Source organism: Mya arenaria, chromosome 6 (genome assembly GCF_026914265.1).
Source record: "Mya arenaria isolate MELC-2E11 chromosome 6, ASM2691426v1".
Classification (NCBI taxonomy): Eukaryota; Metazoa; Mollusca; class Bivalvia; order Myida; family Myidae; genus Mya; species Mya arenaria.
Genome location: NC_069127.1, coordinates 51039153 through 51111241, shown reverse-complemented (window position 1 = coordinate 51111241; position 72089 = coordinate 51039153). Strand labels below are relative to the sequence as shown.

The window sequence follows — 72089 nt, the reverse complement described above, 5'->3', positions numbered from 1 at the left end:
GAATATTAATATGTAAAAGTTATGAGCATACAACAACATTTAACAACATAATGAAGTCAATCACTAGCACAGAGAAAGCACATCAACATATGTCAGAGCGCTATTTACAATCCTTTAAAGTGTAAACATATCATTTAAAATCACAATTAGTTTATCCGAGTAAAATGTATGGTTCTCATAACGTCATTCAATATCCAAGTCCGATAAAGGGCTGGATGACGTCCTATGACGGCAGGTTGGACATACGCCATCGCTGCTTTGGAAGACTTCTAGATGGTGTTGGTCGATATAAGTGCACGAAACACCTGAAGATATAAGGCCGTTTTTGTAAAATATTTTGTAAAATATGATACAGGTCCATTACGCACTGACACCAAAAACAATTTAATCGAAATCAATCACAAAGCCTTTTAACAGCAATCAGGATTTCAGAAGGGTATCATAATCCTACCAGATCAATACTACAAACAGTTTGATAAAATAGAAAAAAAAACACGTGTCACAAAAACACACCTTTCGTGAATGATGGAATATGGCAGTGGACGTACTTTCTCGTCTTTTCACCTATAATTCTGCATACACTCCACAGTTTAGTTGAAGGTCACCTAAGAATTGTCGAACATGAAAACCGGGGACACAAGAGACCTCAAGCAAGTCGAGATACAAATAGAGATTAAAAAGTCGTCTGTGGCAGGTAAACATATCCAGCTGAAAGATCTCATGATATTCATATAGAGATCACAAAGTCATCTATGTCAGTTTAATATATACAACTGAAAATAAAGCAATAAAATCGTTGATCATATTTTGATATGCCTGGCTAAACAGTCAAAATAAGTCGTATATTGTCATGGCATGCTTATATGCTTACACGTCAAGCTGAAATCATACATACCATGATCACACTTACACTTAAATCTTAATATGCGTTTTGGTAAAAATCGTGTTATTTGCTATTTATTGTTTTACTTAAGTGAATATATCTAAAATAAAAAGGTTCCAGTATTGCTAAATAAAAATTAAGCTAGCATTAACTATGCCGGGTTGAAAATATTTGCAATGACGTCATTATTTTATGCTTACCACGCGAGTTTCGAATCAAATTTCTTTTGCATTTTAGCATCAACGAGACTGAAAATACTGAAAGATTAACTTATTGTTGTCCTCATATTTTTCTGAAAAAGGACAATGTTACAACAAGTCGTTGTTGATATATTTTTTTTTTCTAATATTTATTTTAACACATTCTTCATAAACGGACACATCGGATCCTTTTATAGAAATCAATTTACAAAATATGTGAAAACTTATAAGACACATTATTAAACGAATGTCCACCAATGTGTCCGAATTTTCAAAACGTGTCAACGCTATATTGATGCAATAATAACAATTTAATCCACTCAAGACTTTGAACCTTATACCAACATTTGTCCTCATAAACCACAATACATGCAGCCGATTAACCTTTTTTATTAGAATTGCGTCATTAACTGTACTTTCAAGGTTCTTATTTTTGCCCAAGCCTTCAAAAAGATCCATAACTGTCTATGGAATTGTATCTTCAAACATTCACGATTTCGTGCAACGTTTTAACAAAATAGAATTCGGCGCTATTCAGTCCGAGATGAACCAATAAATAACACTATAATTTGCCCTTTTTCCTATCCTAAACCTCAAAAACGTCTGGTCATGTCAACATGATAGTACCTTCTCTTTCAAAATATACTTCTGGATAAACCTTAAATATAAAATAAATTAAGTATTTTGTTTCCAACATACTTAACAGACACTCTTAATAGTTTCACAATGTGTGTTTTTGTTTTGTTTTCACTATTAAAACCATATTTGCGCACATTGTCTACAGTTTCCAGAACAAAAGTCAGATTAGATTTTGCAATTTGTTACTGTTTCTCAGGCTTTGATAAAACGGGAAATATATATCCGTTTTCGATAGTATCTATAACTTCAAAATTAGAAGCAATATGTTTTAGAAAGGACACATGCGATTTTAAATTTATCTTAACACTTTGGCTTGAAATTGAAGTATAATTCAATGTCATTTTGTATCAAACAGTACCAAGAATTAGGAAAATACTTATCATTGGTTAGATTATTTTCCTCCGATGACGTTCTCTCGTTTGACTTTCAATGCAGCGTTAGGGAACCCATTGACAAACTCGCATTCTCACCGGAAATGCCCCATGAGCCCTCAATCAAATTAGGTGTTATTGATGTTGGATCTGCCTGGGTAGGGATAGTTAGGACGAAAACCCTGAGATTCATCCAGAGTCATGGCCATGCAAAACGGGTCAACTGCGGAACATTGGCTCTCTGAAAAAACCCTGATCTGAAACCTCCTGAGTAACCGCTTTAGTTTTGTCCAAAGATACCATCAAAAGAAATACATGTATATAGTATTGATGAAACGAAGTTCAATAAATACAGCTCGGAAATCGGATGTCCAAGATGTAAACGTATTTAGAACTGTTTGAGTTGGCGCATCTCAAACGTCCTGGAAGTTAAGGAAATAAATTCAAATTTCAAAGAAATGTTTTGGTACTGTGATGAAAACAAGACAATTTTTATGCAATTTACTGAATGGGCAAACTATAGGGTTTAACTCGTTAAAAAGTGTTTGTGCCGTATGATATGTGCTCGTTTCGTTTAAACCTTTGACGGTAACTATATAAGCAGCAACCAAACTGTTCGTGATATATCGTTACCGTTGTGTTGTGTTTCAAAAGATACATATCACTGTTTCGCCAGCAAATAAGTTTGAATAATTGCAAATAAGTTCAAATATTGAGATTTTGATATTAAACTATCGTCGTTCTTTTCCTTTATCATAGGACTAAAAACATACATGAAATTAGGTTTTAAATAGATTAAAACATATGCTAAATAATAGGGATGGCAACGAGTACCCGAGAACTCGATCGAACGTCCGAGAACTCGAGTACCAAATCACTACTCGAGAACTCAGAAAAAATCTATAAAATCACAAAATACACGATTTACAGACGTAGCAGCAGATCTAGTTAGATGCCAAGATGACACTTACGGTTCCCTCTAACCCCCGCTGTGTACACAATTGACACTAATATATTAGTTGAGTTGCAAACTGTCAACAAAGGGCCCTTATTTCAAAATAGCACTGATGTCAATTAGCGAAGCTTTGATAGCGGAACTTTCACCTACAAAATTCTATTGTTTACCAATTAGAGACCTTTCACCAAACCATGGACGCTAACGAGCGAACGAGTAGCGACCTTTACAAGCATTGATTTCTTATTTATGGGCGTATTTTAACTATTTTTGCATTGTTTATCTCAATTGATTGATTGGTATCTTAAATCAAGATTTTTGAATATTAATGAGGTAAACAACAATAATACAGTACGAAGTATTTCGTTCATTATTTTTATGTATTTTATTAATTTCCGTTCATTATAATTCTGCATTCTTATATAAAATCATTAAAGTGAAATGAAAAATGACAAAATTAAAAGCATGAAATAGCATTTGTTTTCCTTTTATTTAATTTTCTGTTAGAGTACATAATGAAAGTCTAATTTAAAGATAAATGACCAATAATACGACCAACGCGCGATATACGCCATGAACTATACATGTATACACGATCTTGTCTTTCCCAAAAACGAATTCATTTTTTCCGAGTAATCGAGTACCCGAGTACTCGATCGAAAGATTGTCCGAGTACTCGAGTATCAATTTTACTAACCGTTGCCATCCCTACTAAATAATAATCAATATAAGATAATTTCATGATTTTAAGCTTCTAAATTAATAGTTTCATATACCAGCATAATTAAGAAAGACCATGACACACCACTGAGGGTCCATTAGCCTCGGTCCATTCACCTTCGGGGGCTGACTGACCGGTCTTTATAATGTCATATGGCCCGTAGTGGTGTGTTATATGTCTTATATTATACCGAACACATTTTATTACAATTCAATATTTTTCAAGCGATTTAAATGTGTTTTATTGAACAAAGCTAATAATGTTTATTTGCGGCAAGTTTTCGCCGTAGTGAAAATAGCAAGCCGCACTTACCAAGTGTATGACGTCACTGGTCCATATTACATTTTTGGCGAGGTCCGGACCGGCCAAAAGTAGAACATGGACCTCTGACGTCATTAAACTAGATTTTCATCAAAATACAGTGATATACGGACCGATCGAGTTTATATATACAAAGAAATCAATATACTAGAACATTGTAAAAACACATTTTTTACAAAACAAATAGTACGATCGATTTCCGACTTAGCCATCCACCCGTGAATTACTCATGCACAGCCTTCGGTGTCGTACGTATCAATCGACTTTTAATAAAACGACTTTGACCCTTCACAACAGTCTCCTTATACTGCTAAATGCATCTGATAATGTTTTCGTCGGTTGGAACAGGCTTTCTTTCACCCGGATCATTATGCCATGTGTTTCAAAATGAAGTAGATTGAAAATAACCCGTATACATTAAGGGTTCAAACCCATTAGTACGTGAGGACATGAGGGTTATGAAGGGCGTTGGATCTAATAGAACCGAATTGCGCGCATCTGTTATGTAAGCATGCCCGTTAGTGTCTCTTAAAGAAATGCATATCTGATGGGTCAAATGAACCTCGTAAGGTTGTCCTTGGCTTACAAAGGTGTTTCAATTTCAAATCAGTCTGTAGTGGGGTCATTTGGGAAATGGCAAAAGGTTTCATTTCATTTAGACAAAATCAAGAGGGAATGTGATTGACGCATATGCCCGTTTGGTTGTTTAACGCAATGCCGGATAGGTTATCATTTTACGTAATTTTGCCTCAACCAACGATAAGGAAGATAACAGCAAAACAAAGAAGATATATATTGACTGTATAATAGTAAAGATTTTGTATTTATTTACATGGATGCAATAAGAAAGAACAGTAATAAGATATCAAATTTTATTCAAGTTAAAAGACTTGCATTACAAAATGTATTAGAACTGTATTAAGTTTCCAGGGCATCCTTTCAGATCAATTTCTTTCAAACTGTGATTTCAATAGTTTTTTTAAGTAGGTCACAAATTTGTGATATGAGGAAACCGCGTTTATAAAGTAGTTTGAGAGAATGCAAGACTTATGGGTTTTGTTTAAACAAATAAGAGGTTCTATAATTGAGTTGATATTTTTATAAGTTAATACATGCCATTGATCAGAAAAAATGTATATGTATGTTATTTATAGTTTTTTCAGATTGTTTTGCTCTTTTTTTGTCTTTTATATATTTTTCATTTTTTTTTTCATTTTTCTATACTTTTATACTTCAGCGTAACAATGTTTATTGACAGGCTGTCTAACAATCAGCGTAACAATGCTCATTAACACTCTGTCTAACAATCAGCGTAACAATGCTTATTATCACTCGGTCAAACAATCAGCGTAACAATGCTTATTATCACTCTGTCTAACAATCAGCGTAACAATGCGTATTAACACTCGGTCAAACAATCAGCGTAACAATGCTTATTATCACTCTGTCAAACAATCAGTGTAACAGTGCTTATTATCACTCTGTCTAACAATCAGCGTAACAATGCGTATTAACACTCGGTCAAACAATTAGCGTAACAATGCTTATTACCACTCTGTCGAACAATCAGCGTAACAATGCTTATTATCACTCTGTCTAACAATCAGCGTAACAATGCTTATTAACACTCTATCGAAAAATCAGCGTAACAATGCTTATTATCACTCTGTCTAACAATCAGCGTAACAATGCTTATTAACACTCTGTCGAACAATCAGCGTAACAATGCCTTTTAACAATTTGTCAAACAATCAGCGTAACAATGCTTATTAACACTCTGTCAAACAATCAGCGTAACAATGCGTATTATCACTCTGTCTAACAATCAGCGTAACAATGCGTATTAACACTCGGTCAAACAATCAGCGTAACAATGCTTATTATCACTCTGTCAAACAATCAGTGTAACAGTGCTTATTATCACTCTGTCTAACAATCAGCGTAACAATGCGTATTAACACTCGGTCAAACAATTAGCGTAACAATGCTTATTACCACTCTGTCGAACAATCAGCGTAACAATGCTTATTATCACTCTGTCTAACAATCAGCGTAACAATGCTTATTAACACTCTATCGAAAAATCAGCGTAACAATGCTTATTATCACTCTGTCTAACAATCAGCGTAACAATGCTTATTAACACTCTGTCGAACAATCAGCGTAACAATGCTTATAAACACGCTGTCAAACAATCCGCGTAACAATGCTTATTAACACTCTGTCAAACAATCCGCGTAACAATGCTTATTAACACTCTGTCAAACAATCCGCTTAACAATGCTTATTAACACTCTGTCGAACAATCAGCGTAACAATGCTTATTAACACTCTGTCAAACAATCCGCGTAACAATGCTTATTAACACTCTGTCAAACAATCCGCGTAACAATGCTTATTAACACTCTGTCGAACAATCAGCGTAACAATGCCTATTAACACTCTGTAGAACAATCAGCGTAACAATGCTTATTAACACTCTGTAGAACAATCAGCGTAACAATGCTTATTAACACTCTGTCAAACGATCAGCGTAACAATGCCTATTAACACTCTGTCAAACAATCAGCGTAACAGTGCCTATTAACACTCTGTCAAACAATCAGCGTAACAGTGCCTATTAACACTCTGTCAAACAATCAGCGTAACAATGCGTATTAACACTCTGTCAAACAATCAGCGTAACAATGCTTATTAACACTCTGTCAAACAATCAGCGTAACAATGCTTATTAACACTCTGTCAAACAATCAGCGTAACAATGCGTATTAACACTCTGTCAAACAATCAGCGTAACAATGCTTATTAACACTCTGTCGAACAATCAGCGTAACAATGCTTATTAACACTCTGTCAAACAATCAGCGTAACAATGCTTATTAACACTCTGTCAAACAATCAGTGTAACAATGCTTATTAACACTCTGTCAAACAATCAGCGTAACAATGCGTATTATCACTCTGTCAAACAATCAGCGTAACAATGCGTATTATCACTCTGTCGAACAATCAGCGTAACAATGCTTATTAACACTCTGTCAAACGATCAGCGTAACAATGCCTATTACCACTCTGTCAAACAATCAGTGTAACAGTGCCTATTACCACTCTGTCAAACAATCAGTGTAACAATGCGTATTAACACTCGGTCAAACAATTAGCGTAACAATGCTTATTACCACTCTGTCAAACAATCAGCGTAACAACGCTTATTAACACTCTGTCAAACGATCAGCGTAACAATGCCTATTACCACTCTGTCAAACAATCAGTGTAACAGTGCCTATTACCACTCTGTCAAACAATCAGTGTACCAATGCTTATTAACACTCTGTCAAACGATCAGCGTAACAATGCCTATTAACACTCTGTCAAACAATCAGCGTAACAGTGCTTATTAACACTCTCTCAAACGATCAGCGTAACAATGTCTATTAACACTCTGTCAAACAATCAGCGTAACAATGCGTATTAACACTCTGTCAAACAATCAGCGTAACAATGCTTATTAACACTCTGTCGAACAATCAGCGTAACAATGCCTTTTAACAATTTGTCAAACAATCAGCGTAACAATGCTTATTAACACTCTGTCAAACAATCAGCGTAACAATGCGTATTAATACTCTGTCAAACAATCAGCGTAACAATGCTTATTAACACTCTGTCAAACAATCAGCGTAACAATGCTTATTAACACTCTGTCAATCAATCAGCGTAACAATGCTTATTAACACTCTGTCAAACAATCAGCGTAACAATGCGTATTAACACTCTGTCAAACAATCAGCGTAACAATGCTTATTAACACTCTGTCAATCAATCAGCGTAACAATGCTTATTAACACTCTGTCAATCAATCAGCGTAACAATGCGTATTAACACTCTGTCAAACAATCAGCGCAACAATGCTTATTAACACTCTGTCAAACAATCAGCGTAACAATGCTTATTAACACTCTGTCAAACAATCAGCGTAACAATGCGTATTAACACTCTGTCAAACAATCAGCGTAACAATGCTTATTAACACTCTGTCAATCAATCAGCGTAACAATGATTATTAACACTAACAATCAGCGTAACAATGCGTATTAACACTGTTTTTAACATAAGAATAAGCGTAAGAATGCTTATTAACAAGTTGTCTAACAATCAGCATAACAATGCTTATTAACACTGTTTCTAACATAAGAATAAGCGTAAGAATGCTTATTAACAAGTTGTCTAACAATCAGCGTAACAATGCTTATTAACACTGTTTCTAACATAAGAATAAGCGTAAGAATGCTTATTAACAAGTTGTCTAACAATCCGCGTAACAATGCTTATTAACACTGTTTCTAACAATCAGAATCAGCGTAAGAATGCTTATTAACACGTTGTCGAACAATCAGCGAAACAATGCTTATTAACACTGTTTCTAACATAAGAATAAGCGTAAGAATGCTTATTAACACGCTGCCTAACAATCAGCGTAACAATGCTTGTTAAAACTGTTTCTAACATAAGAATAAGCGTAAGAATGCTTATTAACACGCTGCCTAACAATCAGCGTAACAATGCTTATTAACACTGTTTCTAACATAAGAATAAGCGTAAGAATGCTTATTAACAAGTTGTCTAACAATCAGCGTAACAATGCTTATTAACACTGTTTCTAACATAAGAATAAGCGTAAGAATGCTTATTAACAAGTTGTCTAACAAACAGCGTAACAATGCTTATTAACACTGTTTCTAACATAAGAATAAGCGTAAGAATGCTTATTAAGAAGTTGTCTAACAATCAGCGTAACAATGCTTATTAACCCTGTTTCTAACAATCAGAATCAGGCTAAGAATGCTTATTAACACGTTGTCGAACAATCAGCGAAACAATGCTTATTAACACTGTTTCTAACATAAGAATAAGCGTAAGAATGCTTATTAACACGCTGCCTAACAATCAGCGTAACAATGCTTATTAAAACTGTTTCTAACTTAAGAATAAACCTCAACGTTAGATCTACATTTCAATACCACGAATATGCATAATTCAACATTGGTCTCCATCATACTAGTAAAGGCTGCTCAAATGTCTTAGTTGTCTATTTCTCAGCTACCGACCTGAAAAAACACCGACAAAAAATATGGGAAATGTGTTTAATAGGTAGTACTAACTGCATATTTCAGACATTCTTAATTAGCACATTTTAAATATCAATGTAAAACGGATCTCAAAACACGTCTTGAAAATTGCCAAGTACACGGTGCATATCCATATCGGTACCCTCTTTGCGAAATCTACTGAAACGGTACCCTCTTTGCACATGCACCGGTTTTTCTCTGCTGAAAACAAATCGGCGATGGACAACAAGCCAGAAATGTTCATTTAACTGATGAAAGGAGGTATGTCATGTGTAAAAGAAGTATACCACAAAACACTAGAATGTTATAGCTATGAATTTTTTAGTAAGTCGCCCATTGTTCATTTACTGCAACTCTACAATAAGCTACACAATATCGATATATCTTGCCTCGCCCACCGCCTCTGCATGTTCTGCGGGCTTAAATGAACCACTGGTTTGATTTTGTACATCCCATACATATTACATGTATTCAGTTATATATCATATTCATACAAATGGCAATTAATAGTCTAAAATATGTTGTAAATTCATAAAAACACCCTACTTTCGGTTTTGCAGCGGCACGGGTTACCTCTTTGCTATTGATTTTTATAGCACAGGTACCCCCTCTCTCTCTCTTTTAAAGCGACAGTCCGCAAATCGGGCAAATTAGCCATGAAAAAAAAATAAATTCATCTATGTGTTGATAAGCATTCCTGACTGACGAATCCAAAAAAAATTTGGTTCAAATCGACCTAGAAATGAGTTTTTCGTGTCATTTTCAATATCTCTTCTTAACTATCGGCCCCCGAGAGTTAACGGTTATATAAATAGAAAAAACAGTGGGATTCCAAAGTTCTTGCGCATGCGCAGGGCGATACTATTTCCCGGTCTCTCCTCGTAAATTCCGGTCTCATCCGGTCTCATAATTCCCGGTTCATAACTTATGGCCCCCGGCAACGGATTGTGTTGCTGATGTTTATAACACGATTTTGACAATCTTATTTGTTTTTATATGTAACAAAATGGTATAAAATATATAAACATTATGTCTTAATTTATGCAATTTGTTATAGGTATACACTATTTATGCAATTCGTGTTAAAGGTGTAGAGAAAGATGCGATGCAGTACAAATGCTCATGTTTTTTGCATAAAAGATTGAGGACGGCTAGAGTATGAAGTAACTTAGAATTGCACCTTTCAAATTATGTTATGTTATGTTATTGTTCTTCCTTTTATGTTTACCCCCCCCCCCCCCCCCGACATAAATTTTTTTATGCATAAATGATTACAATTGAAAAATTCCATGTTTGCATATCCGACTCATATCTGATTTACATGTAGTCAAGCATTGTTATTTTTTGTATTACTATTATCAATAGTATACTTATAACTTATGTATTTTATTAATTTCCGTTCATTATAATTCTGCATTCTTATATAAAATCATTAAAGTGAAATGAAAAATGACAAAATTAAAAGCATGAAATAGCATTTGTTTTCCTTTTATTTAATTTTCTGTTAGAGTACATAATGAAAGTCTAATTTAAAGATAAATGACCAATAATACGACCAACGCGCGATATACGCCATGAACTATACATGTATACACGATCTTGTCTTTCCCAAAAACGAATTCATTTTTTCCGAGTAATCGAGTACCCGAGTACTCGATCGAAAGATTGTCCGAGTACTCGAGTATCAATTTTACTAACCGTTGCCATCCCTACTAAATAATAATCAATATAAGATAATTTCATGATTTTAAGCTTCTAAATTAATAGTTTCATATACCAGCATAATTAAGAAAGACCATGACACACCACTGAGGGTCCATTAGCCTCGGTCCATTCACCTTCGGGGGCTGACTGACCGGTCTTTATAATGTCATATGGCCCGTAGTGGTGTGTTATATGTCTTATATTATACCGAACACATTTTATTACAATTCAATATTTTTCAAGCGATTTAAATGTGTTTTATTGAACAAAGCTAATAATGTTTATTTGCGGCAAGTTTTCGCCGTAGTGAAAATAGCAAGCCGCACTTACCAAGTGTATGACGTCACTGGTCCATATTACATTTTTGGCGAGGTCCGGACCGGCCAAAAGTAGAACATGGACCTCTGACGTCATTAAACTAGATTTTCATCAAAATACAGTGATATACGGACCGATCGAGTTTATATATACAAAGAAATCAATATACTAGAACATTGTAAAAACACATTTTTTACAAAACAAATAGTACGATCGATTTCCGACTTAGCCATCCACCCGTGAATTACTCATGCACAGCCTTCGGTGTCGTACGTATCAATCGACTTTTAATAAAACGACTTTGACCCTTCACAACAGTCTCCTTATACTGCTAAATGCATCTGATAATGTTTTCGTCGGTTGGAACAGGCTTTCTTTCACCCGGATCATTATGCCATGTGTTTCAAAATGAAGTAGATTGAAAATAACCCGTATACATTAAGGGTTCAAACCCATTAGTACGTGAGGACATGAGGGTTATGAAGGGCGTTGGATCTAATAGAACCGAACTGCGCGCATCTGTTATGTAAGCATGCCCGTTAGTGTCTCTTAAAGAAATGCATATCTGATGGGTCAAATGAACCTCGTAAGGTTGTCCTTGGCTTACAAAGGTGTTTTAATTTCAAATCAGTCTGTAGTGGGGTCATTTGGGAAATGGCAAAAGGTTTCATTTCATTTAGACAAAATCAAGAGGGAATGTGATTGACGCATATGCCCGTTTGGTTGTTTAACGCAATGCTGGATAGGTTATCATTTTACGTAATTTTGCCTCAACCAACGATAAGGAAGATAACAGCAAAACAAAGAAGATATATATTGACTGTATAATAGTAAAGATTTTGTATTTATTTACATGGATGCAATAAGAAAGAACAGTAATAAGATATCAAATTTTATTCAAGTTAAAAGACTTGCATTACAAAATGTATTAGAACTGTATTAAGTTTCCAGGGCATCCTTTCAGATCAATTTCTTTCAAACTGTGATTTCAATAGTTTTTTTAAGTAGGTCACAAATTTGTGATATGAGGAAACCGCGTTTATAAAGTAGTTTGAGAGAATGCAAGACTTATGGGTTTTGTTTAAACAAATAAGAGGTTCTATAATTGAGTTGATATTTTTATAAGTTAATACATGCCATTGATCAGAAAAAATGTATATGTATGTTATTTATACTTTTTTTCAGATTGTTTTGCTCTTTTTTTGTCTTTTATATATTTTTCATTTTTTTTTTCATTTTTCTATACTTTTCAACTTCAGCGTAACAATGTTTATTGACAGGCTGTCTAACAATCAGCGTAACAATGCTCATTAACACTCTGTCTAACAATCAGCGTAACAATGCTTATAATCACTCGGTCAAACAATCAGCGTAACAATGCTTATTATCACTCTGTCTAACAATCAGCGTAACAATGCGTATTAACACTCGGTCAAACAATCAGCGTAACAATGCTTATTATCACTCTGTCAAACAATCAGTGTAACAGTGCTTATTATCACTCTGTCTAACAATCAGCGTAACAATGCGTATTAACACTCGGTCAAACAATTAGCGTAACAATGCTTATTACCACTCTGTCGAACAATCAGCGTAACAATGCTTATTATCACTCTGTCTAACAATCAGCGTAACAATGCTTATTAACACTCTATCGAAAAATCAGCGTAACAATGCTTATTATCACTCTGTCTAACAATCAGCGTAACAATGCTTATTAACACTCTGTCGAACAATCAGCGTAACAATGCTTATTAACACGCTGTCAAACAATCCGCGTAACAATGCTTATTAACACTCTGTCAAACAATCCGCGTAACAATGCTTATTAACACTCTGTCGAACAATCAGCGTAACAATGCCTATTAACACTCTGTAGAACAATCAGCGTAACAATGCTTATTAACACTCTGTAGAACAATCAGCGTAACAATCTGTCGAACAATCAGCGTAACAATGCTTATTAACACTAACAATCAGCGTAACAATCTGTCGAACAATCAGCGTAACAATGCTTATTAACACTAACAATCAGCGTAACAATGCTCATTAACACTAACAATCAGCGTAACAATCTGTCGAACAATCAGCGTAACAATGCTTATTAACACTCTGTCAAACAATCAGTGTAACAATGCTTATTAACACGCTGTCTAACAATCAGCGTAACAATGCTTATTAACACTCTGCCAGTCAGTGTAACAGTGCTCATTAACACTCTGTCAAACAATAAGCGTAACAATGCTTATTAACACTCGGTCAAACAATCAGTGTAACAGTGCTTATTAACACTCTGTCAAACAATCAGTGTAACAATGCTTATAAACACGCTGTCAAACAATCAGCGTAACAATGCCTATTACCACTCTGTCAAACAATCAGTGTAACAGTGCTTATTAACACTCTGTCAAACAATCAGCGTAACAATGCTTATTAACACTCTGTCAAACGATCAGCGTAACAATGCCTATTACCACTCTGTCAAACAATCAGTGTAACAGTGCCTATTACCACTCTGTCAAACAATCAGTGTAACAATGCTTATTAACACTCTGTCAAACGATCAGCGTAACAATGCCTATTAACACTCTGTCAAACAATCAGCGTAACAGTGCCTATTAACACTCTGTCAAACAATCAGCGTAACAGTGCCTATTAACACTCTGTCAAACAATCAGCGTAACAATGCGTATTAACACTCTGTCAAACAATCAGCGTAACAATGCTTATTAACACTCTGTCAAACAATCAGCGTAACAATGCTTATTAACACTCTGTCAAACAATCAGCGTAACAATGCGTATTAACACTCTGTCAAACAATCAGCGTAACAATGCTTATTAACACTCTGTCGAACAATCAGCGTAACAATGCTTATTAACACTCTGTCAAACGATCAGCGTAACAATGCTTATTAACACTCTGTCAAACAATCAGTGTAACAATGCTTATTAACACTCTGTCAAACAATCAGCGTAACAATGCGTATTATCACTCTGTCAAACAATCAGCGTAACAATGCTTATTAACACTCTGTCGAACAATCAGCGTAACAATGCTTATTAACACTCTGTCAAACGATCAGCGTAACAATGCCTATTACCACTCTGTCAAACAATCAGTGTAACAGTGCCTATTACCACTCTGTCAAACAATCAGTGTAACAATGCGTATTAACACTCGGTCAAACAATTAGCGTAACAATGCTTATTACCACTCTGTCAAACAATCAGCGTAACAATGCTTATTAACACTCTGTCAAACGATCAGCGTAACAATGCCTATTACCACTCTGTCAAACAATCAGTGTAACAGTGCCTATTACCACTCTGTCAAACAATCAGTGTAACAATGCTTATTAACACTCTGTCAAACGATCAGCGTAACAATGCCTATTAACACTCTGTCAAACAATCAGCGTAACAGTGCTTATTAACACTCTCTCAAACGATCAGCGTAACAATGTCTATTAACACTCTGTCAAACAATCAGCGTAACAATGCGTATTAACACTCTGTCAAACAATCAGCGTAACAATGCTTATTAACACTCTGTCGAACAATCAGCGTAACAATGCCTTTTAACAATTTGTCAAACAATCAGCGTAACAATGCTTATTAACACTCTGTCAAACAATCAGCGTAACAATGCGTATTAATACTCTGTCAAACAATCAGCGTAACAATGCTTATTAACACTCTGTCAAACAATCAGCGTAACAATGCTTATTAACACTCTGTCAAACAATCAGCGTAACAATGCTTATTAACACTCTGTCAAACAATCAGCGTAACAATGCGTATTAACACTCTGTCAAACAATCAGCGTAACAATGCTTATTAACACTCTGTCAAACAATCAGCGTAACAATGCTTATTAACACTCTGTCAAACAATCAGCGTAACAATGCGTATTAACACTCTGTCAAACAATCAGCGCAACAATGCTTATTAACACTCTGTCAAACAATCAGCGTAACAATGCTTATTAACACTCTGTCAAACAATCAGCGTAACAATGCGTATTAACACTCTGTCAAACAATCAGCGTAACAATGCTTATTAACACTCTGTCAATCAATCAGCGTAACAATGATTATTAACACTAACAATCAGCGTAACAATGCGTATTAACACTGTTTTTAACATAAGAATAAGCGTAAGAATGCTTATTAACAAGTTGTCTAACAATCAGCATAACAATGCTTATTAACACTGTTTCTAACATAAGAATAAGCGTAAGAATGCTTATTAACAAGTTGTCTAACAATCAGCGTAACAATGCTTATTAACACTGTTTCTAACATAAGAATAAGCGTAAGAATGCTTATTAACAAGTTGTCTAACAATCCGCGTAACAATGCTTATTAACACTGTTTCTAACAATCAGAATCAGCGTAAGAATGCTTATTAACACGTTGTCGAACAATCAGCGAAACAATGCTTATTAACACTGTTTCTAACATAAGAATAAGCGTAAGAATGCTTATTAACACGCTGCCTAACAATCAGCGTAACAATGCTTGTTAAAACTGTTTCTAACATAAGAATAAGCGTAAGAATGCTTATTAACACGCTGCCTAACAATCAGCGTAACAATGCTTATTAACACTGTTTCTAACATAAGAATAAGCGTAAGAATGCTTATTAACAAGTTGTCTAACAATCAGCGTAACAATGCTTATTAACACTGTTTCTAACATAAGAATAAGCGTAAGAATGCTTATTAACAAGTTGTCTAACAAACAGCGTAACAATGCTTATTAACACTGTTTCTAACATAAGAATAAGCGTAAGAATGCTTATTAAGAAGTTGTCTAACAATCAGCGTAACAATGCTTATTAACCCTGTTTCTAACAATCAGAATCAGCGTAAGAATGCTTATTAACACGTTGTCGAACAATCAGCGAAACAATGCTTATTAACACTGTTTCTAACATAAGAATAAGCGTAAGAATGCTTATTAACACGCTGCCTAACAATCAGCGTAACAATGCTTATTAAAACTGTTTCTAACTTAAGAATAAACCTCAACGTTAGATCTACATTTCAATACCACGAATATGCATAATTCAACATTGGTCTCCATCATACTAGTAAAGGCTGCTCAAATGTCTTAGTTGTCTATTTCTCAGCTACCGACCTGAAAAAACACCGACAAAAAATATGGGAAATGTGTTTAATAGGTAGTACTAACTGCATATTTCAGACATTCTTAATTAGCACATTTTAAATATCAATGTAAAACGGATCTCAAAACACGTCTTGAAAATTGCCAAGTACACGGTGCATATCCATATCGGTACCCTCTTTGCGAAATCTACTGAAACGGTACCCTCTTTGCACATGCACCGGTTTTTCTCTGCTGAAAACAAATCGGCGATGGACAACAAGCCAGAAATGTTCATTTAACTGATGAAAGGAGGTATGTCATGTGTAAAAGAAGTATACCACAAAACACTAGAATGTTATAGCTATGAATTTTTTAGTAAGTCGCCCATTGTTCATTTACTGCAACTCTACAATAAGCTACACAATATCGATATATCTTGCCTCGCCCACCGCCTCTGCATGTTCTGCGGGCTTAAATGAACCACTGGTTTGATTTTGTACATCCCATACATATTACATGTATTCAGTTATATATCATATTCATACAAATGGCAATTAATAGTCTAAAATATGTTGTAAATTCATAAAAACACCCTACTTTCGGTTTTGCAGCGGCACGGGTTACCTCTTTGCTATTGATTTTTATAGCACAGGTACCCCCTCTCTCTCTCTTTTAAAGCGACAGTCCGCAAATCGGGCAAATTAGCCATGAAAAAAAAATAAATTCATCTATGTGTTGATAAGCATTCCTGACTGACGAATCCAAAAAAAATTTGGTTCAAATCGACCTAGAAATGAGTTTTTCGTGTCATTTTCAATATCTCTTCTTAACTATCGGCCCCCGAGAGTTAACGGTTATATAAATAGAAAAAACAGTGGGATTCCAAAGTTCTTGCGCATGCGCAGGGCGATACTATTTCCCGGTCTCTCCTCGTAAATTCCGGTCTCATCCGGTCTCATAATTCCCGGTTCATAACTTATGGCCCCCGGCAACGGATTGTGTTGCTGATGTTTATAACACGATTTTGACAATCTTATTTGTTTTTATATGTAACAAAATGGTATAAAATATATAAACATTATGTCTTAATTTATGCAATTTGTTATAGGTATACACTATTTATGCAATTCGTGTTAAAGGTGTAGAGAAAGATGCGATGCAGTACAAATGCTCATGTTTTTTGCATAAAAGATTGAGGACGGCTAGAGTATGAAGTAACTTAGAATTGCACCTTTCAAATTATGTTATGTTATGTTATTGTTCTTCCTTTTATGTTTACCCCCCCCCCCCCCCCCCCCCCCCGACATAAATTTTTTTATGCATAAATGATTACAATTGAAAAATTCCATGTTTGCATATCCGACTCATATCTGATTTACATGTAGTCAAGCATTGTTATTTTTTGTATTACTATTATCAATAGTATACTTATAACTGAATTTAATATGAAAAAACACACACACTCAATGTGTTTGTTATTCATGACATTAATTTCAGTACATGTGCATATTTCATGTTTTTATCTTTGCCTAAATTTATTTTATGTTTTATTGATATAAAATTTGAAATAAATAGTGACATAATTATCATCAAATATCTAATGTTTTAATCAACTGTAATCTTTTGTAATCCTATTACCCCCCGCGGTCATTAACACCTTTTTGATCACGCCCGATAGCTACTATAAAACAGAGACCGGGACCGGGAAATAGTATCGCCCCCAAGAGTAGTCGGAAAAACCGTAGACCTACTTTCTCTTTTGCCGTCTAAAAATAGCAACTTTCGGCAATTTTCAATTTGTTAAATCTAAGTTATTAAAGCGATTTTTTAAAAAATAATTGCGGTTCAGTCGGTCTGAAACAATGTGGAACTTATTAAAAACTTTTGAAATACGGTTACTTTTGCGGACTGTCGCTTTAAAGCATGGATACCCTCGTAGCACTGTAGGACCTTTTTATTTCCTTGTTATTTGCAGATTCCTATTTCTTCAACATTATAAACGAAACATGGCGCAGTCTACGCCGCTTACAGAACACCGCCTTCGGTCGTTTACCAGTGTTTGAATGAGAGTTTAGTTTCTTAAAACACTTCGACCAACCTTTTTACAATACGGCCGTCTGACGGAGCACTGTCAAAACATTATTTGGGAAACAGGTTTGTCGAAGTGTTTGATGAAACGAATCACCTTATCAAACTCCAGTAATAAAACGAAGGAGGGGCTCTTTAAGCGGCATAGATTGCCCTTTGTTTCATTTAAAATTGTGTAGTTAAGAAAAGTTATCTTTGATTTAAGGCTTCATTTGAAGCAAAATGTTGCCTTCCGACATAGTATACATGGCGTTACTTATCACGTGGTATACACACACTGATATCAGGAATAGAACCATCTTTTAACCTATATAAAGGATCAAAATTATAAAGTCAAACATTCTCCATTGTCTATCCTCAGATCTAATATTCAATATAATACCACCTCTTTATTTGGTTTGTCTTATAAATCAAACAAAATAAGCATAGAACTTAAATGAATACTAAAAACTTACCTCTAACACATTCTTACGGTGTTACTCGACTGGAGTTGGAAAATAAGGAGAACTACCTCCAGAACTACCACGAAAATTAAAATGATCGAAATTCGGTTTATCTTTGTGCTATGTTCACAGGGCCTGGCACTATTAATATGCCTGTTTATTTTGATATATTCAAGTTCCATTAAAGAATTATTTTCATCTATGTGTAAGGAGACATCACTGTCGCGAAACACGCGAGCAATTTGAGAAAAACAATCTATCATTTGTTTACTGGAAAGTTTACAAATCGAATTGTGTCCAATATATTGATTTCTTACTCGTTGCAACTCCTTTCTTACGCGAAAGTCAATCTTAAAAACGGCATAGTTCGACCAAAGGTATGTACAGAATGATATGTCGCTGATATCTGGTTTGCTAGAATTCGACCAAGTCCTTGGAATGGACAAATTAGCAAGATCTTCGATTGTCGGATTCTGCTCCCAAGAATTCGCATATTTCAGGTTTAATTCAATCATATGTTGCTGCAAACAGTTCTTCCACATCGAACAGCTACAACACCATCTGAAAAAATGAATACAATATAATAACGAAATAGATTGACAGATCTACATTTTAGCTCTTTCAAAGTAATTAATCTTTTGAAAGAAAAGAACAACAAAATGACATACATCAATAAATATTTGGTCATATGAGTGTGAGTTTATTTCAGAAATACTAGGCAATAAACCCATACGTACACAACCAGTAAAATACGTTTATGCATATAGCAAAGGCAGTGGCCATTAAATCACACAATACTTATTAAAAATAATTATTAAACAATCACATAGACATAGCAAACTATTAACATAGCGATAGAAATAATTAAATATCATCTGTAATAACCATCAGGGACGTAGCTAGGCCAAAAACCTTGTAAGCCCGATGGTTCTAAATGATTTCGATGAAACCCTTCCCAAAGATTTCTTTCTGAATTAGAAGCAATTAAAATACTGCAATTTGGGAGCATTCCAAGAGAAAAACAAAAGGCACAAAACATCTATTTTATACGCACATAACACAAACACACACACACACACACACACACACACACACATATATATATATATATATATATATATATATATATATATATATATATATATATATATATATATATATATATATATATATATATATATATATATATATATATATACGTGTGTGTGTGTGTGTGTTTGTAATAATTACATAAAAAGCAAGCAATACACTCAACACAAAGTTTAAATAATTAACAGACTTGCTTTTGCTTCAATAAGGTTATATACAACTTTTGAGTTGTAATTACTATTATTGCATTTTAGGGTATTTTAAATTTTGCCTACAAGACCATATGTAGCTACGCCACTGATACTAGTAGGTTTTCCTCTACCCAACAGTTTTAAATATATAGATCGATAATTGCCTATTTACATTCGTACTTCATAATCATGTTACAAATAATTGGGCCTTACCAATAGCTTCAATACAAATTTAGCGATCGTAACATTTTGCATTCATAAAATACTATCAAATTACCGAATGGTTTATCGACGATACATGTCTTTTAGAAATAAACTTATTATTCAACTGACGACTGGTCCAATGAATATATTTGTTTTCATATTATTTTAAATACCATACATATGTATAAGTTATTCTAAAAATCATTGATTTATAAAGGAATAAAACGAACGACTCTGTATTTAGATATAAACTAAATACCTTGTATATTTTGTCCCATGAACGGCTTTATCGCTGCATTTTGCCTTACACTCCGGTATTCCTTTCAACTTTAAACTTATATCTGTTTTAATATGACTCAAACCCTGCATCGTGTAAACTTTCAACTGTTTAGAAGCAAAACTTAGTCCATTTTGTGCACAAAGGTAGTTCTGGTGTTCCTCCTTACTCCAGTCGATCGTCGCCATTTTCCCCACTGAATCACGTGACTAAAATTGTATTATTGTATCATTTTCGATTACGTAATATCTATATTTAGAAAGCCAAATGCAGACTTTAAACATGTATTTGATGTCATCCACCCTGTTCATGTACGCTTTACAGGTTATTTTATTGTGTAACATACTTTTTTTCTAACTGTCCAATATTTTGAAAATAACAAGGCTTTTTTAACTACAAGATAGACAGTAGAAATATTGTTATACAATCAGATCAAAGAGTACAAAATTTAAATTAACTTGATAAGAAAAGAATGGGATGCAGGATTAGTTTTGATGGTACATGTAAACACATTTTTTTTGAAAATGAGGTTACACAAGGGCGGCCGTTGTACTGATTTAAACATTTAATTTACCCAGCAACGAGTGTAATTCAATTATATTTGTATTAGACACCTAAATGTACCGAACGCCAAATCCATATCGACCCAAATATTTGCAGAGCTTTTCAACCTATTCAATTAAACAAATAAATAAGGGACATCTTTAATCTACTTAGCGATATCGCGAAATCAAAGTAGGAATTTGTTTAAAGTTCATGTATTTTTAACTTTTGCAAAAGTTATTTGATTCAGGTATATTGAAACGGGGAGATGAAGTAAAAATGGATGAATGTCCCTCCTTCGTTACACACATCTCACCCCGCCCTTCCTGCGATACACACATCCAAGCTCAACTTTACTGCGATACATACATCCCACCCCGCCCCTCATGCATTACACATTTCCCAACCCGACCCTCCTGGCTACAGACCTATTTTCCCGACCCTAATGCGCTACACATATCGTCAAACCGCACCTTCTGTGCTAAACACATCCCGCAATTCCAGCACTACGTCTTTCCCATCGCGACACTCTCCTGGGATACACATTTTCCCCGCCCCTCCTGCGCAACACACATCCCTACCCGCCCCTCCTGCGCTTCACGTATCCCACCCAGCCGTGAGAGCCCTACCCATATCTCATTGCAACCCTCCTGCGGTCCACACATTTCACCCCATCATTCCTGCGCTACACATATCGCACACAGCCCCTCATGCGCTACACATATCCCGATCTACCCTCTGGCCTGACAAATATCCCACCCAGCCCCTCCTGCGCTACACATATACATCCAAGCCCAACCGGCTATACACACAGTTAACCCCCCCCTAATGCACTTCACATATATAACCGATCCCCTCCCGCGCAAAACGTAGCCCATTTAGCCCCTCATGCGATACAAATATCCGACAATTATAGTCCTGTGCTACACACATTCCCCCCCCCCTCTTGCGCTGAACATATCCCACCCGCCCCTCCTGTGCTACACATATTCCACCCGCCCCTTCTTTGCTATACATATCCAACCACACCCCTCCTGTGCTACACATATCCCATCCCACCCAACCTGCGTTATTTGCCACCTCTCCTGCGCTACATATATCCGTCCCGCCTATCCGACGATACACATATCCCGTCCGCACCTCCTGTGATTCACATATCCCATCCCGCCTCTCCTGTGCTACACACAATCCCAACCCGCCCCACCTGTTCTACACATTTCCCATCCCGCCTCTCTTGTGTTACACAAATCCCACCCCATCCCTCTTGCACTGAACATATTCTACCTCGCCCCTCCTGCGCTACACATTTCCTACCCTAACATTCTATGCTACATATATCTCACCACGCCCCTCCTGCGCTACACATATCCAAACATCGCCCCTACTGGCTACACATATTCCCCCGAACCTTCCTGTGCTACACATATCCCACCCGAACCCGCCTGCGCTACACATATCCTACCTGCACCTCTTGCGCTACACATATCCAGCCCTTCCTACGCTACATATATCCCATCCGCCACTCCTGCGCTACACATATCAAACCCGCCCCCCTACGCTACACATATCACACCACGTCCATCCTACCTACACATATCCCCCCGCCACTCCTACGTTACACATATCCCATCCACCCTTCATGCGCTACACATATCCCACCCGTCCCTCTGCGCTACACATATCCCACCCAAACCCTCATGCGCTACACATTTTCAACCCCCCCTCCTTCGTTACACATATCCAAACCCGCTCCTTTTTCGTTACACATATCCCATCCACCACTCCTGCTCTACACATATCCCATCCGCCCATCCTACGCTACACATATCCAATCCCCGCCATCCTGTGCTACACATATCCCACCACGCCCATCCTACGCTACATATATCCCACCCGCCCATTCTACGCTACACATATTCCAGCCAACCCCTCCTGCGCTAAACATATCTCACCCCGCCCCTCCTGCGCTACACTTATACCACCCCGCCCCTCCTACGCTACTCATATCCCACCCCGCCCCTCCTGTGCTACACATTTCCTACTCCGCCCCTCCAGTGTTTCACATAATCCCACTCCACCCCGTCTGCGCTATACATATCCCAACCCGTCCCACCTGCGCTACACATAATCCCACCCCATCCTTTCTGCGCTACACATTTCCCACCCCGCCTCTCCTGTGCTACACATAGCCCAACCCTCCCCTCCTTTGCTACACATATCCCAACCCGCCCCTCCTGTGCTACACATTTTCCATCCCGCCTCTCCTGTGCTACACATAGCCTTCCACGTCCCTTCTGCGCTACATATATCCTACCCGTACTGTCGTCAGTCAGGCAAAACCCGGACTGTATACCGTACTAGCCCAATGGCCTTGAAGAAAATTGACACCAATTCGGAAGTGCCAACTCATTGTTAGTTGCCTTATTTCTTTTTATTAACACAGGGCATGAATGAAAAAATTCGCTTCTTTCCATCTTTGAAGCTCAATGGTTTGTGGTTTTAAAAACAGGTTGAACGTGCCGGATCTACTTTATCTTTTTTTGTTTACCTTTAACCGAATTGTACTCGTACATCCGATATGTTCATTTTACCAAATACGCAGTGATTACGTTCAGCCAATTTTATAATTCTCATGAGAAACGTCACTTTTAAAACGTTGTTTATTGTTAAGTAGACAAGTGGAGCTTTCTTCCCATATGTGATGTTTGGGGTCATGAAGGACTATAAATCAAAATTATCTTGCGTGCAAATTGGTCAATTGACTATAGAATATACAACGATTTGTTAAGTGGTGTCTGACCTTGATGCTAGCTCGTGTAACAGCGGCATTCAATGTACATGTGTTATTGACGTTATTTACTTCTTTAACCTATACGCACCTTATCATTCAGATGAAATTGGCTCCTGAAATGGACGGAATGGACCAGAATGGACCTAAATTTGACGCAAAAATTAGGGTCGTTCGGGTTGATGGTAACACACATCTAACGTTCATTCGCGCATCATGATGGATAAAAACACAACAGGGAGATCCAGCCAACAGAAGCGAATCACCCATATTGTCTACAACACGATTAACTGCTACATTTGACATTCAATTTTTGTGTAATGTGAAACTACAATTTTTTACTCAGGTTCAAAAGAAACCTGATTTAAACATTATATTTTGCCATATTCACCACGGCTGAGGCATAGGCTGGAATCACCCTAACAAACCTGTCCAACGCGACAGTTATAACATTTACTTGAATCAATTATCAAACAAATATTCAGAGATGTCAAGTGGCCATTGGGTGACTTGGTTTACAGAGCACATGCTCCGTTTTCAAAGAAAACAACATAAACCCATCAGGCATAGTTGAGAATTGGCCTCAATAACTAGAATTGCACCTTGATACTTTGTTGTTGTTTTTTCTTTTGTCTAAAAACGCCCAGTTTTCGAAGAGGGCATTTCTTTTTAAAGATAAGCATGCATGTCCAAATTTGAAATACATTTTCCTTTCATCTATATCATTTAGCCTTTCTAATTGTCTGGTCAAACCAGATTCCATTTTTAGGAATGTTTTCCTTTTGATTTTAAATCATTCTGTAACAATAAGAATATTTTTTTGAGTACAGAATGTATATAATGTGATTATAATGACCAACAATCGTTCCTGTATACATATTAGACATAAATTTTGAAAAGGTAATTTTCGATTTATATACAATCTAGATTTTTTTCTTTCCTTTTAGAATGCGTTTCTTTTAGTATAAAGAGCAAGATACAAGTTAACATAATTGAATACATGTATTTGAACAAAATCAACTCTTTCCGAATACATTCACATTTACACAAACACAGGTTTCGTAACAGGTGGGGGATTGCAAGTCTTTAGCTTTACATACATGTATTTAACAAAAATAGCAAGAATAGCGGCTATCACAAGGCAACATCCGATTGTTAAGGGTATTTTTCCTTGTTCCTGGAATGAGGGTATGTCTTGTTCAGTTGGTCCTTGAAAATGCTCACGCAGATATGTAGCAGTTTGAAAATTATCCATGTGTCGAGCTGTAAAAGACGAATATAAGTTAGGTATAACTCTATATATCATAGACTTGCCTACTTGGCTTGTCTCTGTTTAAACAATTGACACATACATTATATACAAAGTGTAAAGACTTCTTCATTCGATACGAAGTGGATAGACTCTTACATTATATATTCAGATTGTATATAATCATACATTGTATACAAAACATATAGACTCCTACATTGTATGCTAACTGTATAAACCCTTACAATCTATACGAAGTGTATACACTTATACCTTATATACGAATTGAATTGACTCATACATTGTTTACGAAATGTATAGACTCCTACAATATATACGAAATGTACAGACTCCTACAATATATACGAAATGTACAGACTCCTACGTTATAAACAAAGTGTATAGACTCATATATTGTATACAAAGTGTATTGACTCATTCAGTATACATGAAGTGTATAGACTCATACATTGTATACAAAGTGTATTGACTCATTCAGTATATATGAAGTGTATAGACTCATACATTGTATACAAAGTGTATTGACTCCTACATTATATATGAAGTGTATAGACTCATACATTGTATACAAAGTGTATTGACTCCTACATTATATATGAAGTGTATAGAATCATACATTGTATACAAAGTGTATAGACTCCTACATTATATTTGAATAAGACAGACTTATTCAGTATATACTAAATGTATAGTCTCATACATTACATACAGAGTGTATAGTCCCATACATTATACACGAAATATTTAGTCTCATACATTATCGTCAAAGTCAAAAGACTCACTCATTATACACGTATTGTATTTGCTGATACATTATGTCATTCATTAAGTACGAAGTGTAAACTCTCAAACAAGCATGCATAGAAGTGCCCTAAATAACGAGCAAGTACTTTCGATTTCCTATAATAATTCATTATCTGTAATCGAAAGTGTAACGAAACATTTCTAAAAGTTTCACCACGTTTTAGTTGAAGCCTTTTGTTTATTATGTTAACACGATAACAAATCATTTTCTGTCAACTGAATAAGAAACATGATCGTTTTTAGAATGATGGGACTGTTAGTGTCCGGTCCGGTATCTGACCATATAATGGTTATAGCAATACAAAAAGTACCTGCTATTATTCCAATAGTAGCAAAAATGAAACACAAATATTGAAGCATATTGAATTATAATAATGATCAGTGTCTCACTAAGTATTCAGTAAATAATTATTTCACTGTTTTAAAGAAAGGAAAACGGCTTATATACAAAGCACGTAAACACATTAATTGCATATTGTTTATATATAAAAAGTGGCATGATCGTTAAGTTACATAAGCATTGTCCATTGCGAAATTGTATTTTCGTATCACTCGCAAATTAACTCATATCGATGATTTAAGACTGTCATAGCCATTCATAAAACGCAGTAAATTTTGATGAGCTTATTAATGTTTAGTTGTTAGAACTGGGTCAGTATTGGCGTTCTGATATTGTGTAAACATGGTCATAGACAAATTTTCAGGCTTCATATTCAATATAGACCTTAGAATGTTTTTATGTGAAGAAAATGTGATTGTTGTCATTTGAACTATATGAAATATTGACCAATATATTGAATAAAAACACTTAAGCCGTACTAACGATCTTTATTTGTTTTAAATACTGAAACAAAAAAATAAACAATACACAACCAAGTACACATTTTCAAATTGAGGCATTTAAAGAAGGGTCAGTTTAATATTTCAAAGTTATATACAATAACTTCATACGTTATTTCAAGATTTCAATGATATATGGTCAAACTTGTCAGTACGTCAGATGGAAGTAGGGCAAAGCTATGGTGAAAACAGTAAAAATAGTTATGGCGCCTGCCACAACCACTTCGGACTCTCTTGCCGCATTGCCCTGCCTGCTTAGGCGACTTAAAAAATCTGACTCCCCGAATAGGGAAACATTTTCTCAATATATCTCTTTCTCCAAGCTGTATGATATACAACAAAGCATTTGTATCAGTATTTCGAAAAAGTCACATAATTTAAGGCGTAATTGAGACATAAACAATCGGAATGTAGGAAAGCTACTGAACACACATTAACATCTTGTTTCCGATCATAATCAGTTTTTGGCTCCTTAGCTTGTACGTGAAGTACGTAGATGCATAATTATCGATGTCTAAGATATTTGTTTATATTTTATTTTCCTTTGGCGCTTTTATAGTATCTCTATAAATATCTCCGATATGGGAATCCATAGTTTACAGTTTGAATAATTTCAAAATAGTTCATACGAAACAATCATTAATAACATCAGAAAAACTTAATAAAAACCCCATCTTTATGAAGTATATTACTGGATAATAAAATATTGACTTTGCATTGTTAGGAATTCTTATGGAAACAGTTATAACGACGATTGTTCTTTATAAAGTCAAAACTATCAATAAATGAATGATTTCGTAAATGGCAAATAGCGAATCAAACATCGCAATTAAAGCCTTGAATTCACTCGACTGCGCCTACCGTACTCAAAACGAAATGTCTTTCCATTTTCTAATCACTCGATTGGTTTCCCAAAAAGGAAGTTTTTGAAGGCTATCCGAGTCTCAATTTAAAAACGTGGGATACTAAGGATAAAATACCCAACAAAGAACAGAATATATGACAATCAGAAAATAGAGATCCGAAAAATGTCCGGCTATGTATATTAATGGAGTTTTTTGAGATAGTAATTCAGCACTATAAGGAAACTTATATCCATGAGTATATCAGTGTAGCGCATTTTCTGACTAGGAAGAGATTGACTTTGTGGTCAAGTTCCCATCAAACTCCTTATAATTCGTAGAAGGGGGATATGTATTTCGCTGCAGCAGTAAACGTCATTTAACAAATTAATTGTATTATCATGCCTGTCACACTGTCCTGAAATTGACACCAGATGGATCCACGAAAAAGAAAATGTTAAAAATCGGCTCTGATCGTGAGAACATCGGTGGAGTTTCTCATACCCCGGCAGCAACTCCATGAGCGGCTGCAAAATATTTGGCTTTAAAACTGCAAAAGAACCTTACAAAGGATCATTTTTGTGTTGAATTCGTGTGTCCATTTTGCCCTTTGTACGACCATCTTGAGGGCACTTTGTCATATCGTGTCAGCTTTGTCATTACATCGAGTGACAATCGGTGCCATCGGGCATTTTTGTTCGACGAATACAATACGAACAAAACAAGAACCGGTCCGATGGTCCAGGGAAGGCAACACGACTACATGAAGCCCTCACAATGCCGTCGTGCTGCCATCATGAAGCCGCGGTATTATAGCATTATGACATTGAAATTTGACCACAATTTCAGAAAAATCAGCCGACTTAAAGTAACTCAAGCGATTACCATGTGTCATGAGCATCTCAGTCCGTCCAACCGAAAGACACGTAAATACAGTACCAGTAGCTCATTGCTAGCGCTCGGCATAAAAAGGTAGTACAGGGAAAAATGTGTAGTCAGTACTGGTTCAACCCAGGAAAGTTGTATTCCGTGTATCGGTGCTTTATAGCGAGCACGTTAAAGAATCAAGAGCTGTATTTGCAAAGATCTAGGGTATCGCATCCGGATCTCTGGTATGTCTCTCCGATTTTTCAAGTGTTCTTATTACGGTATTTGACTCACTTCTTCATGATATCACTGCATTTAAAACCCAATTAAGGTCATGATGGCGTCACGACGGGGTCGAATAATAATGGACGTGTTTCTATCAAAATGTTTGTATCACAATCAATCACAATTAAGTTCATACAGAATGATAAACTTTGATAATAAGACAACCAGGAAGAAGAAGGCAGCAACATTGCTTCTTTTGATGCACTTCAGCTAACTTGTTGAGCAACTCTTAAAGGTCCAGCACCTTTTTTAGCTCACCAGAGCACGAAGTGCTCAAGGAGAGCTATTGTGATCGGTCTTTGTCCGTCGTCCGTCCGTCCGTCAACAATTGCTTAAAAACATCTCCTCTGAAACTACTTGGCCAAATTCAATAAAACTTCACAGGTGTCCCTCTACAGAAATACAACAAGGGGTCACGATTGGTTAAAAACAACAAAATGACCGACTTCCAGTTTTGCTTAAAAAAACATCTTCTCTGAAACTGCTTGTCCAAAGTTAATGAAACTTTACAGGAAGCTTCATTGCTTGACCCACTACAAAAATACAACAATTCATTGAGATTGATCAACATCAACAACAATAAAATGGCGGACTTACTGATTTGCTTTAAAACATCTCTGAAACTACCAGGCCAAATTCAATAAAACTATACAGTTGCATTGCATGATGCTTAACAAATTTAAAAACAAGGCATCGTCATCAGTGAAGATATGTTTAAATTGCAACATTTTTATGAATGCTTTATCATAGAGTTGTGGCCCTTTGCGTAGGTGAGCGTTTCAAGGCCATCATGGCCCTCTTGTTTACAGGAAATATTATATCTTCTCACTTTTTCAGTTCTTGCATTTTTCCTTTCAAACAGTCGACAAGGAACACTTGTTCTTGATTTACTTTTTACTTTCATGGAAGGGGCAAACAGAGGCGAAGGAGTTAACCGATGTCTGTGTGAGTCAGGAAACGGCTGTCTGTCAAATGAAGTGAACCGTGTGTCCACTAAAGCACTCTACTCAATGAGCTGAAGACAGCCGTTAAGAATGCCTTCTACAACTACACAATACGTCACAGAGGCCTCTACGATGACGTCCTGCGAAGGGTAGAAGGAATCAAAGAGAAGAAGGACACATGGTGCAGAAAGTGTATCCCTCCTCGTCTCAAGTATAACACCTGGTCACATTAAACTTCAGAGTTGCTACGAACAACATCTCCTTCATCATAAATGAAGTATGTGATGCCATCAAATCCTAGTTTGCTTCCAAGGTGATGTAGTGTCCTACAACAGCTAAGCAGTTTAAGAAGCGATGGCAATTTTCATAATGGCGTGGTGCTATGGATGGCAAGCATGTGGCGGTCACCTGTGCTCGCAATACTCTCTCTATGTGCAGAAATTACAAGCGATGGTCGACGTTGACTACAAATTATTCAGGATTGATGTCGGCTCTGATGATTCAAGCAACGATGCCAGTATCTAAAATAGTGTGCCATTAAACGGGTTTTATGTTTAAACCTTCGACTACTGAGGTAGTTTCTGTAGTTTTCACATAATTATAAACGTTCCTGTCCCATATTTTATAGTAGAGGACAATGTTTTATATTATGAAGTCACGTGACGCTATCGTGACTTAGCACGAACGCATCGTACTGTCAATAGGACGTCGTGTAGCCATATTGTGACCTTCGTGAACCCTGAGAGTTCTACTTAATAAAATGTGTTCGTGTTACAAAAAATGGAGTGTGAAAATTAAAAAGGATATATCACAGATATCTACAATTGTACCTGTCTACAAATTACAATTGGTCGCCAGGTGGTATTAAACAGATTTTTTTTTATTGATCAGCAAAACAGTGTGTATGACCCAATGTAGTGACCAACCAATATTGCGTGTGGTCCTCAGGCGGAGTTTCCCTGTTTCGATGTTTCCATTGTATCGACCTAACGGTACGAGGGATGAAGAAGAAATAAAAAGAATATCGAGGAACAATGGATATCAAAGGCATGGCAAAAACGCATAGAATAAAAAAATCACTTCGAAATTATTTTTTCTAAAGTTAATTAAATTAAAACTAATTAAAACTTCCCATTTCAATGAACATAATATTTGACATAAGTATTAAAAACAAGAATTAAAATAAATTCTAACCATGTGTAACATATTTAATGTAAGCAAAAACAATAGAGTAACAACAGCTATATGAACAACTGCAAATTAGCATTAGTGAAATTTGATATGTACAAATGTTATGTACATACAAGAACATTTCAACTGCATAATAAAGTCTAGCACATATAAAGCACATCAACATCTGTAAGGAGTGTCATTTACAATTCTTTAAAGTTTAAACATAACGCTGAGGACCAGAATTGTTTTCTCTGAGTAACACGTATGGATCTTATAACGTCATTCGATATCCAAGTCCGATACAGGATTTGATGACGTCCTATGACGGCAGGTTGGACATGGGCGACGTCGCTGCATTGGAAGACTTGTAGATGATGTTGGTCGATATAAGTGCACGAGACACCTAAAGATACAAGAACGTTAAAGAACCGAAATGAAGTGATGTTAGTGCATTTCGCACTGAAACCAAACATAATTTAAGACAATCAATAATTAAGCCTTTTCATAGCATATAAGGCGGATATTTTTGAGAGATATGCACAATTCCATCGGAGAACTTTCTCACAAAAGTATATTTAAAAGCACACATGCATCCCTGTTGCATATTTTAGCAGTGTTAAAAAGCAATGCAATAGGCAATAACCTACTTTCTTGAACGGTTTACACGTTTAATAGTCATTGACTTATAAGGGCATCATGTCACCATTTTTATAACTCTTATGTCATAGGCCTCATTCCCAAAAGGTGATAAAGATAGAAAAAAAACATTGTGACACCAATATGTTATATACTCAAACAATCATAACGTTTGTTTTAAAACTTGTTTAACGGAAGGGAATCATAATCATACCAGATCAACACTACAAAAAATGATAATATAAAAAACAAGTGACACAAGAGCTCACCTTTCGTGAATAATGTGATAACATGGCAGTGGACGTACTTTCTCGTCTTTTTCACCTATAATTTCTGCACACACGCCACAGTATAGTTGAAGATCACGCAAGAGTTGTCGAACATGAAAACCGTGGACACAAGAGACCTCCGGCGAGTCGAGATACAAATAGAGATCACAAAGTCGTCTGTGGCAGGTTAACATATCCAGCTGAAAGATCACATGATATTCATATAAAGATCACAAATTCGTCTATGGCAAGTTAACATATCCAGATGAAAGATCACATGATATTCATATAAAGATCACAAAGTCGTCTGTGGCAGGTTAACGTATACAGCTGAAAGATCATATGATATTCATATAAAGATCACAAAGTTATCTATGTCAGTTTAACATATACAACTGAAAATAAACATGAGATATATGTTGTCGTATGTTTTCAGTGCATGCATACACGTCTAGCTGAAATCATACATTTGTCAAACTTACACAAAAACGTGTGTGTGTTTTTTGGTGAAAATCGTGTTATTTACTCTTTGTTGTTTTGACCGAAGTGATTTGATCTAAAAGTAAAAAGTTCCCGTATTGTTAATTAAAAATAACTAAGCGTTTACTATGCTGGGTTAAAAATGACGTTATTATTTTATGTTTACCACGCGAATTTCAAATTAATATTTTTATTACATTTAAGCATCAACGCGACCGAAAATTACTAACTATCTCGGTGTTCACAAGTTGTGCTATTTTTTTCTCTCGTGAAAATTGAAAAGCTTAAAGTTTAACTTATTGCTGTACTATTCGTGAAAATATTTCTTTCAAATAAATTTCGATGTAAGTTTTGAGAAATACAACAAATATTCTGTGTCAACTACAACCGGATATGACATGTCTAACAGGAATATATACTCGTACAAAAACAAAGAGACAAGCTGTTAAACATATTGATCAACTTGTTGTATGTTCTCTTCCAACGGGCTGAAATAACTACAATAAATTGTTTAATTTCTTTACAAAGTTCTTGCTGCGTTTCCAAACATTACATCATCTAACATTGACAAAAATGGTGTACGATTACTTTAACTTTTTTTTATTAATAACTCGGCCTTCTATATACAAACCCAGCCGAACGTTCATTGGACGTCTATTTAAGTGGTGTGCCAATAATAAAGGAGGTCTATATGGAAAGCTTATCGGTATAACGAGATACATCTCTAGCAATAATACTCTGATTTTATTCAACAAGTCAAAACAGGTCAAAGAAGAAGGTAATAGCTAGTCATTTTTCAGGGGCTACAACTAAGAAGGACAACAATGCTAACAGTCAGACTAATGGCAGGGCAATCGAGTGCAAACAAATGGTTTCGGAAAACTTGTTAAAAAGCCATAACAAAAGAAGTCAGTTTAACGCGTAAGATATTTCCAAAACATGTTTGCTTTCACAGCGTCAAATTTACTTTGACGTCCCTTTCGGTTATGTTTGTAAGCTTTTTTCTCTTTTATAAGTAGCTCAGTTTTGATAGCTGTTAAAAGCGATATTAACGTCATAGTTGTAACTGATTTGAACTAGGTCCACCATATTGTTAACGTAATAAGGGTAATCATATAGGTTTTTAAAGGGGTGTAGCCTATGAGACTGTATAGCCGGCCAAATGATGTGAATAAACAGCAACAGATGAGCCCCGACAAGCAGTTACACCTTTTTTAAATACGTGAAAATGAAACAGATAATTAAGTTTACATTTGAATGGAACGAAAGTGAAAGTTTAAATTACTTTATCAAAGTTTTCTAGACTCTAGACATATACACGAACGTACCTGTAATTTCCTCTACAATCTCAATAGTGAAAGAGACAACTAAAATCATTCTAGAGTGTGTTACAAATTACTACAGAGGATTAATCTTAAAGTATTGAAGACAGCTGCTAATACTTCTGGGAAAGTTATCATGCTATGAATTTGCAATAAAGAATTGTCTCGTAAACCACTTTTCAGGAATCTTTATATACATAAATCTTCTTTATCGGATTCAAGGTTTTATGCAAACTTTTTTAAACACATATCTCATTGACTCGCATTATTCGGTGAAGAAATAACCTTGTGAAGAAAAGGCGTGTTGCGCACAAGAACTAGGTTTGTACCTTAAAGGTACAGGTCACACTTTAAAGCTGCACTCTCACAGAGTGTACGTTTTGACAACTTTTTTATTTGTTGTCCTGGAACGAGCCAATTTTTGCGAAAATCCATGGAAACCAGCTAAAAACCCCGCTGACAATAAATTAGATCGCAGATTTTTGTATTTTAGTGAAAAAATGATGTTTTATGCATTTTTCTTAAAACATTTTAGGCCATAAAACATTAATTTTCGAACGGAAATATGAAAATCTACAATCTGAATTTTTGTCAGCTGTCTTATATCATTGGTTTGCAGATATTTACGCCAAAAATTGCTCTTTCAAAGACAAAAAATAAAGAAGTTGTAAAAATGGTAAATCTGTGAGAGTTAAGCTTTAAAGTCAAAGTTAAAATGAGTACTGTTGATACATAGATAGAGTACATGATAAACTGAGAGGTGCACCTCAATCTTTGTATAATAACAGTTAACAGAACATTACAAAATGCTTTGTCATACTAGACATCATAATTATTATATATTGTTCAACTCTATGTAAATACATGGAGTGCATCATGCCTGTGTCAAAGGGTCTTTCAACGGCTCGACCTGTCGCCATTTTGCGTCCGGTTTTTAAAGAAAATACTTTTGAGCTGTTTAAAGCAGTCTAAACGCATTCGTTATAACTATGTTCTACTTATTACCGCCGTCCGCCATATTGTTAACATAGGGCTATCGTAAAGGGTTTTAAGTGACAGTTGCCAAGGACAATGTATATATTGCCATAAGCAGAGCATGAACAGGCTGAGTCCCGCAAACCCTTTGTCTAAATATACTTGAACGGAAAAGAAATTATATTTTACGTCTGAAAAGAATTGCAGTTCAATCGTTTTTAAAGTTTAATTTGTTTTTCAAAGGCTGACAGATTCTAGAGATACAACCACCCCTGAAATTTGTTCTACAATATCTTTAGTGAAAGGGATAAGGTAACATTTTCCAAGAGAAAATCATTCTTGAGTGTGTAACAAACTACGACAGAGAATTAATCTTCAAGCATTATAGACAGCTGTTAATACTTTTTGGAAAGTAATCTTGCGATAAATTCGCAATAAACCATTGTTTCGTAAACCACTTTTCAGGAATCTCTATATACATAAATCTACTTCATCGGATTCAAGGTTTTATGTAACCACTTCTAAACAAATCGCTTAGTATATAACTCGCATTATTCGCTGAAGTGATAATCTTGTGTTGATCTTAGAACTGTTCAAGAACGTTTCACCATGAAGAAACGCCGTGTACTGTTGATATATAGATAAAGTGAATGCATGACAAATGATCTTTACCAAAAGCTATATCATTATACTTATCTGCTAATTATTCAAATTTATTATAGTTTGTTTTGAAATTGCATGGTAGAGCATATCGCCTGTCAACGTGCTCGGTATGTTCCCATTGGGCGTCTGGTTTTAAAAAGAAAATACTTTAGGGCTGTTAAAAGCTGTCCTTACGTCTTAGTTATAAGTATTTTGTACTTATTACCGAAGTTTGCCATATTGTTAACATGGGGCTATTGTTCAGGGTTTCAAATGGCGGTAGCGTATGCCTCTGTATATCCTGCCAACATCAAAGCATAAAAGGCTATGATTCCTGCTAAAGTGTAAACCCGATTTTAAAGATATGTAAAGGAAACAGATACAATAGGTTTATGTTTGAACAGGACGGTAGATCAATTGCTTAAAAAAATCAATTGATGTCATACCCTAGAGGTAGATGCGAACGCACCTGTTATTTGTTCTGCAGCCTCAATTATTATTGTGAAAGGATTAATGTTACCTTTTCCAACATAATATTTTTCTTGAGTGTGTTACGGGTTACGACAGAGGATTGATCTTGAAATATTTTAGACAGCTGTTAATACTTTTGGGAGAGATATTGTTATACGAATACGCAAGAACGAGGTGCTTCGTAAACCACTTTTTTAGGATCTTTGTAAAAGAAAATCTACTTCATCGGGGCTGCATGATCTATCTAAATACATTTACCTTTGAATCTAACTCCTTGGATAACGTCAGCACCTTTCCGTTGATCTCAACAGCCTGCAAAACGATCGAAAGGAACACATGCTGTTTAAAGAATCAAATTCATAGGGCAGTGCTATTTATATAGATTCTTCAAATCTTAGTAGTCGTAGAGGCGTCACAGTGTTAAAATATAGATATTCAAATTTCACATTTAGGTTATGTTTCACATGAGGTCCTTAGAACTCGGCTACTTTGGCCCTAATTCTTTCTGCCTCATTTTTAAATACCTGTTCTAAATCCTGAGCACCAAACGCACAAAGCGCCATACCGGAAAGAACGTCAAGCTGGCATTTCCGGTCCCCGGTTTCCACGGCAATAGAATATGCAGACTGGTAGCGAGGATAAGCACGCTGAAAAGGAAAATTAGTTATTTCAGTTCGGATATCTTGCTCGAATGAAGCAAATTAAATCACAATATAATGATTTCTTTACAGTGTACATTACAATATACAATATGTGTTTTCTTGAAACATGTAATCACATATCTTTACTGATAAATAACCTATTTTGGAACCCAGGACAACGTTTCAATGAAAACTACAGGGAGAAGCCGAGAAGTAGACAAATCAAATATAAACCCTGTTAAAAGGCACAAAGCCAAATTGAATAAAATCCCTTGGTTCTGTCATGCTCAGTCCCTTAAAAAGCAATTCCATCTGTGTTAACATAAATTAAAGTCCTGGGCTATGTGCACGAGAATATTTTAACAAATGTTATTTCAAACTTTAAGGAAAATTCACCAACATTTTTTGATGTTAACAACAACAACAACAACAACAACAAATATCTTCATTACACTCAGGTCATACATACATGACAACATGAGGACAAATAAGTTTAGTCAGCAGTGTCAATAAAAGCTTAATTATACTAATACGAAAAAGGGAGGCTTTGTCTCGAGTGGCGGAAATAAAATGTTTTTTTTTTCATGGTCGTACATGTATCGAATATATATCTTATCATGGAAAAGAGGGAGACAGTTATTTTAAATATCTTTACAAAATATTAGGGATAAAGGGATATTCAATATAGTGCCAGATTTCAAAGGCTGTGCCTTGGACAAGCATATCGTATAAATAAATTACAAACGTTATTGGGGAACTCAGTATAAATAATTCAATTTAACAAAAACCTAGAGAAGTTTCACTGGCTGACATGCGTTGCGTATTAAATGTTTCACAAATAAGGCTACTCTTGTCAATAGTTTAACATTTGTGCAAGTTAACAGTTCCTTGTATTTAATTGTATTTGGCCTATTGAAATAATAGGTTGGTAGGTATTTTCTTCTGACATTTGAAAAGGATGGGCAAACTAGTAAGTAGTGGTATTCATCACCAAGGTCTGACCTACAAATATGACAGTATCTTTCTGCGTAGTCAACATTATTATACCTTCCTATTTCTATCGGGAATTTGTGGTTCGCCATACGGAATGTACTCATAAAGAGTTTCAAATTAGGAGCAAGATTTAAAAAGTATTTTTCTAATTCGAGGGTTTCCTTGAACAGTGAGTAGTTTTTGCCTTTAGAAGAGTTATTCATTACAGAGTGCCAATCTTGTTTAAACTGGTCGATAAGGACTTGTTTAACACATTTATGTAAATTAGGGTTTATATTTGTAGATTGTTCTAACCATACATTGGAAAACCCAGTATTATCTAAAATTGATTTGATGTGATCTGTCCATTTAAAAGATCTGGAATTATCATTTTGCATAGACTTATAGCAAATATGTGATAATTTAGTTTGTTTACCTCGAAGAATGGATATCCAGAATTTTATCATTTTATGGTAATTTCTAATGGGTATCGTCCAGTTTCACCATACAGCATATAAGCAGGTGAAGTGTTATGTTAGAGGATCGTATAAGAAAAACCTATTTGATAAATAAACAGTTTCCAAACTTTTTGAACAACCCTCTTTTGTCGGATTTCAAGGAGTGCACATACTTCTGTCTATTTCCAACCAACATGTGGCTAATGTTTTTAATTATACTTCAATTATTGAACTTGACTGTTACAACCTAGATTTCTATACTAGAGATTATGCATTTTCATTTATGCTTTTCTTCTCAGAAGAATATACGAAAGCCTCTCATTTTAAAACCCTTGGTATGTTATCCATTAAACCCTTCTCAAAATATTTGTAAAAAGAAACAGATGTATCCTATTGTTTATTGGAGCGCATTCGTATGTTTTCAACTTTCAAACCTATCTAACACCGAACATCTATTAGTAAGAAAGAGGCATGTTTAAACTGGTAAAATATACACAAGAGGTCTTACGATGAATTGTATCCGTCTATTTTGTAGCTCTTTTTCTAATAAAAGGAATACCTTCGCTAATAGCTGATTGTGTTACGATCGACCTCACACAACTAAAACCACTATACAGTCGTCAGCGACGGGGGTAGCGGAGTCCGAACGGGACACCTCGTGCACCTTCGTCAAACGACGAACCTCGGATGTTTGCACGAGCAATAGTTCGTAAAATTAAAATAATAGTGTTTATTAGTTGTAGTGCTTTAACGTGTAATATTCATTTCCAGGTTCTGATTGATTCCCAGTGAATTGTATTATAATTGCATAAAGTCCCTAGTCTTAGCTGCTAAATTTAAATTACTACGCGATCTAATTGCATCGTTTTTAAATGTAAAACAAATCTGACATAGTAAACCGTCATTATACTTCCGAGGTTGTTTTCGGTAAAAAAATGACCGTGGTGCTTCGATTGCAGCGGAGTCGTCCACAATCAAAATAGTAAAAGCTGTGTTTCATGTCAGTCATGCTATCAATATGTTTCGCGACAAAAAAATAAGTACAAGTCATATAGGATACCTATGCAGTACGATCGTCTTTGGCCTCCTTGGCCAATCGATTAATAAGCGTTTGAAGCAAATATTTTTGTATTTAAATACTTGAATTACGAAACAAAAGCAGTATATTTTTGCGTATTGATTTGTGTTTCATGTTCAATTATCGTCGATTAATGCATTTGTTGTTTACTGACCAAGTAGTTCTGTCGATCTCTGTGAATATCAGCAAAGTTCAGCAGGCATCTGGCTTGGACCAACCTGTCCCCGTGGGCAAGAGCTTGCTTCATAGCCTCCTGAAATAAATCGAGATCGTTAAAAACATTTTTCTATTTTAAAGTTAAAGAAACTCTTTCGCCGATTTCGTTTTGGTAAACAAATTTTTTTTCCAAAAAGGTGTCAAAATAGTGTCACATTTTATCGATATAATTCGATTAGCAATTTAGCAATAACAGCCAAAATTTGAAAGACATTCGAATATGTATACTGTTTTAAATTCAAGCATAACCATACATTTTTTATAACAGTATGAACGTTTTTTGGAAGAATGAAGCAACTGCGGCCCTTTTGTCAAATATTGTTGAAACTGCCGACCCTTCGGTTTTTACCAAAATGCGGTTAAAATGCAGAAAAAATGCGCTTTTTATTCAAAAACATGCGGCTTAAGCGCAAAAATGCGCTCAAAATGTGGAAAAGAACTGCGCTTTTAATGCAAAAACATGCGGCTTTGGTGCCAAAGTATGCGCTTTAATGCATTAATGCGCATGTAGTCCGAAATAAATCCGTTTTAGAAAAAAATCCACTGTTTTCTATTTTTAATTCACTCGGTAAGAGAAAAAAATACTCTCAAAATACGAAGCCAATATCGCTGCGTTCAATGCAGATTAAAGGAATGAATCAATACAGTAACAAAAAAACTCTCTTCACATAATTGATTGTTCAACATTTCTTAGTAATGTAAGCGTAATCCTTTGAACATAAAGCATGGATTAAGAAGAAATAAAGCGATTTTAGAAAAATAGTGAGTAGAAAAAGACTGCCAAAGCCAGATGCGTTTAATATTCAGAATCTTGTAATATGTTCGATAAACATTACCGTTAAAGTGATTATATCAGCTTTTCTTCAGAATCGAGCTTAACTGTATTTGTATAAACTTGTACATACATATGATTTTATACGTGCATTTTGTTAGTTGTAAGCAAATAAATGAACCGCTGTGTGTTTTTATTTTTCAATGCTAATTAAAACCCATCAGCCGCTAGAGAAAACACAAATAAGTAAGCAACATCCTCCAAAGCCTTGAAAAACCATTATCGTAACCACTTCTATAAATCATGTATCGTTTAATGAGGATATGTTCTTAAGCGAGAGGCATCTGAAAACCCATCAGCTATTTTTAATCATAATGTCAATGGTAATAGGAATAGGAATTCTTTGAATATTTCTTGCGCAAAATTAATTTGTTCTATTTTTTCCTTTATTTGCCTTTTCAGCCACAGGGTCACTGGACTTTAACAGTCATTACACTCCCAGGGCTCGTTTCATTAAAATGTCTTAATTGTAAACATTACGCTGCTGAGTTCACAGATACACCCGTAAAATTACGGGCAGAAAGTATGCGATCAATGTCCTTACGTTTTTTAAATTGAAACGCAGTTTACGCCAAAAACAAAGTTATGCCTTAAAAATGACGATTTTAAGCTGTACGAGCATTATTGAATGGGCTTCCATAAGTATTGTGTTATTTATGTTATTTTTATTTTCTTAACTTCAAGTGTGCACTTATTTCGTATTTTGATGAAATTATTTCGTTCACGCATATGATAATATTAGTTTTAGTGCAATTCCTGTCAATTTCAAACTTGTCGAATATAAATAAACCTCTTTAATTCAGATTGATTTAGCACAGTTCTAAAACAAGGCTCTGGTTATGTTATCATGATCGTAAAATGTAATAATATATAGCCCAGCTTTATCTCTACGAAGAATTAATAATATAATAAAGAACCTTAGCATGATTTACATTGACTGGTCTAAGTCTGCTTAATGTTGGTACCCATACCTCACACATTTCCAGCGCCTCTCCCAGTCTTCCTAGCCGGCTGCATACAACCGCCATCTCCACCGATACACGACGTTGATATTTGGCACACGGATGATCTTTCGTAAACTGACGCGCTATTTCTGACGCCCGTACGTAATTTTGCAAAGACGTCACATTGTCTTGCAGAGCCATAAACATTTGACCAAGTCCCATGTACACACGGCATTCTAAAACGGCGTCACAAAGAATCCGTGCAACGTGAGACGATATGTCGTAATGTTTTAAACACTTTTTGACGTCACTTAATCCGAAGTAATTGTTTGCTAAACACAAATGCGTGTATCCGGCTAGCGGTGATATATCAGGTGGATTTCCGGTATTGAAACAACGGTTACACAACGCTATCGACGTACGGTACTCCCCTAGACGTTCATACGCTCTCGCCATGTTAAACGTCGCTTCCGCTTGTAACATACAGGACTGCAACTGTTCACTGACCATGGACTGCTTTTTGGCACAAAACAGGACGTCATGATATCGTCCCAACTCCATATAAACCAAACACATATAATTTAAAACTGCGAAGACGTCTTCATTCTTTGACAAACGTTTATAAGCGTTTTCGAATTCGACGAGAGCGTCGACGTAATTTTGATGGTTGTACAAAGTAACTCCGCGATCGGCGTGACGTCTTGCGATTCTTTGGCCCATTTTTCATTACATACTCTTATCCATCATACTTTCTCTTACAATAACGAACAATCAACACTTATGCTGACACCATTATACATATCACTACTCTATTTCGAATTAGTGATATATCAACTAGGTTAAATCCATGTGAAAATGCAGATCACTTTGTTTGTTGTGCCAAACCTACAAAGCATTCCAGATTCAGGTTGTTAATTATGTGCCTCTTATATTTGACAAGCTCCATTTATTATTGAAGAGATGCAAAAAACATCATGAAGTTAGTGACTGTTTGGAATGCAATTTCCAATGCATAATGCTTGGTCCTTCCAACGAAAATCTGAACATTTAGTTTTAAGGTGCATACTAAAGTTAAAAGGAGCGCTATAAAGGTTGACGCATTTTTTGGATCATTATGTTTAACTCATTGACTTTTATGACCAGAACGAAAACAACCTATATGAGTTGTATACAGATGAAAAAAAGCTATATGTTTTGTGTTTTTTTAATTAATAGCTACGTGGCCATAAATTCCCATGTTAAAAACGCGCCAAATTATCGCTAATACTATTCTAGCTGTACACAAATCATATTCCAATTGTTTAGTTTTGATGGTTTATGTACTCCAATGCAATAAAAAGTATTTTTATTGGACATCAACGTATAATGTGCATCCTAAACCATTTTCATTTATTTAATTACAATCCAATCAAACTCCTTTTTCTTATTTTTCAGTTTTTTTCAAACACATATTCTCTAATATCCCCAAATATTTCTGCCAACTCGTTAATCTCCAACCAGTAACATCTTATAATTTTCTGTGCGCTTTTACCAATAAAAAGAACACCTTTTCAAAGCAAAACGCAATTCCATAGTAAATATAGTTTCAAGCTTCATCTTTCCCGCGCATATATTTACGATCACGCGATGCATGAGTAGGTCTGTTTTACATCATTCGAACGGACAATCCATAGGCGCTCGAGTAAATGTGGGAAATTTACGCGGAATTCCTGCCAGATTTTAACACGATCATTAGCTTCAAGAATTTACCGTTCGAGTAAAAAGTTTGCTCCTACCTGGCGCGTAATATATTGGCTCGAAGATTATGATAATTAATATTCGCAGAAAGCCGGCTTAACTTATTTGCTTAATCCAAATGAAAGTTTGCAACTTGTTTTTTTTTCAACATACAATAGAATGAAAATGTGATTCATACGAAATTGTAATAACAAACAACAACAACAACAACAATAAAAATGGAAACAATAACGTTTTGCCATAGAGTAAAGAGGCTTATCAGATGTAATCGTGAAATGGACTGAAACAAAACAACAACTGCATGGACCAGAGTAAACAGTATTAAAAATATTTTATACAACAACTCTCATTGCCTGCATTTTGGTTACACCTCAATACCACATATATATTAATATATATATCGGCAGAGATAAACAAACAGAGTAAAGTACAATAACACCCGGTTGCGACACCGTTGTTTTTTCGAAAAGAACAATTGGTTCTGCAACATACCCTATGTAAAGCACTACTCTGGATTTTTAACATTACTGAGAACGTTGTCAGTTCAACCATTAGATGCCGAGCGTCAGGCTAGGAGCGCATGATTCCAAATCTAACGTATTGATGTATAACGCAGTTTTAGATTGACCCCGTGACCTTCCGCATGAGGCCATTTCAAACCAAGCGTCAGGCAGTTATTCTAATGCATAATATACAAAACGTGTGTTTACGTTTTTAGTCAAATATAACTTCAGTAAGCTCCACGCAAATTTCGTACCCATTTCATGCGGCGTTCTTTCCCCTTTCAGTTCTAGGCCAGATACCACGAAACAAGCTCCACGCAGCGTTCACTCCATTTTCAGAACTCGCCCAGATATCACGAAACAAGCTCCACGCAGAATTCACCCCACTTTCAGAACTCAACCAGATATCTTGTAATGATTGCACTTAAGCAAACATGTTATCAGTCTATGTTAAAACACGTTCCTTACGTTTGATTGTTAGACTTCGTCAACTGATGAGGACATATCAATGCTCTGTTTCCCGCCGTCTGCCTGGTAGGTTTCGAAAGTTCGAATGCAAACATACCACCAAACAAGATCAACAACATCAACAGCTTTTAGAAGTCGAAATATTGCAAAGTAGACATCAAATATAATGAAGAAAAATAGGTTTAGAAGTATATGAGTAAACATTTAAAAGTTACCCTTAGTATGTTTGGTCCTGAAAATGATTGGTGTTGACGTCCTTTAAGTTTGATTGGCGGATTGCTTTTCCAAGCGTCTGCTATTTATATGTAAAAGAAGTTAAAAGTATAATATGTTTATGGTTTTTTTTCTGGACCATTTCTTTGTTGTCGAATGATTATATCATTATAACATTATTAAGTTTCTCATTTTTACATTTTATTTGTACAACTTTAGAGCGCATTTGAAGCATATATAAAACAACGACTAATACTTATTAGATCTATGTGTTGCTATTTATTGTACATGGTCACTAATATAACACAATCGCAAACATAACGACCTTCATTAATAACATTAAAGGACAATAAAGTGTGCTTATCCAAACACTTTACATACAATATAAGATATTTTACAATGAAGAAACACAATCTGAAGTGAATTTTACAAATTTAATATTCTTTGTGGTAGAACTCAGGCTAAACTAAACTTCAACAGCATAAATCACATAATTACCATGATGTTTGGTTACAATTATTCGTATAACATCTCATATATACAAATGCTTCTTATTTACCAATCAAAATTATCTTCTTATATTATTCTTCTGCACAATGCTTGCTCTTTTAGTTAATAATAGAAGAGAAAAAAACATGTGTTATACGGAATAAGATGTATCCAAACTGTAGCAGTCAGAGGTATTCTAGGTCACCAGGTAAACGCACGAGTTATATTTAGTCACTAGAATAACTGAACACTGTAAGCGTAGGGAATATGACGGGCGCCATGCAGTTTGCACACAACTGCTTTTTAGTATAAGAAAACAACAGCAAAGCCAACACTATATTTATTAAGGTTCACCAGAAAGATTTGCGCCAGGTGAACTCATTTTTGTTTGACTTTAGAACCAAATCGAACAACCGCCCTACGACCTTGGAGATATCCGTCTGTCACTAACTCAAACACAGATTTTGGCGTCGTTATAAATCCTTCCACTATTTGCGTTTTATCAAACAAGTGAGACCCTTTGCATAAAGCCTTGTATATGACATTGCTGCAACTCTTTGTAAGAAGGGTCCACTGTGGGTCAGCTACCTTAAACTTCTCAAACCACTCTTTGATGGCAATTTCATTTAATCCAAAAAGAGGCAGTGTTGTCGTGGGGTAGAGCAGTTTATTTTGGTGTTCGTCCACGCATTTCTTTTGTTCTGTGGTAAGATTTCGTTCAACTTCCTCTTTAAGAGAGTCGTACCATTTCCCTTTGATTCCAAACCATCTATCGCCCTCGCGTGTTTCTCTGTAATGTTCAATGTCAGGCCAAAAACTAATGTACGTCCCATCAGACAATTCCAACGAAATATGTCCAAAGTTTTTTCTAGTTGGTAAATCCTCCCAGTAATGTAAGTACGGCATGTTGGTAATCAAACCTATACGGCCAGGTTATAGTGTTGCAATCAAATTAGAGAAGCGGCGTTTTGTTTCAATGAATTATTTTGTCTTGGAAATTTTCTTGGAAAACCAGTGATGAGTTGGGATTCCAGTTAAGTTATAATAAGAAGTCGGTTTTTTACATATTAAGATAAACAACATAGCTACATCATCAGTTAGGTTCATACATACGAAGTCAGGCGTATAACCGACATGACGATTCGATACAAAACAATATAAAATCACCAATGGTGCTCATTCACACGTCATTTAAAAGGCAACATAATCTATATTATTTACACCTGCATTATAAACATCACAGAAACGCATAACATAATTAAACAAACGAGTTTTTGTTCGATAGATACCATCAAGTCTGATTTACAGCGGGGATAATAATCAATATCGAGAAAAGGTCTAGTCAATAACAATATTATATCAAAAAGTACGTCTTCGTTCTATAGACATTGATCTAATATATAAGAGGAAATTCTATACTTCTGGGTAAGTTAAGTATATCTTTTTGTCTCTAGATACATTCAGGTACGGCATCATTGATGCTCAAGACTGTATACCGTAATACGGTAAAAAACTTTATAAAACAAACACTTCTAAGAAGGCCGTTTGTGTTGAAATTGATTCGTGACGTACATAGTGCTGCACTATGATCTTTCGTGACTCTTTAATAACCAAATTGTGTGTAATAAGGATAACGTTAAAAGTAAACGAAAACGAAAAAAACAAAACCGGACAACATGGGAAATCAAAATAAGGTCTAACTGCATCAAAGGTAAAAAACTGCGCAGAGCAGACAAGGCAAGTGACATCGAAACAGGTCAATAGTCGTAAGTTTCGTTAATTTACACATGGCATATCAGCTTTATTGTTTTGTCTCTTGCATGACAAACTGGATGACTTTTACGGAATGTTTACCAAACTTTCAATTTGGTATGGTTTTGTTTAACATATATTGAATACAGAAGCGATGAGCCCAATCAAGTCCAATAATGGCCTCCTTTCAAATCGCATGCCATAGTTCCAGCCCTTAATGTGCAGAACCGATGACTCCTTACTTGTACTAGAACATTGCTTTATATAAAAGTTTCAGGGGTTATAGCCCTTGCGGATACTGAAGTAGATTCCACGGAGCTTGGAACTTTGAACTTGGAAATATGCTTGACATACTGGGTCGAGACGCCGCATGTATTTGACGAATGACTTCAATGGACATATTTCACTGTCTAAAAGTTGATAAAACTTGTTTTGAATCAAAAAAGTAAGAATAATACACACAGACAGAATGCATTTTTACTTATGGAACTTAAATTTTACTAAACACCTTGACATTCCCTATAATATAATTCCCAATTGTGATTTGCTTATATGAAAATTGATAAATCAAGTAAAAATCATATCTGGCATTTATGAGTATTATTTTTATCTAGTGTTAGAATTACAGCAGGAGTACCTTTTATTTCAAACATGAGTCCATCAGATGATTTTTGGGTGTCGTCCTGGTGGTTTTTCCTCTGAAAGCTCTTGTCAGGTGAACATACATGATTCCATTATCATTCCTGGTCACTGCAAAATTTGTCTGTCTCAACCCTTCAAGATTATCCCGCCCTTTTCTTCCAAAGTATAGCATTATGTTTAAGAACAACTTCAATAAGATTCCAAATATGAATGTATCTTTAGCAAATTGCTAATGGACATACAGTTAAATAAATAGAACACTTCTGATAATTTAGTTTCATTAGAATAGGGAATTTAATTATCCTGACTATTGACTTTGCAAAAGAATGTGTCTTGTAATGTTTTTAGCAAACTGCCATAGTTTAAATTTAATCACTTCAAGTATTGTCATCTTTTTAAAGTGGTCAATCACACAATGCGAAAAAACAACAAAAAAACAACAACCTTATACTGTAAATGTTTAGCAGAATCATGGCTGGTAGCAAACTCACACACCGCTGTAAGTCGTCGTCTGTGATTGCTTTGTTATACTTCATGGCTGACATGCCCTGTCTCTTGAGTTCTTTAGCTACAGACTGTAACACATTATTTGAGGTGCCTGTATGCTATGTGCGTTGACTTCTTTTACAGTTCACCATTCTTGTTCCTTGCTTCTAAATAAAAGTCACTGATCATGTGGTTGAAATCTTCTGAGGACAGCTCTTCAAATACGTTTGGCACATTTTACTACGCAAGTAGTCTTTAAAGCATGCTGCTGCAGTTTTGGCACCCCGTTTGGCATTCGCAGCATCCTTGTATATTAATATTTGCTACCTATGCTCCTCTTTCAGGCAAGCAAATCTCTCGCCCGACGCCATTTTTGTTTACATCGGAAGTTGAATTTATGACGTAACAGTTTCGTACCCAAGCGATTTGCACGTGAGACGATTCGCGCAAGTCAATGCATGTTTTAGGCTCCGCCTAGGAGTCAACACCGCTACTTATCGTAAGTCAAGTGACGGCGTTAAATCCAATAAAAATCGCCAAAGCCATACGATTTAATCATGATTTGTTTCATATTTAGATAACGACACACACAAGGTCCAATTGCAAGAGCCAAAGAAACAATAAGCTTCCATAAGACACAAAGTTCACATAAATATTTAAAAGATAGAATGTTCATCATTATTAGTTTATTTGAAAATACTTAATTGGTACTCACAGAAGAGCTCACTGAAGGATTAATCGTTTCGCAAAAGCACAAACATTTACCTCACCTTTCATTAAAATTTGTCTGGCAAACCTCCTAGTATACTTTGCCTATTCATTTCTCCGGTTAGCTTATGTTATGTAATAAAAGGTGTTCTTAACTTAGCAGGACCGAGATAGCGTGATCATAATATACTGCATCTTACCAGGACAAACCCCAGTAGAAAACAATAAAAAGATCTCTTGAACCCGGACTTTGGGTTATATAATGTGTTTTTGAACACCAAATAATACAAAAGTCGAAACAAGATGTGTGACCATTAAAGTTGGAGGAAAACAGAACACGATCATAAATCTATAATAATTTTCTTTGTTTAACACCAGAACTACCACGAAAATTAAAATAACTGAAATTATGTTTATCGGTTTGCTAATGTTAATAATGCAACTATTTGAATCCCTTTTTGACTTAATTTCTTCGAGAGTCTTTAGGCAACACGTGCTTGGAAACATCGTTAGCAATTGTATTAAATAGATCCGTCATTTGGTAATTTGAAAGTTTACATCTGGAGTTGTGTCCTATATATTGATTTCTTACACGTTGTAATTCTCTTCTTACAAGGTCATCAAGAACTGACTCACACCTCCAAAGAAATAAAATCGAAATTCATAGAAACTTGATGAAAAAGTGTGTGCCAAAACACCTAGTAATTAAACTAAAGAATTGTGTTTGACCTAAGGATACAAATTACAGATAACGATTGTTCATGGCACATGTTATCTCTTGTTCGTTGTCATTTGGCGACGATCTGTTAGGTTTTATCTTTGTCCCTTTACACAAGGTAATTGTTAAATAACGATAAAAAGGTCTGTCCCTCTAATGTACACCAACAATTAAATTATTAATTACAAATACTTGTCCACATATAAGACAAGGATACTAAACACATTTGTATGCATTACTTGCATACATGTGCTACCAAAGCAACCATCGCTTAAAAATGTCATAAAATAGATCATTCATTAGCTTCAATTCACATCCAAAGTGAAAACTAGCAGTCCCACGCTAGATAGGTTTGTGTTGTTATGATCTTCATATATAACAAGCAGTGATAGTCTAATGATATACGAGGCAATTTTCAACACATCGCTGAATTGATTTTCACCTTAATTAAAAAAAAAATCCTTGATTTATCAATTCGTGTATATATACATACCTCTGTGCATCAGCTCGTTGATTTATTGAAATGCTTGTTAACGCCTTTGTAATTAAGCACGAAAAAAGTCTGCAAAAGAATGTTCAAATAGAGGTTAAAATCTATCACCGTTTCATTTAGTTAAACAATAAACCTTTGCGTTCATATTTCGCTCGTGTGTCTTTCTAAAAGAAAGGTCAAGTTGTTTGAATAGTATAAATAAAACAGGCGTCGTCATCGGCTTGCAAAGGCATTACCATTTGTCATAACAAAATAGCTGTTTAACAAATACACACGAATGTCTGTACAAATATAACAATCAATACAGTTTAGCCAATGCCTCTTATTTTATAATATTTTTAATAGCTTTGTCAAAATACGTGATTGTTTTTAAATTTTAACCAAAGTTTTTTATTCAAGATAAGCTCACAACTCTGACTGTTATTATTCTCAAGTTATGTAGATCAATAGATGAAAAACAATACACATTAGTTTGCTCCGCTTTGCGGTGTCATGATGAAAGAAGTTTTTTAATTCGATATTTTTATTTCATTTCAATACTACAGCGGTTTATTATTCCTATTACCTTTACAGTTAATTACCTCTCTTAAGAGTAACAACGAAACCCGATCATTGTGACAAGGCAAGGTCACAGTGATTCGACAAGAATTAAACTGATCTACTTTATCCAGAATAGCACTTCAGAAATTTATAATCTATGACAAAAAAAACATTACAAATAATGAAAATACCTTTTAAATTCTGGTCCAAAGGCTGTGCTGTTGCTGCATTCTGTTTTACAGTATGGAATCCATTTCATTTGTGACATAATGTCGTTTTTAAATCGTGTTAAACCTTGATATGTGTACATTTGTAATTGCTCGGAAGCATATGCTAATCCATTAACTGCACAAAGGTAGTTCTGGTGCTCCTCCTTACTCCAGTCGATCGTCGCCATTTTCCATTTAACTTTGATAAAAATAAGCGACGACAGACGTTTTTGTATTATATCTATTATCGATAATGACGTTATATCTATATTTATAGTATAAAAGGAAAGTATTTTTTATGTAGTGGATTGGTTAACAGTCGAATCCCGTTGGCTCAAACTCGCTTAGCTCGAATACATCGTTGGCTCAAACTGGCTGTTAAGGACCGATTTCTTAACACTGAAGGTAAGCATTCCCGCTTGGCTCGAAATTATCGAGACTCGAAGTATTTTCGCCGGTCCCTGGGAGTTTGAGCCATTATGGGTTCGAATGTAAACGATAACCGTCTGATGTAAACAAGCAACATAAACAACAGCAATAGAACAAGAACAACACAATACCTCAGAGGATTCCTTCTCGCGGAATTTTATTTTTTATTTTTGAGGTCTCGAGGACCCCTTTTATTTGCCCCGTAATAGGGACCATGGGGTCGGGGCCATCCCCATGGGCCCTTACAACATTCAAAAACAGTAATATTCAAAGTGCATGCAGTTATCAAGTTACAGTTTTAACAAAAATGTTTAGATATTTAAAATAGCAGTACTATATATTGCATATGTTTAATAAATCTGAGTTTGAAATGTTTTTACCTTCGAAAGCAAAAGTGGTAAAAGCATAGCAGCAGATACAATGCACTTCAAAAGTGCCTTTTTAATGATTGAGATCAATATAAAAATGTACATTGTACTCGTATGATTTTGTTTTTCTTATCCGAAATAAGATATTATTTTACTCTCGAAAGCAAAATGAGTAAAATAAGGCAACGGATGTTTATCAACAAATTACAAATAAGTAACAGCTAAAGCGTAATAGTAAAGCTGGTAAACACTTATACAAGTTAACACATGACAACAGTCCTTAATGTGTCTGAAGTGTCATACATTCTGAAAAAAAAGAGCCAAAATGCAACATCAAATAATAAAGTACTCTTTAACTAATTCTACTGACCGGTTATTGTCAGACCATTTTAATTGGTCTATAGTAGATAGTTTAATGTCCAGTAACATCAGCTTAATATCTGTGTATTTCTGTTCATAGTTTATGCAGTTTCTACTTTTCCACATACGCCACTTTGTTTCTAACAGTATAGTGTTTATTATTTTGCATTTTGTTGGAAAAATAAAGAGTCCAAGCAAGGCTGTTGATAGTTGGTTTGTTATTTCTATTTGTAATGTGTTTAAGGCTATATTTTCGACAATCGGAATTATTTCCTGCCAAAAGTTTTGCGCGTGCTTACATTTCCAGAACAGATGAGTTAAATTTTCTTGTTCACTGTTGCAAATTTTACATAGTCCGTCTGAATAATTCATTTTGCTAAGTTTTTGCTGCGTGAATATCGTTTGGTGTAATGTTTTGAATTGCAACTGTTTTGCTTTTAATGACGCTTTTGATTTGTATAGACAACTCCAAATTTTGGTCCACGGAAGGGAAATATTTAAAATATTATCCCATTTTCGTTCACTTCCTAACTTTGAAGTTTTACTATTAAAAAGTTGGTGGATGTCTTTTAATTTTAAATCGTAGTAGTCTATATCTTTGCCTGTTTTTCGGCGTAGTTGGATGTTGTCAGCTATTTTTATTTGTATGTTTGTAGTATGTTTAGCTTTATCGGCTTGTAAACATTTTGTAACTGCCGTTTTAATTGTGGTCCATTCTGATATCCAGTTTCGTTTGTATTTTAATTGCGTGTATAAATCTTTATCATCTAGAAATTTTTCCTGTTCAGTACTCCAGATATGTTCGAGATTTATTAATTTACTCTTTGTGAAGGATGAGAAAAATAACGGATTATTGCGAAAGGTTATTAAATGATTTCCGAACAGCCGTGTATTCATGTTTGAGTCATTATTTGTCAATAGGTGGACAAAATCACACCAGTCACTAATAGCCTTTATATAGAAGGGATTATTTCCGAGTGACAATCTCATGTTTTTTAATGACGAGCATTTACATAAAAAATAGTTTTCTTCGTATCTGTCATCTTCTGATTGCAGATAAAATTTGCCTATTGTGTTCCAGTTTTGTGGTTCAGATTGAATTAATCTGTAAATAGATTTAACATTTAATGCCTTGCAAATTACGGTTATACTTGGCATGTTCAAGCCGCCTTGATCGCGTTGTAATTGACAAGTAGTTTTGTTTATTAACGGTTGTTTATTTTCCCATATAAAATCCGAAATAATTGTATCGATCATTTGCGAGTACTTGTCCGGTATACCGTTTATTTCGATTTCATAAAGAAGCTGAGATATAACAAACGTTTTTACTATCAATACTTTCCCTTGCAGCGTTAAGTTGCGTGATTTCCAAATGTTAATACAAGATTGTATTTTAGCGATGAAAGAATCATAAATAAGATCGTGGTTAATGTTATATCCATGGTGAATTCCAAGGGTTTTAACGTTGTTTTTTGTCCACGATATGTCCTTAAACTTCGGTGAGTTTTTTTTTAATCTACCTATAAGCAGACCGGTTGTTTTCGATTTATTTAGTTTAGATCCGGATGCCTTTTCATAGTCCGATAAATTGTGAAATATTTGCGGAAGAGATTTTTCATTTCTGCAAAAAAGTTGAGTATCATCTACAAATTGGCTGATTCGCGCTTCTCTGTTATCAGTATTGCGGGAGGGAAGTTTAATACCCTCAATATTGTTATCCTGGCGGATCGCAGTTGCCATGGCTTCCGCTTGGAGGATATAGATCAGGGGGGGCGATCGGGCACCCCTGCTTAATAGAACGAGACAGACTGAAAAACTCGGAAATGAAACCGTTGGTTTTTATTGCAGCTTTGGAGCCGTATAGCATCATTCTGATGTATAACCTAAAATTTTCGCCAAAATTGAATTTTTCCAGGCATTTTTCCACCCATAACCACTCAACCCGGTCGAAGGCTTTGGTTTGATCGAGAAAGATTATAATGCCTTCTTCATTAGATTCATCGACGTATTTTATTACATCTTGTATAAATCTGTTCGCCTCACTAATATACCTGCCTTTTACATAACCTTTCTGATCGGTGTGAATAAGTTTTGGAAGCATCGGCTTAAGGCGTTCTGAAAGACATTTTGAAATTATTTTATAGTCAACGTTAAGCAATGTTATCGGCCGCCAATTTTTAAGCAAGTCTCTATCGCCGTTTTTATAAATTAATGATATAATACCTTTATATTGAGAGTCAGTAAGTTTTTTATTATCACATATTTCATTAACTACCATTAGGAAATCTTTTCTTATAATATCCCAGAAAAATTGGTACCATTCGGCAGTGATTCCATCCTCCCCGGGGGATTTCCCACGTTTAAAAGTTTTAATAACGTTGTCAAGCTCAGTTATGTTTAAATTTGATTCTAGTTTATCTTTATCTGATTCAGAAAGTTTTGTTGGTAATTTGTTTATAAGTCTGCCCATTGAGACGGAATCAGTGCCTTCAGAATTTAATAGCTTTTTATAGTATTTTGTTTGTTCTTCTAATATCGATACTATACCATATTTAGTCGCCCCCGAGTCTGTTTTAATGTGATGCCATAGTTTATTTTTGCCGCGTTGTTTCTCTAAACTAAAAAAGAAGTCTGACGACTTTTCGTTGTGCTGAATTAAATTAGCCTTCGAGCGTAATTTATGGGCTTCTAACTTTGAATCATAATAGTCCGCTATGAGCTGCTTAATGTTTGATATTTTCTCAATTATTTCGAGAGTGAGGTCTTCAGATAGTAATTCCGAGAGTTTTTGTTCTAGTTTTTTAATATTTGTTTTGGAGCGGCTTTTTGACTGGGAATATTCTAAAGTGATAGCTCTAATTTTAATTTTTGACATTTCCCACCATTCACTGCAACTAGCATATGACGTTTTATTATGTGTCCATGATGACCAAAATGTTTTGATTAGAGAAGCATATTCTGTGTCGTTTAATAACCTTGTATTGAACATCCATAGTCCCGGCGACGAGCTACATTTTCGGTATTTATTTTAATTTCAATTGTATTGTGGTCTGTAAAAATGCAAGGTACAATTTTGCATTGTTCAATTTCGTCATCAATACTTTTTGAACTGAGAAAGAAGTCTATACGAGACTTTGCGTTATTTCTTATAAATGTGAAGCACTTGGTGCCCTGATTTCTTCGACGCCAAACGTCTTCTAAGTTAAGTTTATTGCACAGGGCTTTTAATTCTTGACACCCTTCATCTGCTTTTACATCGACAGTTGCAGCCCCTTTCCGATCGAGGCTATTATCGAAAGTACAGTTAAAATCGCCTCCAATAATATGGTTACACTTGTTTCCTAACGAGTGCTTTAATTTATTGAAAAAAAAATTTCCTATCATTGACGGCATTTGGCGTATATACATTAGTAAGTTGATAACACGAGCCTTCCGAGAGAGTGGCTCTTAACGATATTATTCTACCGTGCTCGTCATTATAGATACTATTTTCAACTATATGTAGGTCAATATTTTTTTTAATTAAAATTGCGACACCTCTTGATTGGCTACTGCCATTATTCCAAATAATATTTCCCTCCCATGATTTAGCCCATAGAGAAGCTTCGGATTCATTCGCACAGTGCGTTTCTTGCAAATATACAATATCATAAGACTTCTGCTTGAGATAGTGAAATATTTTCTCACGCTTAATTTTATTCCGTATTCCGTTAACATTCAATGAGCCTATGCGATAAGCCATTTAGTAATATAAGGGAATATCAAAGTTAATATATACTATCTAATTTGCCTTGCTTGGTGAGCCTATCATTAGACGGGGACGAATGAGAGTCTTGACTTCTTAGCCTCTTTGATCTGGGGGTGGCGAGATCAAGCTCGTCCGACATATCATCTACCAGAAAAGCGGCTAAGTTGTCGTAAAGACGCTCAGCGCCGACATTATTTACATGAATGCCAGAAGGGTCTTTTGCATCATACAGTGACTTCCCATTTTGTTGAAAGATTTCGTCGTTATCGACGTAGTGGTAACGTCTAGTGGAAATGCAATGCTGCAAGACCGCATTGTTTACAAATTTTGCGTTTTCATTGAAACGTTTGATCGGAGAACTTTTTCCAAGTCTCGGTATGATGCTAGAAAACCCTACACTAGCCTTAGGCCACCTGCCTTTAACAGACACGAGTGCATCAATGGCATTTTTAACAACTGTATCTCGTTTATCATGTTTCAGGTCATTGGTACCTAAGTGAACAGCCACTGAGTACACATTGCTTGGTGCTTGACTACTGTTCAATATACCTTCGATCTCATCTAGTTTCGATCCAGATTTCGATAAGTTCAAAACATTGCCGTCTTTTATGTTAAGTCGGCACGTGTTTGAGTCACCAATCACTAGTTTTGGTAGAGTCAGGAGATCTGTGTAAGAGCACTGACTTCCGGTTTCGCCAGGCTCCGCCCTCTGACTGTTTTCTGGTAGACTGTTTTCTGGTAATATGTTCTGGTTGCCTGTGGAGGGGCGTTCCCATCCCCGATTACCACGGTTGATGGAGCCTGTGTGACCCGCTGACGTGCACACTTCCGGTGTTGGCGTGAAGAGGTTGTCTGCAGCTGTGGTGGTTGTGGGGCCGGTGTTGTCTGTAGATTGACAATCTGGTAGGGGGTTACCATCCCCGCCGGCGTTGGAGTTTGGCCTCTTTGATGTGTAAGAGCCATCCTCCGATGAAGAGTCTGAATTCTCCGAAATTAAAGAGTCTCGACCCTCAATAATGTCTGCCATATAGTTCCCATATAGTTCTCTTGGGCACTTCATCTGGACATGACCTTCCTCGCCACAGAAACGACAGAGTACATCACGAGGACATTCACGTCGCTGATGGTTTCCATGGCAATTCCTAATATTTTGTGTGTCTGGTTTTTCTGTAATGTTGTTACACCGAAAATACGGGTGAGATGTGTCTCCGCAGTGGCGACACGGGGTTCTGTTGTTATCGGCGAATATTCGGATGGTGAACTGACCTATGTCGTCCTTTAACGGTAACACAGAGACACAGTTAATGATTTTTAAGTACCTGCTACCGTTGTCGATGTTTGTCCCTTTGATCTTTCCTCGGGCAACACTACCCGACACAATATCTCCATACTTGGACATGTGAGCGGTGATCATCGAATCCGGCATTTCGTACGGTGAATCTTTCACCGTTACGCTGGTTATCAGGTTTTCAACATCATGTATAGATATTAACCTATTTTTAATGTTAGTCGTCCCCAAAATTAACTTGTTTTTAACTTCAGTAGAAGTCAGTGTAATAATGCACTCTTTTTGCTTTATTTGGATTGATTTTATTTCGTTTCTGTTTAAAGTTTTTTCTAAACCTGCCAACACGTCGTTATGACTGATTCCTCTTAGATTATTTGTTGAAAATTTGACGGACAATGGTCTTGTAAGTAAGTCCGCCATTTTGGCCGCCTACCTGGGCACGACTTTGGCGTAGAGAAAACTATAAATCCGCTATCTACACACAGTTCACATAACGTGAAGCCCACTCAGGTAATCCAATTGCACTATGAATTGATTTTTGATAAAGATAATAATCCAGATTATTGTAAATCCAACTTTTTTCTATATTTTCGCAGAGCGAGAAAAAAACTGAACCTTCTCGCGGAATTTAGACAAACACTAAATGAAATGGAAATAAAACAAACGTTATTAGATATTTTAGATATTTTACGCTTATGAAGTTAACCACGATTGGCACGCGAGTCATTTAAAACACTTCATAATTACTCTTTTTTAGTGTAAGTCCATCTTTGCTATCTATACATTTTCTTGTTATTCATTTTGGGATAATTACATTACTAAAATGATTAAAGTCATTGTGTTTACTCACGTCAACCATATGCAGCTTTTACTGAATATAAAGCAAGTCTTTTATGTGGACACACTATGTGGCATATTGCCAAATAGCGTTACGGAGCATCTGCAAGCATTAAATTTTAACTCGTCGTCACTTTTTGCTTACCAAACTCACATTTTGCAGTTTCTGTCAAAAACGGTGAACACATTTTAAGCGAACTTATAACGTATAATACATATTTTATTTTCCCACGTTATTTATTTTAGTTTAAGTAATATTCATCATCCTGGGTAGAAACCAGTACCGGTGGTCATTCTGAAAGGCCATGAGTAAGAACCTCTAGTGGATACAGCCTTTTATAATACATATTTCCGACATTCCATACTGCCACCGATGCCAGCCATATTATTTGCTTATTACTAAATACGTCTCCTTACATGACTAGGTTTTGGCCGGTACCTGAGTAGATCTAAATTTCTCCGTTCCCATTAAGCTTCGCTTGACTGATAGGTTAGAATCTTCTTAATGTGTTCTTTTTATTGTAGACTGAGGCAAACTGACCGAGACGCCATTTTATCTTTTATTTTGACAGACAATTATCGAGTCTACAAACTGTACTAACGTTTGTCGTAAAGGTTAGTTCGCGGTGCTTTAAAGGGATTTGCTCATGTTTTTGTAAAATTCTCTTTTGTGTATGACGACATTAAGTCTGGCAAATTGTAAAGGCGTGGGTTCGCACTCAACTAAAATACTTTTTTGTACTTAAATTGTGTCTTTTTCTCTGCAATTTCGATATCATCAAGGGGTATAATGATAAAATAAATCTTTTAAGATGCATTACTGGGAAAACTTACTTTTGGTTTAAACAAACATTAGCGAGTCGCTAAAAGAATAAAATAAACGTGCATTTACTAGTTCGTGTTTATTCCGTGGCATATATGCGGGTACCTGCGACTAATTGACGATCCCCAATTCCAAGAACATAAAAAAAAACTACACCTGTTATCAGAAAGGTGATGACAGCGACTTAAGCAGCAGATGTGACTTATATGCCATTGTTTTACCCTTCAACGAACACGATTGGTTATTACTTTTGGCGTAGCCAGCAATATTGAATGGATGTCGAGGACATAAGGCGTTTACCTTAATTTACAAAATATTCGTCTTATCGAACAAATCATAATTTTCATATGCTTTTAAATTTTCCTTAAATATCCATCAAGTAAATGCTTTCCACAAATGGGGGATATACAATTGTACTTATCTTACTGAAAAAAAAATCGTATAACGCTACTGTCATTTTAAAGTCCGGTGTGCTAATGTCGAGTTAATTCTTTCGAAACGTAATTGATCTCTTGAAAACATGATTAACCTTTTTCTATTTCTATTTTCAGATAAACATCACTTATTTAATATTGCAATTGATTGGCATTATCTCAGGTAATCGTATTTAATTTCTGAGAAATGGGGTGTAAAGCCAGAGCAAGAATTTGGATTGAAACTAATCATAGTGCATTTTAATATGAAGCTTAACGGAAAAGGCATGTATTCAAAGAATCATTACGGCCGAACGCCATTCTGACGATAATACGCTTACTTTACCGGATATGCTTTTACTTGCCAAACCGGTAGTGGAATAGGAGGTCAGAAAATCGCACTAACATGATATATTTCTATATATTGGAAGTAAAAGTCAGATTTCTGTTTACTGAAAATCATACTTTCTACGCTTTTCCGGCTTCATCCCTCAATCGCAAGAATTTCAAACAAGGTACCAGAAAATATGTCCAGAATATATGCAGCATTAAATCAAGAAATTCGTAACAAACAAAAACATGTTTATTTGCATAACAATGCACACAATGAACAGAGCAGTTTATACACTCGAAAAACATTTCAAACAATGATCAATCATTATAGTGATTATTAAGTAAACAGTGTAAACACATCCTTTTATTTCAAATGTATAATTGGATACTTTAACCGTCCTTTTGGGAAATGCGTATACATTTTCTTCCTTCAGTATAAAACATTTAATCCATGAACAAATTAAAACACTGAATTTTACTACAAAACCTGTTCAAATTGATTATATCGAAACTACAGGGTCTATATTCACTTTCTAAATTTCAGACCCAGAGTCAGACAGCTGAATTCCTTAAAGATTAAAAATATCTATAATGTTACTAATTTCAGCATGAGGTGAGCATCTGATGTAGAACATATTTGTTATGAAAGGTACAGAAATAATGAATATATTTCGTCTGTGAAAGCAAATTAATAATTCCTAGTCCCAAACTTACACCTAAGACGTATTTGTGGGCCCAGTTTGACCATACCAGTTAAAAAAATAGAATATTATGCAGACGACACACTGAATAGGTTCAATCACCTATATTGTTATGAAAATACATTTTCTGTCATAAAAGGTATATTTATGAATTATGATCCATTGTTTCATTATAAATGAAAAACAAAAACATAAGTATATCCAATCAACGTCTAAGGACTTCTGTCAAAGTTGTTTTATTTAATGGTTTTATAGAGTTTGTTTAATAACCACAATTTCGTATTCTCTTAAAGTTGCTTCATAGCTTGTTTTGTTTTGCTGAAATTACTAGGTCATATAAAATCAACAGTACTCATTTATCATTTATAATTAATTGACACCAAACGACCTTTTAAACAACCCAATAACATATATCGAATGTTGCTGTTGTTGTTGTTTTACTATTCTAACTAAATTTTAGTGCCTTTTGTTTGGCTTATACGCCGGTGCAGCGCTCGTTGACCGGATCTTGGCATCCGCATGATTGCCTCCCTCATTCTCGGCCGACTGAAGAGTATCCTTGATATTTGCTGGTGGCGCCCTCATATGGAACCAGAACCGCCCTCTATCACCACTCTCCTCATCCTCATCTCCTTCGGGTTCCTCCTTGATCGGCTTAGCGTCTCGAGGAGTTTTGCTCATATGTGTGATATCGAGATCGTCCTCCTGTGACACGCTTTGGGACATGTATCCGTTGTCATTCGTTTTCTCGTCGTCCTTCGGAAGATTAAAACACAGAACATTTGTCTCTGGTATTGCTTTAAAAAGCAATACAAGCAAACAAGCAGGTTATATTTTCAGAAAGTGCTGGTGTGTTTTTGTGTAGTCAACATTGTCTAGTCAGTATAGCGATTGTTTAATTTTGAGATATTTTAGTTAGTGTTATAATGTTCTGTTTCTAATCGAACTGTATGATTTCAGTTGCATGACAAACATATTTTAATTATTCTAAACATATTCACATATATTGTAGTGTATAAGCAAAACCTATATATTTTTATTTGATACCTCATTCAGAGCTCTTTGCTTTATATTTCAATGTATAGCTCCAACCATTGCCAGATTTGCCTTTTATTTATATTTCTTTTCATCTATGTTATTAATAACAAAACTAATACACCACCTCTCGTCGTCTTCATGTTTGTACTATTGTCCGCTAATAGAGATCTCAATACATATTTTTATCATAGGTTTGCGTGTTTAAACTTACATGGTACAAAGACTTTTCGTCATCTTCTGGTCGGTTGTATTTTCCACCCTTGGAAAATATGTTGGAAAGGACAGAGTTGTCCATTTTCATAGTGGAGCGGTACACGACATTGGGCTCATCTGGGTGGGCAGGGGGAGGATGAGCACCCTCTGGCTTCACCTTTGCAAACTTCTGCTTTTTCAGCTAGAAGAAGAAATAACTAGAAAGTGTTGCAATAGCGCGCTTTTTTTGACATTATTTATTCTCATTTTACAAATTATGCATTTTAACATGAACTAAAACAATTTAGGGAGTAGCAGTTGACAAATACCAAATATATGGAACCTGTTTTCTTTCAGGAGCACACAATAAGTTGATGCCAAAACATGTTTTACTTCAATTATCGTGTTAAAATTATTTGACTTTAATTATCAAAACACATATGCATATAACTGCGATCAGCTAAGGTATTTGGGGGCTATTTAAACTGAACAATATGTGGCAACTAAGCAAGTAATCATAAAAAATAACAATAATAATTAAATAAATAATAAATATATGGGGCTTATATTTTCTGTTTGAACCAAAAGCATAGGTTTTGTTTAATGCATAACACTGAAATGAGTTAAACATGATAATGCATTAAATTAAAAAAAACACACACACAAAAAACGTCCAAACTAATACAGAAACACAAGAAGGTCAGTTTATGGTTAAAGGCCTAGTTTAAGGAATGTTTGGCATGACAATCTCCTGCTGTACATCTCCTGCTAATTGCACTGATGTCACAGTATGGGCCAATTTCGTGTGTATTTGTTTATTGGCTCAGGGCCATTTAGGGTCCATTTCTATACTAAAACCTCGAAAGCTGCACATCAAGATATTCAGATTGGTGATCTGATAAGACAATAAGGCAATCAAATTAAGATCAATACACAGAGTTTGTGTACAATACACGGTTAGGAGGGGGGTGACTTATAGAAAGATTAAACTAGGCCTTTAAGATCAGCTCAGAATTTACATTGGATTTGGTGAACGTCCGATTCTAATAAGTGAGGAAGAAATATAAGGCAATTGTTAACATGTTTTGTGATTAATTGACAAGGGTGAAAGTTTTGTTTGCCAATGGTTTTGTCCATGTTCATAGTGTTACATAAATTAACTAAAAATAAAAAGAAAAGTATTCCGGTAAAACATTTATTTCTTGAACGTCCAGTTGCACTACAAACGCGATCAACCCTGAAAATATACATTTAAAGTTTTAAGAAGCAAAAATGGAATTAATACCGATAGTAAGTTGCCGTCTGTAGGCGCTGCTCCTGATTTTCCTTCCTCCGTCAAAATATCCGGAAAGCCACCTTTATTTCCCCGCCCCGCCTTACCCTTTAAGAAAACCAAAGCCATTCAAAGATGAACGAAGAAAAGACAAATGGTGCATAGCAGCATATACCAGTGTGTGTATACCGCGTGATCAATTACGTCATAAATGCTACGTCGGAAGGCAATAATTTTACTTCAAATGAAGACTTCCAACAAAGATAACTTTAAATATTTTATTCATCATATTAAATAAAACATGGCGCAGTTAACGCCGCTTACATAGCCCTGCCTTTGGTCTTTTACTAGAGTTTGATTGAGAGTTTAGTTTCTGAAAAACACTTGGACAAACCATTTCACAAAACCGCCGCTTGATTAAGCACTGTCAAAACATTATTTTGAAAACAAATCACCTAATCAAATTCCGGTAATAAAATGGAGGCGTGCTTTAACCGGCATTGTCTGATCTTTGTTTCATTTAAAATGGTGAAAAAAAATCTTTGTTTTAAGTCATAATTTGAAATAAAAAGCTGCCTTTTAAAGTATTATTTGTGCCGTTATTTATCACGTGGTATACACACACTGTATACTGGTGTAAGCTAAGCTGGCCCCAATCCAGTAACAACTCATATTTTCAACTCAACAGTATAGGATCGTTCAAAATAATAAATGTTTTCCTATACTTCGCGTACTATTATGTATTATTTTGGTGAAACCATTGCTCAATTCTCCTAAGAAAAGCAATTCTAGAGCAAAATTGTACTTGAGAAACAACTTTAAAATGTTCAAAAGAAATCGAGTTTTATTTTTACTCAAAACTATTGCAACTCGTTGAAATCAACATAATCCATGAGGAAATGGCTTTTTATAAAGACTAGAACATATAAGAATTGCTGTTATTTTGTAAAACGAATACTTTTGCTTCAGAAATGTCTTAATTATGATGTGATATTGCCGACAGGAAGAAGCATGAATTCAAGTTGAACTTGTGTTATAATCATTCTGTCAATTGCGCAGCACCTTTAATATGAAATTTATTTATCTTATTGAAATGTTTAAAAATAACTTGTTTAGAACGGCCCAGAAGAAAAGAAGATTAAATAATTAAAGACAAACCCAATTAATAGTATTCAAACTATGTTAAAACATATGCTTTTTGAAGGAAGTATGGACTGTACCTTGAAGTATTTGTAATACAAGCAGAGTCCCACGATGAACATGTCAATAATAATCAGGATGACCATGATCACTCCAAAGGCGAGTATAATGTCCGGGAACATGGCTGAAATAAAATCAAGGACCATCATTACAATGGTGGTATTTAAGGTAGCACACCCCTATTGAAATATTTGTTATAAGTTTTCCATTAATAACAGTGGTTGGTTTCTTAATTAAGCGACATACTCCTTTTAAAGATAATTTCACAATGATAATAATCCATCATAATATTATAACTATAAATAAATACATGTTTATGCAAACGTATCACCCTCTTCTTCAATAAGTGTCTCTGTGCATATTTGTTAAAGTGTTCGTACCAAAGACACACGTTGGCTGTATGCCTCCCCAGACACCCGATGACTCGCACTTTACAACAGGGTCACCAACCAGAGCGTAGTTAGAGTTGCAGGCGAATGTGGCCAGAGATCCTTCATGACGGCCATAAGACATGTCCACTTTCCCGTTTACGATGTTGCCTAGCAAGGGACAATCTAACAAGGGAAGAAAATAGCATGATAACATTAATTTAATATTGGATCTCTGATCCAGGCGTTCCTTCGCACAAAAATGAAGCAATAAGTACAACATGGCGAGCTCAAGGCTACTATTTTTTTATTCACGATAAACAAATTTACATTTTCTTTCCATGTTTATCAGTAGGACACATTCTATCATAGTACGTGATTCTTTTTTCTGGACATTAACAATGAAGAAATGACTTTTTTCGCATGTTTCACTTATACGATACTAATTTGGATTTTAAAACCTATCACTATCAAATATATATAATAAACATGTTTAGTGGTTTTTTGATTGTAAACCAAAACCGATCAATTATGGTATTGAAATAACTCCTTAAAAACTCTCCATAGCTCAACCGATAATTAGATTGTTATTTTAAATAAGAACAAATAAAAAAGATAATTGAACACAATGGGCCGATTGTTTAGAACGTTGTTAGAGTTAACAATGTCGTTAACGCACTCATTGTTAAATTTAAAAAATTTACTTGTCTGGAATTTTAATGGGAACACTTGTGACCAACAGTTTTTCTGACATGATTTGAGACAACTGTTTCAGCTGTACTTGATAAATGTAAATATATGAGCACATTTTAAAATAGTTCACATTTAAAAGTTAGCAACGATCTCGTTAATCACGTTGTTAACTTTAACAAAATTCTGAACAATTGGCCTTATGTCAACTTACTGACGAGACAGGTTGGCTCAGTACCGCTCCATGTTGAGGCTGACTCGCAGATACGGAGAAACTGGCCAACCAATTCATAACCTTCTACACACGAGTAGTAGATCCTCTGGCCTACTGCAAGACCATCGCTTGTGTTCACATACCCGTTGAGTGGGATATTTGGTTCAGGGCATCCTTTATATAGTAAGAAACTCGTGAGGATGAGTTTGTATCTTACATTTAAAACTGAAGCATGAACACACAATGAAACAAGGAGTACATTATTTTATAAACTACTGGCAAATATTTCAATTTCAATACGAGTATGCACTTATAATTCGGTAAACAAATCTAATGTGCATCTGTACTTAGCACATGTAATGTAGTAAATATAAGCAACAAGGAGAGAGGTATACATGTTGTGACAAATAGCAGTTGTAGCAACAATGTTCTTATAAATCATAATCCGAAACAAATACATTTTAATAGCGAAATTTAATTTAAGAATAAAATCTTGGGGGACGGAAAAACAAGTAAGATGATCCCTTTGAAATTGTTTTATTTTTGAAAACCCATAAACACGTTTTTGGCATATCAAAAACTGTAAAAACACAAATTCTGGAAATGATGCGCAGGCCCGGGGCTGCAGTGTCCCCTTTTTCATATTAAAAGAGAGCCTAAGGCAAAGAGGATATGAATGTTAAATGTGCGTGTACCGAATGAGCAGACAGGTGGTGCTCCACTCCAATGGCCGTCAGACTGACAAGTACGGCGTTTGTCGCCCACAAGGCCGTATCCCGTGAAACACGTGTAGGTCGCAATTTGACCTTCAGCCGTCACATCAGGGTTAGATACTTCACCATCAGTTGGGTTTGGAAGCTGACCACAGTCTTAAATATGTCGTAGTGTACAATATATCCATTCATCTAATAGTTTCTTTACCAATACATCATCTCATTATTAATTTGAAATTTTGTCAAAACACTATCTTAATTAATAAATTTTGATTTACAAATACATTACCTCATTAGTTATTTTAAATTTACCAATGCATTCAATAATAAGTTATCTAAAATATACCAAAACATTGACATAACCGCATTAGTTACTTTCCAAAACATCATCTTAACATCATATTATTAGTTATTTGAAGTTTAACAAACCTTATACATTGAATATACCAATACATTATCTTATTAGTTATTTTTGATATACAAATACATTACTTCAATAGTTATTTGAAATTTACCAATACATTTACACTACCTCTTTAGATATTTGAAACTTACCAATACATTTACACTACCTCATTAGTTATTTGAAACTTACCAATACATGTACACTACCTCATTAGTTATTTGAAACTTACCAATACATTTACACTACTTCATTTGTTATTTGAAAGTTACCAATACATGTACACTACCTCATTAGTTATTTGAAATTTATCAATACATTTACACTACCTCATTAGTATTTTGAAACTTACCAATACTTTTACACTATCTCATTAGTTATTTGAAATCTACCAACACATTATCTAAGAGGAAGTCTGATCTATCAAAGAAGATGGAAAATATTTTGAAGGACTAAGTCTATGTTAGAGCGCCGACTATTCTAACCAGAAAGACATTCGTCAATGTTGGTGTCATACTGCTCCCCAGATGCCGCACACAGGCACTTGATTGAGCCCAGGCCATCATTTCTACACGTGGCACCCGTGGTGATACACTGTGCCGTCTCGAAACACACTTCATCGTAAGCAACGTTTACTGCAAAATAGTATCAGGAAACATGATTAAAACGAAAACCATTAAAATACATGTAATTCGTTTTATATAATTATACTCAATTTACATTGCACGAAACAGAGAAGAATACAGATAACCAACACTCATTTTATACAATAATTTTCCGTAACCACGTCATCTTGTTTTCACAAGTCAAGTACTGACATTTCATAATAATTGTAGTTTGCATATTCGTCTGTACTTTCAGAAATTTCGGTTTTATTTGACCTTTCTTGTAACACATTCGAAACATGAAATGTTCATGAATGTAAATCGAAGAGAATTCATACTACGAATTGTATTATCATTGTTCCTCTTACCCACGAAACAAATGCCATGCCTTGACCATGTTCCATCTGTTTGACATTCGCTTCTGGCAGAACCGCTCATCTGGTATCCATTGTCACATGTATACGTGGCTTCTGCACCGACCAGTGTCCCCTCGACGTAGTTTACGGCGCCGTTTGCAGTGGACGCAGGCACTCCACAATCTGTCGAAATATATCAATAATCATCATCCTACCTATCCTTTCGTATGTTATTTTCCTGACCACTATCTTGACACAAACAAAGTCATGTGAAAGTAAGATTGCCTTTGTATACCGCTCTGCCATTTTTTTTAAAGAAACCCCATTTTTTTAGCATATTGAGTTGCTATGAACTGCAAAAAGCAGAACCTTGTCTCAAAGTTTAGTTTGTGAACGATTGTGAAGACATTTATATAAACTTATGCAATGTCACTCTGGCAACATGTTACACGAGCGTGTGGTCTTGTGTTGTGGGGTAATGTTGTGGGGCAAACCGGAGAGCACGGCGAATACCCACTTGCCGGCTTGTTGACCACCGATCGGAATAACTACTACCATGACATAGTAAATATGCAAGTAAGCAAGCAATATGGCGGGATGGACTCTTGTAACTAAAGGCAGATATGTGGTTCGCATAGTGTTAGTGTGATGAAAATTAGAGGTGATGAGTTTTTTAAAGATAAATTGCTTTTTTGTTCGAGCAGTTATTTGATATGATGAGAGACAGACAAAAGTATTAATTCCGACTTGTACATAGTATGGCGTCAAAACACAATACACGTAGCTCATTATACATATCATTTTCATACAACATATTACAACACTATGTTTATCAATTACAGAAAGAATACGGTCGCGTGTCGAGTGAACCATTTATTGAACGTTTGATAAAGATTAGTAATAACGCAGATGCAGTGTTCAAACTATTGAATATCAAGTGTAAAAAAGTTAACACTACGATTCAAGTTTAGAAAAAAATAGTGTAATCATATACATTTCCAAATCGTATATTATTACATGCATATAAAATACTATTTTTCTATTAAATGAGTTTTCACTATCCGCGGCAGCCATACCCCGATTCCCTTGACTTATCCTATAACTATCCGGACTTTTCTTAATTCGCTGTCAATGTGAATTGACTGTATCCATTGCCGGTTTAGTTAACAAACCACATGTGCTAAATATAGCACAATAATTATAACACAAATTAAACATGTCTCGAAAACAAAAACCACTTCTACTTGTTGCGATTCTTGCAAATCCTCCGGCATGAACGAATGAAGCATAGGTCACGGTTAAATCAACTGTGAAATAAACAAATTAAGAAGAGTTCGACATTTTTATATATTTCTATTTTTTTTTTGAACATATTCATCATTATAGAGCTTAACATGATATCGTGCAAATGTAACATATTCCGATACAAATTGTTTTCAAAGATTAAGGGCATACATTTCTTCAACGCATGAAACACACACACATATATAAAATAAAGTCAATGATTGTTCAACCAATCATGTTAATGAAAAACAATTGACAGAAGGGAGAGGCAACCGAGTAGAACAAAAAATGGTACCAAGCCGGAGTTCAGTAGTTTAATAACTCTAATAAGATGTTTAGAAACGTTTAGAGATCATAAGATTGGTAACAATAATTTCATATGAAATATCCTTAAATTCATTGGTAATATTTTTACCAGTAAAAATGATTAAACTATAAATACGTTTATACATGATTGATGGAAATATGACTCATCTATTAAACAATGCTTCTGAATGAAAACATTTCGAAAACATATGACAGAGAAACAAATTACTCTAAACTGTCCTATCCTTGAGAATAATTCAATTGTCAAATGGGCTTTGCGAAATCACTAGCCCATGCAAATATATACGAGTTTGTATTTAAATTAATATGTTTCTTTACCACAAAACAAGACGTGTCACCCAATACTTAACTGTCCGGCTTGATGTATACAACTCCTCGATGCAATGCATGCAACAGCTTCACCATTTACCCTGAACTCTACACAAGTAATAAGTGATAACTTGGGATCGACCCCTACCGGAACTGTTGTGTTGCAAATCACTCTCCTTACACCTGTTGTGTTATCATATCTCCAAGGACAAAGGGCCAGGTTTTCTGGTAGGCAATTTGTGTCCGTATGTCCACATGCTTCTCTCTTCAGTCTTGTGTTCTGTGTAGATGTATGTGTGTTTGTATCCATCTGCGGTATACTTTCGATCGTGGAAGCCGAGTCGTCTATCTGGGGTATATTTTCGTTGATTGAAGCCGAGTAATCTATATGGGTATTATTTTCGTTCAAGGAAGCAGAGTCGTCTATTGTGGGTACTTTTTCGTTTATGGAAGGCGAGTCATTTATCTGGGGTATAATTTCGTTGATGGAAGCCGTCTCGTCTAACTGGGGTATTCTTTCGTTCATGGCAACTGAGTCTTCCATCTGGAGTATATTTTCGCTCATAGCAACCGACTCATCTGATGGTTGGTCATTGCCGAAGGATGTTGAACGACCTGTAAAAAGGCATTTATAAATACAAACAATGCTTTAACCTGTACCTTTTGTGAATTTAATTTTTGTTTTTTATTTGTAAAACTCGGTAATCTAATCTTTGCTACATACCATTGGAAAGATAAGATAAAACGTGATCAAAAAATTAGTTTCCCGATCAGAAATTAAATTTTTATCAGTAAAGACTTATTACCAAGTACATAACTATCAAATGTTATATAAATTCATACCTGAGTTGTGGTTGGATTTTCCGAATGGATTGGTTTTCTTGCCAGGCAATATAAAAGATTCAATTACGATCAAATTTCCGAGAAGTACAATAGTACATAAACAATACAGCGGTGTTTTAGTCATGGTTTTTATTTCACGTGAAATCTTTGCTGGGAAAATATCTATAATGTTTAAGAATACGAAAACGGGCTTTTAAATAGTTTGGAAATTTCAAATTTAGAGTTTTGGAAAAATCAATACAGCCCAATGAAAAGTTTAAGATAAACTTGGAGATCGATCGTCAAATAGAAAATACATTTGTTTTAAATCAAATAATACCCTACTTTTTATAATTTCCTTTTGATAGATCTATTTTTATAAACATCGGAAATAAATTGATTTGTTATATTCAGACGAGTTCAGTTTTTATCTGCGTATCATTGCGTTATCACAAGATAATGTAATTCATTAGTTATTTAACTTATTAATTATTACAATTTACCTGCGCCGTAATAGGTCAAGACTTATCAGACACTTTTAATTAGTTTAAACTGATTTTAATTGCGTTATTGCATAAACCATTTAACTTCCGAAAAACAAAATCTGGAGTACTATCATTTTTTCCTAAATCTTGGAAGAAACATAACGGAAAAGTGACTGAACAGGTTTTACAAAATTAGTGCCTCTCCATTTGTTATTTTGTACTCCAAGTTTATTGTTTTAAATTTTAAAACCGGACTGACCTTTACGATTGAACGAAGTTTAACTGAAATCATCAATTGAATGTATGCAGCTTGTTGGTAGTTGTACACTCCTCATAAAATATGATAATCAGTGAACATAAGGCTACCGCGTAGCTCAAGGGAATGCAGGTAAATCTGATATATAAGGCTTGTAATTCCTACAGTACGGTTAATACTGGAAAATATGATTATCAGTGAACATAAGGCTACCGCGTAGCTAAAGGGAATGCAGGTAAATCTGATATATAAGGCTTGTGATTCCTACAGCACGGTTAATACTGGAAAATATGATTATCAGTGAACATAAGGCTACCGCGTAGCTCAAGGGAATGCAGGTAAATCTGATATATAAGGCTTGTGATTCCTACAGCACGGTTAATACTGGTAAATATGATTATCAGTGAACATAAGGCTACCGCGTAGCTCAAGGGAATGCAGGTAAATCTGATATATAAGTATTTTGATTTCTACAGTACAGTTATTACTGGGAAATATGATAATCAGTGAGCAACATTTTTCCCAAATTTAACCGTACTATTGGAATCAAAAGCCTTATATATCAGATTAACCTGCATTCCGCGTAACTCAAGGAAACTCAAGGCTTTTGATTCCAATAGTACGGTTAATTTTGGGAAAAATGTTCCTCTTAGCGTACCATTTATAATCAGTTTATGAACACTTATTATCACTAAATAGAATAATGAGTTAACAAAACGCTATCATGTGACTCAAGGATATACAGGTTAATCGGAAAGATAGATGGTCACTCATTGCCGAACACATGCTTCTCTGAAATCAATGTATCACGACTTCGTTGAATCGTAAAGAAGTTCAAAGCTTGTGTGGCTGATGGAACTGCATGATAATCGAATATAAAGGCGTTTTTGCATTGCTGAACAAAAGCGAACAGAATTGATGTTTCTCTGAAACCCGCTTATTACGACTACGTTGAATCGTAAAGAATGTCAAAATGTGGCTGACGCAGTTGCAGGTTTATAGTTGGATAGATAGGTGGGTATGACCAATTAAAAATTGTCAATACTTTTTAAGTAAAGGACCAACGACTAAGGAAAGGGTAAATGACAAATATATACACGAAACAGTATACAGAAGAAGTTATCGCCAGTAAACATTGCTTTAATACACGCACGTTAAACCGAGAAATTGACACACGTGACACCAATCATTATCCAGCAAGGTAATATTCAAAAGACTAGCATACATTGTGTGATCTTATACGACAACAAGATGCAAATGAGGCTACAGTTAATAAAACAATTAAAATTACATGATAAAGAAAAGACTAAGTACCTCTTATACATGTGCTCCCACCGTATCCGGGATGGCACGTACACGTGAATCCGTTAAGTAGGTCAGCACATGTACCGCCATTGCTGCACGGGTTCGACGCACACTCGTTCACCTCTGTAAAATAAAACAATAGCTTCAGGGCCTTCCACAGCGCAAAAGAGGGTGGGGTAGGAGAATAATTAAAATGTCTCAAAAGATCATGTTTAGTTAGTTTTAGGGACGAATCTTTTCCAGGAGAATAACATACATCCTTTGCAACATCTTTCGGTGTAAAAAGGAAATTGAGCAGTTTTTACGAAATAAGATTTTATCAGATTTTGGATAAAAATAAGATTTACATTTTTTTTCGAAAAGTCTGTCGACAATATAAATCCATTTTGGTGACAAAATGTTCTACACTGCTTTATTAACAATATCTTGTGGTTTATAGATGATATCTTTTTAAATAAGAAAGATGGACTAATGCAAAACAGTAGATAAAAATCATTAGAAAAATGCAAATATCATTTTTAAGATAACTTAAATCACCAACATGCCATAAGAAATTGTTTATCTGGAAGTATTGAATAGTTTGACATTGAAACTTATTTATTTTGTATAAAGACATTTTCCCCGAAAAAGTAAATTATTTTTTATTGATTTGATGTTCATGGATGTATTTCGGTCTGAATGTGAATAAATATTTGACTAAATAAATATTTGTTCTAACCATCACAAGTTGGAGCCGTTCCACTCCATGTCCCGTCATTTTTACACGTAAGAGAGGATGCGCCGTTCCGAAGGTAGCCCGTATCGCACGTGAAGACCACAATGTCATTGTAGGACGTTCCGTCCGCGTGGTCAACAGCGCCGTTATCAGGAGGAGGCAGATTACCACAATCTATTAATACGTACATGGAAGAACTATACATTTATGATAATATGCTTAGATAAAAAGGATACAAAATGGCTTATATTTACGTCGATAGCATTTCTACGGATATCCATTCCAGAAGTTTTTATCAGCTTTCTTCTGTCATATAAAACAGAAGACACATGTACAGT

General features: G+C 35.3%; 2 protein-coding genes and 1 long non-coding RNA gene across 7 annotated transcripts in view; all 3 read right to left on the bottom strand.

The window, feature by feature from the left end:
- Positions 1-12120: 12120 nt before the first annotated feature.
- LOC128236568 (uncharacterized) lies at positions 12121-20831 on the bottom strand. The gene is made up of 3 exons (XR_008261384.1): positions 20629-20831; positions 18898-19446; positions 12121-16384 (listed from the first exon to the last, which is right to left on the bottom strand). It is a non-coding gene; the product is annotated as an uncharacterized LOC128236568 (long non-coding RNA).
- A 10328-nt stretch (positions 20832-31159) lies between these two features.
- LOC128239405 (43 kDa receptor-associated protein of the synapse-like) lies at positions 31160-41962 on the bottom strand. The gene is made up of 6 exons (XM_052956032.1): positions 40966-41962; positions 39101-39199; positions 36322-36444; positions 36056-36109; positions 31908-32107; positions 31160-31405 (listed from the first exon to the last, which is right to left on the bottom strand). The coding sequence occupies exons 1-6, from the start codon at positions 41656-41658 to the stop codon at positions 31282-31284; spliced, it is 1293 nt and encodes a 430-aa protein (XP_052811992.1). The 5' UTR covers positions 41659-41962; the 3' UTR covers positions 31160-31281.
- Positions 41963-58727: 16765 nt separating this feature from the next.
- The window catches only part of LOC128237185 (fibropellin-1-like), a gene marked incomplete at its 5' end in the record, with an annotated part of 21137 nt that continues 7775 nt past the window's right edge, over positions 58728-72089 (bottom strand). The window contains 12 exon segments of one of the 5 annotated variants that reach the window (XM_052952485.1): positions 58728-59952; positions 60446-60628; positions 61446-61469; positions 61712-61807; positions 62920-63023; positions 63280-63453; positions 64172-64345; positions 64867-65040; positions 65773-65922; positions 66261-66431; positions 71046-71159; positions 71755-71925. In XM_052952485.1, coding sequence (XP_052808445.1) covers positions 59653-59952; positions 60446-60628; positions 61446-61469; positions 61712-61807; positions 62920-63023; positions 63280-63453; positions 64172-64345; positions 64867-65040; positions 65773-65922; positions 66261-66431; positions 71046-71159; positions 71755-71925 — 1835 coding nt within the window. 5 annotated transcript variants of the gene reach the window in all.

What these genes read in the sequence shown, in the direction of transcription:
- LOC128239405 (XM_052956032.1), bottom strand. Translation starts at nt 41,658, where the DNA reads ATGGGCCAAAGAATCGCAAGACGTCACGCCGATCGCGGAGTTACTTTG. An exon ending in GTGCTCAGGATTTAGAACAG is followed by an intron (nt 36,110 to 36,321) that starts GTATTTAAAAAT and finishes ATCGTTTTGCAG; the next exon opens with GCTGTTGAGATCAACGGAAA. An exon ending in TATCACATTATTCACGAAAG is followed by an intron (nt 31,406 to 31,907) that starts GTGAGCTCTTGT and finishes TTGTATCTTTAG; the next exon opens with GTGTCTCGTGCACTTATATC.